The sequence below is a fragment of the Protomyctophum bolini genome (assembly GCF_963924005.1).
Source record: "Protomyctophum bolini genome assembly, chromosome: 3".
NCBI classification, from domain to species: Eukaryota; Metazoa; Chordata; class Actinopteri; order Myctophiformes; family Myctophidae; genus Protomyctophum; species Protomyctophum bolini.
Window position 1 is genome coordinate 5,986,368 of NC_137864.1, and position 72,089 is coordinate 6,058,456.

Here is a 72,089-nt window from a genome sequence, read left to right on the forward strand (position 1 = left end):
AGTGTGTCTCCAGTGGAAACCTCGTATGAATCTGATCTCAGGTCAGAATGGGTTAGCGGAGAGGAAGCGGATCAATGGCGTCGTGTATTATTTATAGAGTCTATACGTGACAGCGGGGAGTCTGCCAAAACGGATTTCCAATATTGTAGCGGAGGAGACATTTCCAAATAAAACCTTATTGACAGAACAGTTCATGGCGCAATACTGTGACCGATGACGGTGATTTCATGCTCCATTTGTGGGGTGTCAGTAAAGGAAAAGCCAAAGCTCGCAGAAAAACACAGACACAGCCAGAGACACACATTCTTGAGAGACAGACAGGCGTTGAACATGAATGTGAAACCAAAACAAAGCATGTCTGAACAGCCTTTTTGCACAGCCTGTGTCGGTGACACATTACTTGTCATTAAGGATAATATGCTACAGTAAGACTATACACGGCATGAAAGCTGTGTAGTGTTTCTAGGGGAATTATAAGGCCCATAACTAAAGCTGCACGGCTCACTGGCAATAGTGGAGTGTATAGTATAGCCGACTCAGTTGTATTTAGAACATTTCGGATTGTAATACGTTGTACCTTGAAGTTGCCGTCCCCTGGAACCCCAAATAAACGAAGACTCAGCAGCAGTCTGGAGCTGATAGCTGCAGCTATCAGCTATGCAGACTGCTGCTGGGTCTTCATTTATTTAGGGTTCCAGGGGACGGCAAATGCCACGAATACCGGATGACTCGCCCCGGTGCTTTGCGCGTTTTTCCTCCCGGAATTGTCACCAGTGAGGGGGATAACTTTGTAATATGCTATTGGCTGTTTGTATTCTTTTTGGAAAAATATAAAAAGATACTCCTGTAGAAAGGCTATATTATTTGACTTATATTGACCCTATAAACAATTTAGTATTATTTATTTATTTATGTAAGGTTTTGCACACCCAAATGGTACCTCGTCAGATAATCCCCACATAGCCTATACAACAACTTCTGTGAACAGACTTCAATGTAGTAGCTTTTCATAAATTATATTTGTACTTAGGCTGTCTGCTGTCATGAAAGTTTATAGTTAGAGAAATTCAAAGTCCAGCCGTCTGCTGTCCAGCCTCTCCCACCCCTCACTGGGGAAACTTCTGGGAGGAAAACAGAAACGGGGCGAGTCATCTTGTTACCAATGCCACCACCTAGCAGTTGCACTTAATATCAATAGCATATACTGTATCTATGATGTTTTTTGTTGTTATGATAGACACGTCTTTTCATACATTCATTAGCCACACACATTAAGCGCACGTCCCTATTTTGGATATATGGCATCACATAGCATTTTCAAAATGTGTTCACAACATGTCCTGCCATTTCAGTTATATATATTTTTTTAAAGGGCTTGGTCAGGCCTGGGCCATGGCTCAGTGGTCCAGGCACCTTGGCTCTCTCCCCATTTCCTGTCAGCCTACTGTCTGTCCCTCCATACAAAATATTAAATAAAGGCGAAAGCCACAAAAAAAACCATAAAAACAAAACAAAAAAAGGGCTTGGTGACTTGTGCTCAGGCAGGATATTGTGCCACTTGATGTAACATAAAGTCTATTATCACACGGCTTGGTTGAATGCTTGATACGGATTGATCAATCGCTGAATTCAGCTGTGTGTTATTTCTGGATAATGATAATGAATTGCATTTTATAGTGCTTTATCAAGTGTGTGTGTGTGTGCTTTATCAAGTGCTCAAAGCGAATACATTCATTCATACATTGGCGAACAGTCGACGCCAGCGTCCTCACTTCCCACATTCACACACCAACGGTGGCGAGCTCACACCGACCGACTCATTGGAGGCAATGTGGGGTTCAGTGTCTTGCCCAAGGACACTTGGACAGGAGGAGCCGAGATTCGAACCGCCGACCCAGGGGTCATTGGACGACCTGATCTACCTCCTGAGCCATGGATTCGATAACAGACCACTGTCTAAGCAAAGGCTCAGAGCACCTGCTGCGCTGCTTGAATCCAAGTTGGATACTTACATGTCATATCCAACAGCCATGACAGCCAAGTAAACAAACACACTGTCATTTTCTCAAGAACACTTCCGCTTCCACTTCAACTGCATGAAATCATTTTGGAGGAAATACTTTTGTTGTTACTTTTTTCAATGTATTAATTTATTTATTAAAGCTGCTAATGCTATAAGCAATGATATGTCAACATTTGAATGGCCTTTTTTTCTTTTCTTTTTTTTTTCTTTATTCAGACAGCCAGCAATGGGTATAGAACGCTCCCATGTGTCTCTGTGACACATCTAGGGGCCGCAATCTGCATTCAAAGATGTTCCTATAGAAGCTTTGTCAGAAAAGACCCGCTCGCAATGACAAACCAATCAGGAAGCAGACAGGCAAATCGACAAAGCTTCTAGGGAAACCGTTGAATGCAGATTGCGGCCCCTAGATGTGTCACAGAGACTACACTTTTTTGGGAGCTTTCTATCCATTGCTGCTGTCTGAATACAAAAAAGAAAAAGAAAAAGAAAAGTTCATTAAAATGTTGACATATTATTGCTTATAGCAGCTTAAAGTAACCGTGTAATAAGCGGGATAATATACTCCGTGCCGGTCGTTTTTGAGCCCCTCCTATATGTCCAGCTTTGTGTGTTTGTTTGTGTGTACCACGAAATGTGAAATGTTTAATCATCCTACCGGGGGCATTATTTCTCAACAACGCCCGGCGCCTGGCATAAATATTGAGTCATCAGTGTTATACCTTGACAATGAACTTGAAAAGTATGCACATTTTTAACCATGCACTTGAACCCTATATACTACGACAATTGGACTCGAGTCATAGTGACTCGACTTGAGTCTGTCGCACATTTGACGACTTGCGACTCGACTCGGACTTTGAATGTAAAGACTTGCGACTCGACTCGGACTTGTAAGGTAAAAGACCAACGAGACTTGAGACTTGCTAGCCAATGACTCCCGACTCGACTCGACTCGAGACAAGATGACTTGTGAGTTGTTTTGTTTCCGAGCATACGGTAGTATTTGAATACAGCGTCGGTGTGCAGCGCAACTCCACTTGCACACTAAGGCAAAACCTTTATTTTCACCACACAGCTGCAGTAGATTGAAAAGTTGCTTCCTACCTTTGAGTTAGTGTTGCTGAAAGACACCCAGATCCAATTGTATATTCCATATTTCCATATGTACTAACTAAGTGTGAAGTTGTGTCTGTAAACTAGTGTCAACACGGAGGCACACAGTGACAGTTGTGAGCATGCGCAGATTGCACTGCCTCTGCTCCAGCGTACAGGGACAAAACGGCCATTAGGGGGAGCCATAGTACAGTGAAATACAGTGGGGAATATCTATTGATTCATTGATTGAATACTTTATTGGCAGAAATGTAATCGGTATAGGGTACAGTCAAACACTGATCAAAAAGGGATCACTGAAAAAAGTCCTTGCTGTCTTGTTTCCATTCGGTCCTGGGTAATCAATTCATAATCATGACAAGTCACATGACAAATAACAAAATTCAAATTCTAGACTTGACACAACCTTGTGACTCGGCTTGACTTGCCCACAACAGAAAGACTTGGGACTCGACTTGGACTTGGGACCAAATGACTTGGGACTCGACTTGGGACTCGGACCTGAGGGTTGGATTGACTTGGGACCATTTTTAAAACTCAAAGTTTACAAAGTGCTGTGAAGAATAAAACTAAATACACTCTAGCTAAACACAGACAACTACAGCCATTGGCAAACACAATACAACAATACAAAACGAAGATACAAAACATGGACCATAATAAACCCACAACAATATTTTGGGGGAAAAGGAGGGGGCCGAGGGTAGACCCCTGGGGGACCCAACTAAACTATACAGGGCTTAAATAACTGTCTACACCCCGCCCTGTGGCGGTAAACTAGATATTTTTAAGCCACAATATTTCGTATTATTATCTCTCTCTCTCTTGTACAGCACACAGCTGTCAATTATCGTTATCTGATCCCGTGCAATGGCGCTCACACATTCTTCTGCTGGCAGATAAAAGCTGTGTGCCTGTGGATGTTCTTTCTCTCATTCAGATCATACCGGCTGCCTGTTTGTATACATGTATAGCTTGTGTATACAGGAAAAAGTACTCCTAGTGACTGTGTGGGATTCGAAATAAAATACAAGCCTGGGTACCGAGGCTAGCTATGTGTGTCAACCTGGCCCTGGGGATTGATAAGAGAGGCCCACACAGACAACTGTATAGGGAATCTGTGTAGGACAGGTAATGCCTATATCTTTGAGTGGTGCAACCACTCCTACAACCAGCAATGTCCGTGTACACCTATGTGTTCACCTATGTGTTCACCTATGTATGTATGAGCACCAGTATGAGTACCAGTAGGGGCGCTGTTGTGCCATGCAGAAACAGAGAGAGAGAGACAGTGCTGTTGCCTGCTAATGAGAGAGAGAGAGAGAGAGAGAGAGAGAGAGAAAGAGAGAGAGGGAGAGGAGGGGGGGGGAGAGAGAGAGGGGAGTTGCACCACTCGGTTCACACAGGTGTGATTTTTTACTTACAGTTGTTGCGCATGTGAGCTTGTAGATCTGCTATATTCGAGACACGATGTCTCGAGTATAAATCAGGCTTAAAGGATGGTTACCAGCCGTGTATTACACCGGATATAGTGTATACAGGTACGCAGGCATTTGTACAGTACGTACAGTTGGCATTTTCTGTTCTTTTGGTTCTTGTTTTTTCTTTTGTTTTATTGATTGAGGCCTTTTTTGTGTTTTTTTTTTGTTCAGGCTTCATTCATTTACATCCAGAAGTACTCAACTCCAGTGTGTTTTTGGTCAAATATCACTCAAATACAGTACAAATACAAGTATAAAAGCTGTGAGATAACAGCTTTGAATTATATCTTCAGTTACAAAAAAAAAGATAAATCTGAAGTAATTGGTTTTCGAGCCAAGGAAGAAGCGTTAAATTCAGTGCTCCGCTTGAATCGCTAATGTTAAATACAACCCAAGCCAGAAATCTCGGTGTTAGTCATGGACTCAGACCTGAATGTCAACAGCTACAGAAGACAAGTCGACTATCATCGTAAGAATAAGGATTATAGGACTTAATGTCTCATGTCAGCAGGATTTGGAAAAACGTGTCCATGCATTCAACTTGACTATACTGTAAAAGTGTCTTTTAAAATCGATCATATATACAGCCTGCAGTGCATCAAAATGCTTCTGCTTGAATCCTAGTTATTGTTGAAAACTATAATACCAACTAATACCAAGAAAGTGGATCACTTATATTTACTGTATACATAACACATTGAGTGGATTAGTGCCAACATTTCTTGCGCTGTACAACATGAGCCATCAAGACCTATGGAGCTGCAGAACACAGATAATTAAATTGGCACCCAAAAATATTCATTTACAGATATGTCGATTGTTGGACTCACTCAATCGAAGAACGAAAATCAGCAAAAAAGAGAACGATTCTCCAAAAATAAATAAAAACTGTTTCCTGGTCCACGTTCAGAGCTCTGATAGCTTGAGACAGTGGTTCTCAACCTGTGGACCGAGGACCACCAGTGGTCCTTGAGGAGGTTACATATTATGGTCCCCTTGCTTAAAGATGGTAAAGAGTTCATGGTAACCAAATGGACCCTTATTATATCTTAAACTCTTGAGAGTGTAAAATGAAACCAAACGATCCCTTACGGGTTAATTCGGTTTCATTTTATAGGCTCTCAGGAGTTTAACTTATTGTTAAACATCTGCATTACTTAATTTACAAGAAGTCTACACAATTAGAGAATGTATTGTGTAATATTAATAATAATAACAATTAGTATTATTATTATTATTATTAGTAGTAGTAGTAGTAGTAGTAGTATTTAATCAATGTTTGCCTGTTATCTCTCCTATGGTGTCAACATCAATACAGCATGGAAATGTGGACAAAACCTCATTCTCTAGAAGTTTTGACTCTGAGAGGCAAAATCTCATCAAATACTGAATACATAACACTAATACTTCGATATGAAAAGGGTTGAAAACCGCTGGCTTGAGGGAAAGCTCGTCTGTGGTGGCTTTGAGGAAGCATGGGCATGTGTCACACTTCCTTTGACCTTTGTGTGTACACATTTCTCAAAGTGGTATATTCATCATCTTCCTCTTTTGTGACTCCCCCAGCAAGTCGCTAGTCGGCCATACGTCCATCACATGCACGTCACACACACACACATGCACATTTGATAGGTCCAGCTTGACCAAGGCTTTTAAATAGAACTGGACTTCCTCTTGTGTGTGACTGCCGACGTTCTCCCAACAGGTTGCACAACAAAGTGCAGCGTGAAGATCGACTATAGAGAATGTCTGAGGTCGTGTATGCGAGACCAGACCTGACAAAGAAGGTGAGATATGGCCGCGGAGAGAGGAGGAGGGAGCAGGATATCATGGAGGAGAGAGGAGAGAAGGAAGAAGACCGGGGAGAGAGGGAGGAGATGATAGTAGACATCTACGCCACTGCGGATGACCTTGACCCTGGGACACAGCGGGACGCTGCTGTACAGAACCGCACCGCACGAGAGCAGCACGGAGGTACACAAATACAGTATAATATGCAACAATTAACCCATTTTGACCTGGGAACGATTCTACAAAAGTATTTCTAAATCCTGATGTTTCTATGTCAGTCGTTCTATGTCAAACATTTTCATGTCAAGGACCCCCAAGATTATAATGTAATTGGCCGCCGACCTCCATCTGAAAATATGTTGTTCCAGGGACCTTCCTCCCAGAAGCAAAGATTTGAGTTAAAAACTTTGGCTCTGAAAGAATATTATAAATATTCAAAGATTCACACCACATTTTCACGATTTTTCAAAAATAGCAGACCTACAAGCTCATAGTGCGCCACTCGGTGGCGCGCTAGGAGCTTGTAGATCTGCTATTTTTCAATAGCTAAATTATAACAATGTTTAAAACACCAAAATGGGTTAACTAGCAGCGGTGTAGTGGTGCACGGAGAAGTGTATATACTCTGAAAAAATTACAACTTTAACTACGGCGTAAATAAACGGCTTTTTGCAAATTTGTGCTGCCAAAAATGATAATGTTTGCAGGCCAACATAATGAGATAGCTTTCTCAAAAAAAGACAAATTGTCAAATAAATGTATGTTTGATATGGTCTACATATCAGCACTGGGGAAACAATACTGAAACTTTATATGATGGTCATATTATTTCCTATGAGAGTAAATGTATCATCAAAAGCACAGAAACACGCAAATCACATTATGGAGAAATGATTTGACTGCTGTCCATATTGGCACTCCAAACCTTTCCTTGCATACTTGCCATCTTTAGCAAGCTAACACCCCCAAAAACTATATTACATTGGCAGCTATTGTCAAGCGGAGCAAACAAGAGTAGAGTGAGGAGGCAGGGCTGCTACATGTGGGCAACAAGTGTGTAAGTGTGTGTGTGTGTGTGTGTGTGTGTGTGTGTGTGTGTGTGTGTGTGTGTGTGTGTGTGTGTGTGTGTGTGTGTGTGTGTGTGTGTGTGTGTGTGTGCGCGCGCGCGTGCGTGTGCGTGTGTGTGTGTGTGTGTGTGTGTGTGTGTGTGTGTTTTGCTTGCGTGCGAGTGTAGCACACTATTGCTATCCTTAAGGAGCTCTATGGATAACGGTTAACTGCTGACAGATAAAGAACGCCAGGATGCAAAAGGTTCACGGCAGTCTTAGGATGAGAGCTATTTGAAGATAATTCAGTGTAGGCTATATGTTTTGAAATAAATGCATCTATTTTTCTCCCCTCTCTCTCTCTCTCTCTCTCTCTCTCCTCTTCTCCTCTCCCATCCCATGCATTGAAAACTGCAATTATATTGACGTAATCATAATGTCCCCCTCTTTCCTCCATAGCTGCATATTACCAGTGTAACAGTTCTGTCAGCAGGCCAAAACATTCTGCTGGAATATGACACCCCGGAAATTGCTTAGAAATAATATAGGACTAAAAAGGGAACTGAAAACGCTTTTCATCATTTCATGTTTTTTCAGGCTCTGGCGAGTCAAAGAAGAATGGTTCCAGAGCTGCTGCAGTGTGCCTGGTGCTGCTGTGTCTTCTCTCATTGGCTGGCATCGTTATCCTGGTCACACATCGTGAGTGTCATTGTATAAACAGTATCTTTACGTGTTATATTTCAGACAGAAGTATAGTGTTGATCATGGCTGTTGCTGCATGCTCTGTCTGCTTGGACCAGGCCTATAGCGACGTTCTTACTCCTGGCACGTTAGTTGGCAGAGGCTTATCCAGATAGACGTATACCCTTGCTCATCGATTGGCATTATTAAAGCATTTGCTTAAGGTCCTTACTGTATGTAGAGTAGACCAGAGGCCGGGTATTGCCTTCAACAGCACCCTGCATGCTTGGCCCATGGACAGCCACTGCAGTAAACCAGTTGTCTGCACTTGCTGGTATCAACCAAGCCAACATCAGGCAAGAAGCAGGCAGCAGACCAGTGAATCCCATCGCCTCCATAAGATTGTTATGGACACTATGATGCGTGCATGGCTGGGCCACGGCGCCCCATCACCATGGAAGTCTATTAGCTGCTTCACACAGCAGACAGCACCAACTAATACTTCTAAGGGTCAAATCCAGATTGAGGCCGGTGGAAGTCATGGAAATCCGTGGCCAGCCCAGGACCTATATGACCTGAAAGGCAGTGGCCATCTTTCAACCGCAATGAAGAGGTGGTGGGGTCTCATGGAGATAGAGCCTTCTGCGCGGGGAGTGGCGACCCAACACTGCAGATTTCTTGGCTTTCCACTTCGGAGGAAAGCCGGCCTGGTCTACTGTATGTGTTACTAAATCGCCGTGTGAACCGGTCTAGAGCGGATAGGCCCTGATGATCACAGGAATTATTTTGGGTACTTCTGATTCTGCCCAACGCCGGGCACCGCTGTAGCAGTACAAAGCAACCACAAGGTGGCCAAAAGGTCAGTGGCAGCACAACGCTGTTGACTTTGAGTTTCACACCAATACACCTGTTTCCCAAAGAATTGTCTCCTCGTCACATTAATATTTACTATTATTAGAACAGAGTATGTATGTAAAGCTCATCAGTGTGTTGATTCTCTGCCTTGCAGACCAGACCAGTTATGGAGAGCTGCAGTCCAGATATAACAACCTGACCGAACAGAAGGACCAGATACAGTCCCGCTTTGAAAAGATACAGTCCAGATATTACAACGTAACTCAGGAGCGAGATGACCTGAAGGGGCGGCTCTGTGGTCAGTGAGACGTGACCGTTTGTCTTCATTGTTATATTTTGTTGTTCATCATTTGTCATTAATCTGAGCAAAATTAAAAAGCAATATGGCTAACATTAATCTTTTGTTAGAATTACCCGGATGGCAGATATTTGGCAGAGGCTGTTATTACATCTCTACTGAGAAGAGAACCTGGGAGGAGAGCAGACAATACTGTAGAGACAAACAATCAGACCTGATTGCCATAAACAGTAAAGAAGAACAGGTACAGTATGCGCTCATGTGTGTGATGAAACCTATAGCTATTTTCTATTATCCGTTGTTTGTAATTTTAGTAACGAGCATCGTTTCTGCACAGGACTTTGTTGACAGTTTGAACAAGTGGACGTGGCTAGGTTTGAGAGAGGAAGAAGGAACGTGGACGTGGGTGGACGGAACACCACTGACTACAATCAAGTAAGACTTTACTAGCGTTCTTCTCATCTTCATTTCAACAAATAGTGTAACAAAATGTGTTATAAACTAGGGTGATGCCCGTTGGGAACACACACATACACGCACACGCACACGCGCACACACACACACACACACACACACACACACACACACACGGACAGTGATTTTATGCTGTATTAATATTAAATGTTCTTATAACAAACCACGCTATTGCTAAGATAAAATATACATCCAATCAATTCACTATCCAATCAATCTGTATCTAATATCTAGAATATAATTGGAGGTCATCATAAAAAAAGATAATAATGTGATTTCTAGATGAAAAGAAAGCTTTTGTAATGAATGTTCCTATACTTTCTATACAGGTACTGGATCCCCGGTGAACCGAACAACAACGGAAAACCTCCTAATACAGAAGAAGACTGCGTTGACTTTTCTAATGGGGTTAAGCCTCATAGAGGATGGAACGACGTATCATGTTTCGAAACTAACCTTTGGATATGTGAAAGAGTTCTGTAGTAAAAAAAAACATCATTTTCACAACATACACTATTAGTTAGCTGGTATGTTGTTGGTACAGCTATAGGTTCAAGGTTGTCTTTATTTGTCTCCCTTGGGAGACATTTGTCTTGGAGACGGAGTCACAGCTGCATACAAATAACAGACACGTTCACATACGAAAAGGAGAAAACACCATGAAACTCCCAACATATACTGTACACAAAGCAGAGATATTGCACACATTCCCTTGATAAAGTGCTTTTGGCAATCCCTGAATCTCTTCCCAGCCATTTTTTGCTAGCCTACTTATTTGAGATTTGTACAGTACTTCACAGTTAGATTGCCAAACCAGCTGGACATATACACTGTACATGATCTGTGTGTTTACATGTGTGGTACTTTAGGTCTTTATCTTCTTTGTATTAGAAATGTTGAGTATGGGTCCCCAGCATTTGGAATCTGCCGGATGCTAACTTGCATATGTTGGGCAATTTTCATAATTAGCATATTTAAGCTGGGGTACCATTAACATCCTATATATATAAGGCAACATTTTCAAAATTTCTGATGCTTTTAGTAGCATGTGACGGGTCAAACTAGGGGGGTTTCAATGATTCTGAATCCATTGCAAGCATTAGTTTTGCAAAAAAAAAAACACTCCTTGGGCTAAATTTGGCCATAGCCACAATGTGCTGACTTCATCATATTTGTGATGATGGCTATGGCCGTTTTTAGCCGAAGTGTTTTTCGTGCAAAAATAATGCTTGTATGGATTCAGAATCATGAAAGACCATATAGTTTAACCTGTCACATGCAGAATGACATTTTGAAAATATTGCCGTATATTGGCTGTTAATGGTATACCCCAGGTTATTATGCTAATTATGAAAACATATGCAAGTTAGCTTCCGGCAGTTTCTACAATGTCCGGGTTCACAATGGGGCTCTATGGGCTGGCAAGTATAGACAATTCTGCCCAAAAAACCCGCAAAGACGTATCTGTCCAATATTTCATATTCCATCCTAATTGGCTAACGTTGGCAGAATTGTCCCGTTTTGAACAAAAAGCCTCAAATCATGAACACAGCGTGCAATTTACGTGAAATCTTTCACAGACTTTCCTATACTAAGCTGAGGAATATATCCCACCCTTTTCACATTGGCCCGTTATAGCGCCACCAGCAGGTGGAGTTTTGCAAAACACATTTTTGGAGCAAAATGCCTCAAATCATCAAATTGCCATCCAAGGCGTGAGAAGAAAAGGCACCCTTTTCACATTGGCCTGTTATAGCGCCACCAGGAGGCCACAACCTGACCGAGGGGCACTTTATCTATAGTTAGACATCCATACTACGTAACTGTAGCTCCACGCTAAAAACCACACGCCTCAATCATTATACACCTGCAGCACACTGAAGTGCTTTGAACCAGTCGTCAAGGAACATATCTCCCCCATGCTATAGCCGCCACACAGTACAGCACTCCCTGCAATGCCGGATATATCGGTGTAACATAGCACAACAAGGCACTGTCTCACTCGGATGCCAAGGAGGGGAAAAAGCTGTTCATTAAGCACAACTCAGCATTCCATACCACACATAGTGACCCTATCCGTTCTCATGTCCAAGCATGGCGGGCCTCGGCTGCAGTGTGAATCCCACTATCTCTCTGCAGCTAGATCCTGACATGTTACTGACAGGTATACCCCCCAGGCAAGTATATACGGGGTAGTGTGGGCACTCACGCGTGACCAGCAGGAGAGAGTGATGCGGTCACAGACGATATATACCTAACCTGAGGGACCTGTATATGTATAGCCTATATACACGCACGAGGAGGTGCGTGAGGAAGTTCAACAAGTTGAATGTCAAATCAAATCCTGCAGTCATCGCCCAGAACCGCATGGACTCATTGAGCAGCTGTCCAAAGAGGAAGCCTGGCTGTGTCAGCACAGCAGCGAAGATCGACCGCGCCGAAGGACAGCTTCTTCCATTCCGACAGGCTACAGTATAATTTGCACGCTGAGCCGACAGCCGAGATGCTGAATGACTGCCGTCGAGCTCCATCATGAACTAAATAACTCCTTCCCTTCCCACAAGTACAAACACCACTCACTTTTGTCAGTTTGCCACTACTACCAACAATTTGACAATTGTATACTGCAATTCAAGTATTTTTTTTAGCTTGTTTATGTAGTTATATACTGTTTATTTCTAGCATTGCTATTCCTCTGATTTGGTAATATTTTTTATCATACATTCTATAGAGGCCTGCAGGAGGGTATGCGCATGCATGAAGAAGTGAGTGGCAAATCGAGAGGCCAAGTGAGTGGCAAAGTGAGTTTATAGCGTTGTTTAACGTCGTTTAATGGAATCAGATGTGACTTTTCTGTTTGGATGTATATATGGGCTGGCCAGAAAGACCATGTATTTGTATGCCACTCAGTAAGTATGCATTCCTGCATACCGTACTTGATGACCCCTCTACCTCATAAAGTACCAACACAGGGAAGAGGATGCATGGGGCTTTTAAAACGGCATGTTTTTTTTGTTGTGAAAAGGACACTTGCCTGTGATAGTACTGTACTACACTCCACAATTTCAACGTAGGCCTATACTAGACAAGCAAAAGTAGAGACCAAAACAGTTTTTTTGTTTTTAACTCAAATAGGGCCAGCTGATATTCAGCCAGGCTCTTTACTAACTTGAAGTTAATCAACTTAAAGGCTTGAAGCCACGGTAATCTGTTCCACACTGCAGTACAACATGGAGTCCTTTCCCCATACAGCTTTTGAATCTGCTAGTACAAAGCATAGACATAAAAAGGTAGGCGATATCTATCTATCTCTATCTATCAATCAATGCAATACGTCTGTAATCCACCTAACTCGAGAACCGTTCGCCCCACCGACTTCACATTTGACACACGCGTTCGACACCACCACAGGGAGTGCAGTCAGTGCCCGGCCTTGAGTAGGTGGGATACACCGTTGTCCAGAACCAGCACAAAAGCCTCTGCCCATGCAGGCTCTGGACAGGGCCCAAATTAGCAAATTGATCACACCTGATCACCCCTAGATTTCCATAATATGGAGCTGGCCTGTTCTGACATCACAATGACGTTCTGACATCTGCATAGACTCCATATTTGGGCATGCCTGACTATAATAACTCCATAATGGACATAACTTATGCACAGTGCTTGACCGTTCTGTTTGGCGCCCCGGCTCTCCGCCGTCACCTACTGCGCTGTGAGCAGACCCAAATCAAGTTATTGAAACATCTGACATATATATATAGTTACATATACTATAAACTTACATTGATTACGTCATCCACAAACGTCTTTGAAAACACGTTTTTACATGAACACATGGTTACGTCATCAGCCAATGCCCGATTGACCGAGCAACGCCACCAACAACGCCACCAACTCGCGCTCTGATTGGCCGAGCGTCGCACCGACGTACGCACGCAGCGCCCTGATTGGCCGAGGGTGTCACCGACAGTACTTTGCGCACACTCTGCTCGCACAAGTAATAACTGGGTGGGGCATACATTTCCAACTTGCATCGTTCCAAGTAGGCCAGTGCCCAACGGTGCACCGCTCTAGTGTCAATAAACTCCCTTAATGGATTATGCAGGCATAATCAAATGCCATTGAACTAAGTGACCAAATATATCTTTCTTGGGATAATTATGAATAGAATATTTATGATTAGATTGATGGCATATATAGAGAAGGTCTCATGCACACATGCACATACTGTACGCGTATACACAAATGCATGCCATTGTCTTTGTCTCCTTCTGCTCTGCTAAAATTAATTATTCAACGTGATTGAGTGTTAATTTTCATATTCACGATTCATTATCCGTGCGTAATAATTAAGCCTATATACTGTATACACGCACAGGGCAATAAAGAGCATTCAGTCAGACGCATCAACCAGGGCAACATTATTCGTGTCATGTGGCGATGTTGGCCCGCGGGTCATGGCTGCAATTGACCCTCAGCTATACTGATAATATTTGTAACGTGATTTTACAACTGTCTCTTTTCACTTTCAGTAGGACATTAACCCCAAGGCCACTAGTCTGGAAAATTGTATCTACAAGCTGGCAGCCAACCCGACTCTCCCCTGACACTGTAATTATTAGATAATGACTCTCCCCTGACACTGTAATTATTAGATAATGCCGGATGTGACCGGCATTATCCCGGCATGAACCCGACCCATTACTATGCCGAGGAGCATCGATGAGTCCAACATGATTTACACACCCTTAGATGCATGCAGTGTGTGTCACTGCCATTTATGTGACCTTCGTCATTGCATAATAGTACGTGACATTTTTTTAAATGGCTGGTGAATTGTTTATCACGATAAATTAAGCGATCTTATTTTCATTCCCCTGACCTGTATAACCTATAGCGTTGATGCATGCATATTTTAAACATTATATTCTTGGAGGGGGAGAAAAAAAAAAGCAACCGCAATAACACCACCTGTTGAATGGTGCACTCTCTGATTGATGCAGAATGGCAGAATGGCTGACTGTGAACTCAATTACTTCCCCAATTGACCTTAGTTTCCGCTTACTCCCCTCACTAGCTTCACTTTAGAAATGCATATAAATCCTGTCGTCTCGACATCTAGCACCTGTTGTGTCACCGTGATAAATGCTTTGCTGTCTGCGAGGGGACGCGCGCACGCGCACGCACGCACACACACACACACACGCACACGCGCACGCGCACGCGCACACGCACACGCACACGCACACGCACACACACACACACACGCACACACAGAGAATAAAACACTGCCACATTATGTTCACATCCAGTCAAATGAGATTAAAATCACACACAGATCTGTGTGTTCAGACTAGAGTGGCAGCCAAATCCAGCCTGAATCAGATCTTTGCCACATCCAGATTAGAATCCGATTTGTTTAAATAAGTCTATAAACACAAACAAGTCACACATGGAATCCGATCAGGTTTACTGCGTTCAGACTGAGACGGATCTCCTGAAATCAGATTTGACTTACAAGTCAACTTGTAAGTCAGATTTGACCTACAAGTTCATAGCGCGCCACCGAGTGGCAAACAAACTTGTAAGTCTGCTATTTTTGAAAAATCGTAAAAATGTGGCACACATCTTTGAATTTGTATTCTTTCAGAGCGAACGTTTTTTTATTTTTTCGACGTCAGGTCTAAACGGGTTAAAACAAATCAGATTCCAATCTGGATTTGGCTGCCAGTGTAAATGGGGCGTTTACTGCGGACAGTCTATTTAGCCAAATGCACTAGTGAGGACTATACGTAGCAAAGATTCCAGAGAAAGTTCCCCATATCTATTCTATACACACTCTGCATGTATACAGGCTGACAAATCTCCACGCAAGTGCTTCAGGCTTGTGTCTGAAGTAGTAACTGCTGTTGGGGCTGATTTGTTGTGTTCTGATGTGACAGACAGCCTCATTAGTGAGCGCTAGACCGTGCTTCTGGCTTATATGGACTGTGGGCTAAGAGCCAGACATTTAGACACATCCAATACATGCACATGTACACGCACGCACGCACACACACATTGCGCACACACATGCGCACGCGCACACACGCACACACACACACACACACACACACACACACACACACACACACACACACACAAACACTGGATCTATCAAACTAAGCTCCTCGGCTCTTAACATTTGGTTTCTCTGGTCAGTGTTTAAAGCCGAGGCCACCTTTCATATCAAATAAACAGATGTAACAGGCATCACACGTAATCAAGATTAAGAGAGTGAGCTATAGGCTGCGAGCCCTGCGATCACCCATTGGTGTTTCCTATCAACACTCACATTTTGCTCATCAACTTGAACATCTGAGGAACAGAATCGCGACAAACAATCAAGGGCCCGTGCCGCCGTGCTCCCAGCAATTGATTTGGAGGTCATAAAAGTAACTACATTGGTGGACGAATAGCACTCGTTAAACTGCCACGGTTAAACTATTCCATTTTCTGTGTAGCTCAACGGTATATTGCATGGCTGGCACACCGCTAAGGGTTGGGGGGTGATCCATTCTCTGAGTAATAAACTCGGTAAGGAACGAGAGAGAGATAGAGCTATATACTCTTCAAAGAAGCCTAGCTAGAAGAGAAAGGTTGAATGTAGGATAAAAGAAAAGGAACATTTAGACAGGAAGAGTCACCGGTGACACCCAAAAGGATGAATTCATTGAGAAATGACTTGTTATGGTGCTAAACCTGTGAGCATCAGCAGCTATATAATGGGAGATACATGATGTGCTGCTATAGAGGCAGCCAACACACCGGGAGCGACAGGGACAAAGTGCCTGGAAGTGGACTGGAATGGAAGAATGGATCACTTTAAAACACTTTCAGATTTCAAACAAAAGACCGCATCAAAGTTTAATTCGCAAGCGGTATATAAGCTGAGGTGAGAGTGAAGGAATCGGAGAACTCGGATCACGATATGAGGGGAAAGATGAAAGTGAAAGATTAAAGTGCTGCGTGTATATATCCCCAGAGAGAAACCTCACCATGGGTAAAGGAAAGGCCTGGAAGAGACAGCTAAGGAAGAGCAAAAAAAAAAAGAGAAAAGTTACGAACGATAGCTAAAGAGATGAAGTTAACCCATTCTGACCGGGCACCCATTTTGGTGTTGGCATCATGTTATGCTTTAGCTATTGAAAAATAGCAGATCTACAAGCTCATATCGCGCCACCGAGTGGCGCGATACAAGCTTGTAGGTCTGCTATTTTTGAAAAATTCGAAGAACGACTGACATTTTTAGAATCTGATCTCAGGTCAGAATGGGTTAATCAGACCAGTGTGTGTCCCGTGGAAACCTCGTATGAATCTGATCTCAGGTCAGAATGGGTTAAAGTGATAATCATCCATGGGGGCCTGAGGATACATGATACAGTATGGGCCCAGTATTATACGTTGTATGGTTTATTTGTCCCAGTATTGCTGCCAATGGCTCTTTAATCTTTATCCAATATCATCCTGGCTTTTGACAGGCCTATAGTGTTTGTTACGTAAGTTACATTTGACTAGATCTCCAGAGATATGGCATAATATTGTTATTCTCATATGCACAGCACTCTATATGATCCCCATGCAGATAGCCGCCTGCTCTGTTGTTGTTTGACTTATGTCACTTTTTGAAGCTGCTCTGGATAATTGCTAATTGCCTGAAGGTAATTTCTCATCACCTACTGTAACCTGCAGGCAAATTAACTAAGATGAATTAGCTACCGTGATATTGAAAGCAACATGGTAAGAGTTGCTACCAGAAGAGGTGCTGTAAGGCTACACATATGTGACCGGGGACAGTATTTTGATTTACAAGGGGGCCATGGTCATTTTTCAGTTCTTTACATATTATGAAACTGCACACTGTAACCTTTCATATGATGTATTGCTCATTGTACATGCACGTACTGTGTATACACACAAAGGGAACATTACATTCAAGCAAGTCAAAGCCTCCTACTACACGTATAATTAATAGAGTAAAACGGAGATATGTATGTTATTCAACGGCATAACACATGACGGAGACATTCATTGTAATATTTGCACAGGATTGCGATAGCCAACATGAGGCGATATGAAAGGTGGCCTCAGCTTTGGACACTGACCAGAGCAAACAAATGTTAAGATGTTAAGAACTGAGGAGCTTCCAGTGTGTGTGTGTGTGTGTGTGTGTGTGTGTGTGTGTGTGTGTGTGTGTGTGTGTGTGTGTGTGTGTGTGACTTTGATTTGGGGTGGGGGTGTCCGAGAGATCATGCAGGTGTGCACTCGTCATACCACAATTAAATTACATTACAACGAGACAGACAGAATTCAGACTTTCAAAGTATCAGAAGTTTATAGTATATTGGAATAATGGAGTCAGTCTTATGCATGCATCTTCAATGGAGACTCACAGCCCGACTCAAAGAACAGCAACTGAGTGACAACTTTTATACTGCTCTGACACAGCATGCGGTCGCTGGCTCCACAGCAGGTATACAGATATACAACACTTTCTCTCTGTCCATCTCTGGACCCACAGGTCAAAATGTCAACAAAGATAAGCCATCTGGCCCCACTAACCTAATATTGCCTCAAGGCAACACAGGAACTAACCTGACGCTGCCAGATCCAAAAAGCTTGCTACACAAATTTGTTTCACAGCTGGGGAATATGTTTCCCCAATACCGCCCTCATCTGGCAGCGTCAGGTTACACAGGAACAGGATTAGCACAGGAATTAACACAGCTAAATGAGGAACAGTAAACGCTAACGTACAGTATGAGTTCTCATATGAATGACGTCATTTATTCCAAACCTCCTTGACATTGGGGCACATTTTAAATGCAATAAAAATTCCTTACTTCTGCCACAACAAAAAAAGTCAAAGTGATTGGTCCATTGGTCCTATCAACACTCACATTTTGCTCATCAACTTGAACATCTGAGGAACAGAATCTCGACAAACAATCAAGGGCCCGTGCCGCCGTGCTCCCAGCAATTGATTTGGAGGTCATAAAAGTAACTACATTGGTGGACGAATAGCACTCGTTAAACTGCCAAGGTTAAACTATTCCATTTTCTGTGTAGCTCAACGGTATATTGCATGGCTGGCACACCGCTAAGGGTTGGGGGGTGATCCATTCCCTGAGTAATAAACTCGGTAAGGAACGAGAGAGAGAGATAGAGCTATACTCTTCAAAGAAGCCTAGCTAGAAGAGAAAGGTTGGATGTAGGATAAAAGAAAAGGAACATTTAGACAGGAAGAGTCACCGGTGACACCCAAAAAGGATGAATTCATTGAGAAATGACTTGTTATGGTGCTAAACCTGTGAGCATCAGCAGCTATATAATGGGAGATACATGATGTGCTGCTAGAGGCAGCCAACACACCGGGAGCGACAAGGACAAAGTGCCTGGAAGTGGACTGGAATGAAGAATGGATTATACTTTAAAACGCTTTCAGATTTCAAACAAAAGACCGCATCAAAGTTTAATTCGCAAGCGGTATAAGCTGAGGTGAGAGTGAAGGAATCGGAGAACTCGGATGAACTCGGATATGAAAGGTGGCCTCAGCTTTGGACACTGACCAGAGAAAACAAATGTTAAGATGTTAAGAACTGAGGAGCTTCCAGTGTGTGTGTGTGTGTGTGTGTGTGTGTGTGTGTGTGTGTGTGTGTGTGTGTGTGTGTGTGTGTGTGTGTGTGTGACTTTGATTTGGGGTGGGGGTGTCCGAGAGATCATGCAGGTGTGCACTCGTCATACCACAATTAAATTACATTACAACGAGACAGACAGAATTCAGACTTTCAAAGTATCAGAAGTTTATAGTATATTGGAATAATGGAGTCAGTCTTATGCATGCATCTTCAATGGAGACTCACAGCCCGACTCAAAGAACAGCAACTGAGTGACAACTTTTATACTGCTCTGACACAGCATGCGGTCGCTGGCTCCACAGCAGGTATACAGATATACAACACTTTCTCTCTGTCCATCTCTGGACCCACAGGTCAAAATGTCAACAAAGATAAGCCATCTGGCCCCACTAACCTAATATTGCCTCAAGGCAACACAGGAACAAGATTAGCACAGGAATTAACACAGCTAAATGAGGAACAGTAAACGCTAACGTACAGTATATGAGTTCTCATATGAATGACGTCATTTATTCCAAACCTCCTCGACATTGGGGCACATTTTAAATGCAATAAGAATTCCGGGGAGATCCGGGGGAATCACAAATAATCACAAGGACACATATTGTACTTACTTCTGCCACAACAAAAAAAGTCAAAGTGATTGAAAGTCACAATTTGCTCAGTTAAATAACAAAGGTGTTGAGAAAAACATATTGCATAGCCTTTAATACAGGGATTGTCGAACTCAACTTGGGGCGAGGGCCGCATTGGTCAAAAGGTCACTTGATGGGGGCCACAACCAGTTGCGGACACACGCTCGATGTCTCAGTCAGTCACTGCTATAATATATCTATCTATCTATCTATCTATATATCTATCTATCTATCTATATATTCTACTGTAATTAATAAACAATGCAATAAGGATCTCCAACAAAACATTTGAAAGTAAAACATTTCAATTTGAAGTAAAGACATTACTTGTCTACCCGTTTACATCTGCTAATATGCAAAATATCTGCAGTTTCTGTTCAGTAATGTGTGGCTTTTGTTCTTATGTTTCTTATGTTCATGGATGGCTTCAAATGGCTCACTTTGTTTTTCTTCCCACAATAGGCCTATATATCAATTTATAAACTGTGTGTTTTTTTAGAATAGTAGCTACTATCATTATTGACTTTCAATATTATATTATCATAATTTGAGAGATGCTAGTTTTGTTTAATAATCAAAAATCTGTATTTATAGCACGTTTAAAACACAAGCTGACCAAAGTGTTGTAGCCTCAGGCATATATAGTTTCATAATGTAATTTAGATGTGTCAACTGTGAGCAGTTTAGATTTATTGATATTCATTACAGAGAAAGCTTGCTTACAGAGATATGTTGTGCCAAACGCTCATATAAAAGTTTAATATGAGTGCTCTGTCCTGGGACATTTTACTTTTACATTCAGGCTGTGTTTCTAGGTTCTATATAGTTAATATAACTTGAAAGATGTTTGAAGGTTTTGAAAGTGAGCAAACTTCCACTTCAAGTTTATTGCCACATCACTCGTGTGAAGGAGTGAGTGAAATCATGTTCCATACAAGCTCCCGACACAAAAAAAGGTATTACCTATAGCTCTTAACAATATCAAATATACACAAGGTAAGGTGTGTGTTCTCTAACATAATTAGAAATGAGACAGAATAAGACGTAGCCCTTATAGCAGCATATGAATACTGCATACATAAGGCAGATATAGAATATACTGTATCGCATGCAGGACATGCATCTGAAAAGGATGAGCCCGTTCATTCATGTACTAGGACAGTGGTTCCCAAGCTGGGGGATCGACTCGGGACCGCCAGGGGGGGTTCCCCAAATTAATGTGGGGACCCCCCTGGCCAGAACCCCAGATGAATATATGTGCAACACCTCCCACGGGGCAGCACACCTAAACCTAACCTTAACCCGTGTCTAACCAATGACCAGTCTAAACTATAAGTATGCACCCCTTCTCACTCACCAGTAAACAAACCAACATACAACTATACTGCAGGTTATCTGCACATTTCTGAAGTTAGAATTTAAGGGCTGTCAAAGTATTACGCAAGAAAGACATTGTGAATACAGCCCGGTCTACAAGCTCACAACGCCTCGCAACTTCACGATATTTATCCGTGTTAAATGTGATGCAGTCAGAGCACTGTATACTGTATACCAGCACATAAAGCATGATTATGACACATGGCACATACAGTATGCACTCCTCCAGTGCATGTGGATGGAGCTGCTGCTGTTGTGTTTGTATTCCACCTTTACTCCATCTATCTTGCCCTCTTTTGCCTGTGGTAATTCTATGTCTTGTTTTGACTGTTCAAAGAATCAAAACTCAACTTTATCAGGCGATTGCAGAGCAGGGCAAATCCATTCTACTCTAACGTGCAGCCAGTATAAGCAGCCCAGTTTAAACACTCTATATTTCCTGCCAGTTCAAAATAAAGCGTCTCCCTTTAACTCCCAATGAACTACATTTTACACTACTTGTTATTGACAGCAAATGTAGTCTTAGTCGCGGTAACTTAACAGCGTGTTTGTGGGAGAGAGAGCCAGAGAGAGAGAGAGAGAGAGAGTGAGAGTATAAAGTTTACTACCCCCCCCCCCCCGGGCCCTGAGGCACTGCCTCGCCTATATCTCCACAACTGGACCACCTACAGCAGACACATACAAGCCCTGGAGTCCTATATATACCACCAGAGGTGCCTGGCGCAAAATCCTGCGCATCGATTGGAAAGGAGAGGCGCACAAAAATGTGAGTGTGCTCGAGGAGGCTAGATATCGACAGCATTGCATTGGCACAATCATCTGTAAATCAGAGCTATAGCGACTGGTCAGAGAGCTCCTGGAGGTCAGGAAAAGCGTTTCAAGGACAACATTATATATAGGATCAGCCTCAAGCAAATTCCACATAGACAAGCACAAGCTGGGAAGACCCTGCTCGAAATAGAAGCGCATGGAGGAAACGTCTCTATATGAGAGGGAGCCATTTTCCATGAACGCGCAATCTCCGCCGGGCTGCCACAGTCCAGATCGGCATCAGCGAAAGGAGAGAGAGCGCAGCGACCACCATCAGAGAGGCCGTTCCACATCGCACCCCTGGCAGCACCGGCTCACACCCATGCCCACACTGCACAAAAATATGTGGTTCCAGAATTATTGGCCTTCATAGTCATCCGAGGACCCACAACAAGGACCCCCACATGAGGACCATCATACTCGACACAGAGTGATCGCCGATGACTGTACTGTACTGTACTGTACTGTACTGTACTGTACTGTACTGTACTGTACTGTACTGTACTGTACTATATACAACCCCCTTAGTTGTACAAGGCACTGCAGCAGTGAGTTAATGCCTCGCTAAACCAATATGGCATTTTCATAAGCTAGGGGAAATAACCTCGCACTCCATGAGACAGCTTAACAGCATTTGCGTCTTAAGTGACCGGAGTGCAGTGGTATATTATTCCCTAACCTGGTAGAGAGGCGGGGGTCACCTTTCAGAGAGGATAAAGTGTATTAATTTTAAACCGGGCGTTGATTTAATTTAGTGATATGGAGGTTCCACAGAAGGGAAAGAGGGAGCGCGAAGCAGAGAGTATTTCTATACTCTCTGCCAATGAACAATAAGAATATAAGTCCACTCTTTTAAAAACCCATTTTGGGGCGGGAACCCCTTTTGGCGTTTTAAACATTACGTCGTAATTTAGCTATTGAAAAATAGCAGATCTACAAGCTCATAGCGCGACACCGAGTGGCGCGCTACGAGCTTGTAGGTCTGCTATTTTCGTACAAATGTGGCGCAAATCTTTGAATATACAGTATATTCTTTCAAATTGAATGTTTTTAACTCGGGTCTAAATGGATGAACCCAAAACCCTATATACTTTGTCATTTCTATTTCTAGCATTACATTTCTATTTGTTTTACAGTATAATAGCATGGGCAGATTAGGGATGCCAGGTTGAATAGTATATAGTAGTTCCAGCACTTTAAAAAACACAACATTAATCTTCGTGTCAGGCGGCAGGTCACCGAGGTCAGGAGCCAGTGGCACACACTTAAGTTCAAACTTATGGCTTATGCATTAGGGCTATACTGTATGCATTTCACTAGTCGGAATGAACACACCATTGAGAAAGTTTGAGGGATTCTATTGAATGAAGTGGCGTGACAGGCAGGGTCAAGGTGTGTTCCTCCACCTCCTGAACATCTGTTGTTGCAACTCCATGTACAACAATGCATAATTATAGCCAAGCAAGTTTGAACTCAGTGTGAGGTGGTGCAACCACCGGCGTAGAGGGTCCCTTGGGCAGTTTAGAGCTGGCCCAGTCGAAAAAAACAAGAAAAACAACAAAAGATAGCCTACTTTGGCAGCCCTTGTGCATGCAAATGTCTGTTTAGTATAGCAAATGACAGCATGCAAGCCGCCTTCGTTTTAAATGGTCCACCCATTTGCACGTCGGCAAAATCGTTCACACCTATCACACCAATCATTTGATCCACGCTACGCGCCTGGGTGCAACTGGCTCCTGGAGAGAGAACTCGGTATGAAGGATAAACAAGTGATGATCCAAAGAAATGAGCTAATTTGGAAATGGAACACTATAAAATTGAAGCTGGGGGGAAGCCCCACACACACACCTACGTACGCACGCACGCACACGCACATGCACATGCACATACACACCTCTTCACCAAGAAGTACCACTGAGGTGCCGTATACGTTGAACAAGGCAATTGGTTTGGTACGTTTAAACCCATTGACAACAATTCTTATAATATGACTATGTATGAGTTGTAGGATGTACGATTCATTTCAATTCGTTACAGTATGGAAATCAACTTGCAGAGACTTGAAATTAGGTACTGTAATTCAACACGAGATAGGTACTGTAATAATTCAGTCAATGCAGTATGGTATGGTATACATTATCGTGTAGTGATATTTAAAGTGAGATTGATTTGAGAAGTCTAAGCAAAAATAGTCCCTGTAGAAAAGATTGATTTACGTTTGGCCAACATTGATTCAGTCCGGTCAGACATTTTTAATACCTCCAAGGTCACATTCTCACCTAATACTTCGGTGGACTCGATGCGAATGGGCGGAGAAGTTGGGATTCTTGCATATTTAATTCGCTGCGGTTTGCCTTCACACATGGCTGTGTCAAGCGCAGCACGGAAACGCAGCAGGGAATTGTATCAATGTGTTCAATTCATAAACTATAGCCTACACTATTCTGTTAAAAGTATACTCATAACGTGCATGTTTCGTGCCGTCAGGGACTGGACCTCTCTCTCTCTCTCTCTATCTCTCTCTCTCTATCTCTCTCTCTCTCTGCACACACTGTTCCTTTGTGCATAGAGGCACAGACAGAAAAAGTCCCTGGCCTAAGTCCCCACACAGTGACAGCACTCCATGTTGTTTACGGCATGCACAGACAGACAGATAGAATAGACTACACAGCAGTGTTTTTATGTGTTTCCTTAAGAGAGAATTGTTAAGGAACCAGAATTCCCAACCCTAACAATAAATGGCCAAAGCTATGGACCCACCATTGCATGTATTAATGCTGGTATGGTCTTTTAAAAGACCTGTCCAGAGGCCAAAAGCAGAAGATTAAGTCAGTAACTATACTGTACAATGTGCAAGGAGTTGCTGGAATAATGCCCTGTATTAATCTGGGGTGAAATATAGGACTACTTTTATTATGCTTGCTAATTATGTACATGTAAATGTAATGGTTTGATAAATGTTTTGTGGTGTGCTAACTGTCCTGGGCAAAACCACTCATTGGCTTTTTTATGGCTTCCATTATTAGGCTAATTCACTTACAGCAGGTGTCCCTGACTCAATTAGCCAGCCATTATACAGGCAGTTGGCCTTAACCTTACACACACACTCTCCTGGGAAGAGAGAGAGAGAGAGGGGGGGGGGGGGATATATAATATAAAAATCAATGTGTGAAGTGAGGGGCGCTCTTATCATCATACATCATCATACATTCCGGCCAATCACATCCTACTGTATGCCCAGCTATGTTTGTGTTTACACAAACAACCCACAAGTTAAAACTGGCCATTCATTATCAATGGCATTTCATGTTTGTGTTAGGTCGGACAAAGTTTGTGTTTACATGCACACTAATACAAAGCTGGACATAGGAGGGGCTATATAGAGACACCAGAGGTAGAGATGGGTGGAGAGGAAAGAGAGATTGAGAGAGAAGTTGAGGATGAAACCGGAGAGAACGGAAGTAGTGATGGAAGCCAGCGGAGAAAAAGGAACAGAATAGGAATAGAAGGGGGTGACCGCGACACAGAGAGAGAGAGAGAGAGAGAGAGAGAGAGAGAGAGAGAGAGAGAGAGAGAGAGAGAGAGAGAGAGAGAGGGGGGAGAGAGAAAACACATCATGGAGTAGACTCAAGTGCCAACCCCATTAAGCCTAATTTATGTCTGGTCACACAGAGGTAAACTGTAGCTAGCACAAAACACAAGCACACCACAATGTGGGAACCCATTTGGTTTCAATAAAAGGCAATTAGGTATAGCTCTGTGTTTGATTGAACAAAACATTCGAGTTGAGCTCTGGGTTACTAATTGACTATACCAACATAACAATCTCCGTCTTCTGAAAACAGACCACATCGGCATGCATATACTGTAGCTCTCGTTTAAAACTGCAGTTTGAGATGTAAATGTGAGCCTATATCTCCCCCCAAAATACGTACACTACCTTTGATCTAAGGGAATTTGTAATAGTGTGTGTACGTTTCATGGTGAATTCCATGATGAGGCGAGAGTTATTTCAGTGCATCATGTCTAGACAGAGTTAGATCAGAAACGCTGTTAACCTCAATTCTATTTATCTGTCATAGGCCTATCTCTCATCCATCTTCTCTCTGGAGAAATGCCAACAGGCCATCTCTGACTCCTCCCCATGCTGGAGGAAGAAGTGATAAAACCTTCTGCACAGACTCACTTTTGTAACTTTCGCTTTTGGACACCTACTGAGTACGTGTGACTAAATGTACAGTTTCCTCATCAGACTGATAGCTTGGAGTATCATCGGATCAAGGCGACCTGTGCTGTAAAGTAACTACGTATACATTTATTTCAGTACTGTAATTTTGAGGTATTTTTGAGTAGTGCAACCACTCCAAGGGACAGCAATGTCCGTGTTCACCTATATGTGATGTTAATGAGCACCAGTATGACTATATTAGTACCAGTAGGGGCGCTGTTGTGCCAGAAACAGAGAGAGAGAGAGAGAGAGAGAGAGAGAGAGATAGTGCTGTACTGTTGCCTGCTAATGAGAGAGAGAGAGAGGGGGTGGGGGGGGGGAGTTGCACCACTCAGTTCACACGGGTGTGATTTTTTACTTTACTAGAGTATTTCCAATGTTCAGTACTTCTACTCCACTATACATCTCAGATGCAAAAATTATACTTTTACTCCACTACAATGATTTGAAAACTTTAGTTACTAGTTACTTTGTACATTTTAATTATTACAAAACATTAACCAATCATCCTACAGTATATACATTTTAGCCTTTTTGAAAACAGATGATCTACAGGCCATTTATAATCTGCAGAATGTCTAAGCATTCCTAACCGCTTGTTCCTTAATTAATTGTGCTTCACACACAAGACATTTTACATATTTGACTTGACACTTATTTATGATGTTACGGCATTCATTCGATGATTTTCACACGTGTATACATACAGTACTGGATGTGCTTAAGAATATCTTGGAGAGCTGGAGAGTGTGCTTGCGTGCGTGCGTGCGTGCGTGTTCTTCTGCACAGGCTGGTTGCTTGTACGCTTGTGTGGTGATACCGGTGTTTTAAAAGTATTAGTATTAGCTAGTGTCACGCCCTTTGATGAACTTGAAGAACGAATGAGGCAGTTGTTCTGTGTATGTATACTCACGGCTTTATTGTAGCAAGCATCGCTTCCAAAGCCCACGTCAAAACTCACCGACTGCACGTAATTCAAAGAGCATGAAGTAGTGAGAGGAACCCATGAACACATCATCATAACCACCAGGACTTTAACTTTGTACGCTCCATGTTCAATGTGACAAACTCCCGTCTGCTCAGCATGGACGGAAGATGCAATAACCTGTGCGATCCTGAGCTTATTCCAAAGTATATGGTCATGTTACCGGAAATGACACAATCAAACTCCCCGAACACACTTTTTACCCAAATCATCAAATAAGTAAAATATCAAACAAAAGAATGACAAAAACATAATTATGGCAGTCACAATTAGTATTGTTTATATCATCAAAATAAGGCTTTGAAAGGCCTTGTTTAAATGGCTCATATTTTTGTCCTTTCCTGGGATCAAAATCATCGAATGAATGCCGTAACATCATAAATAAGTGTCCAGTCAAATTATGTAAAATGTCTTGTGTGTGTGTTTAAAGTTACAATGTGCACACCATTCTTGGCTGCTGCTGGGTCACGGTTGGATCATGTAACAGCGGTGGACTTGTCAAGGTAAGTATCATTCAATCAGAATAATAGTTTTTTTTGTGAAATCATAATGCGGTCTCATGAAGCATGAAATCTTTACCAGACTGATGATCCAAACGACCTGACTGAGCTGCTGAATCCCCTTGAATACCAGACGGTGATACAACAAATGACTTCACTTAACCCAGCCATGATGTATATTCAGATCCAGACTTTTGTCTCGGCAAGATTGAGTGTCCAGTCAAAATATTTCCCCAAGACAGTCAGTTGGACTTGGCAGGTGTTGTTGCGGATGCAGTATATCATTATTATTACATTCTGTTTTTTTGTTGGTGGAAATGTTTAGGCATACAAGTACATATTATTAGATTATTAATCTATTTCATATACATATTATGTACACATGGGATGCACGATTAATCAGTCGTCATATCTGTGTCAGCCGATTATGATGATGCATTACTGTATACTCGTTGAATGGCCGCGTATACTCTAAAGTGAAGTGTAGCTTATCAGACCAGCCTGCTTGAACACAGCCCTGGAAGTGGCTGGTATAAGCAAGCAGGACAGACGGATCAAGAAATGCACTGCGCAGCTAGGTTAGCAAAACAGAAAAGAGACCCTGTAAAGAGTATAAGTGCCTGTAACAGCACAGTAAGCTAATGGGGATTTAACAAATAACTAAATAAATGCTACTGTTATTGCTGACATCAAACTTGGAGAGGAGAACATACAAATGTACCCGATTGCTTTTGCCGCAATTCACTCTCATGGTGAAAACAAATGCGGGGTCCTAAACAAACACTCTTTAGAATTGAGATGGCTTTTGGTCTATAGAGCACCAAAGTCTGACGTCACTTTCAGTAGAGGGCGCCAGTACACAGGTTCATGTATTTTTTTAGTTGCATTATAATCCCCATCGGGGGATTTTAGATCGCTTCATATAAGAACTATGTTTGAAAAATAAACCGACCACCCCGGCCTTTCTGTCAGGGGAGTGGCTGCGTGTGTCGTTAATGATGTTCATTAATATTTGATACAGCCAGTTTCTGGAGAAAATGGAATTAATGTGGCCGCAAAAGCCTTGAAACTACATATGAAGGCAATGTCGCTGCTAATATACGTCACGCCCAGCTACATATCAACACATTGCGTTCCTGAGATTCCTCGTTGACATAAGCTCAGCTGGTGGTGACTCAACTCGTACTTACCACGAAACATTAAATATCAATAAAATTAAAATAAACGTAATTAACATTCAGTTTATGTTGTGCGACAGGCAGATGCAGCCACCCGCCTACCCGGAAATGTAGTCTCTGGGTTATATTTGACTCGTTTCTAACGCTTATTATGTGACTCTTTGGGTATATTTGTACATTTCCACCTTCAGTCGATGCTTCATATCCATATGAGTGAAAAGGCCGGGGTGAAGAGATCTAAAATCCCCCTATGGTGATTTCAATGCAAATAAAAAATACATGAACCTGGGGACTGACGCCCTCTTCCGAAAGTGACGTCAGGACTTCGGTGCTCTATTAGCCAAAAGGGAGAAGTTCTTCTGTAATATACAGTACCGTATACTTATACATAAATATTAGTCTGAAGTCAATATATAACAACTCCTGGTTACTCAACTACAAGTGAAGGTTGCTCTGTCAAATTTGTACTTGAGGTAAAGTACTGGAGTGCTTATAATTACATACTTAATACTAGAATACTGGTACAAAATACTAGTATTAAGTACAAATTATTTTCCAGACATTTTAAAAAATCACACCCATGCGAACTGAGTGGTGCAACTCCGCGTGCGGGTCCCCGGGGGGTCCCACAGGAACGTGCCCAGGGTGCCGGCCCGGTTCTGGCAAGCCGCCCATGGCAGAAACGGTTGAGAAATGACAGAGTTACCATGTGGGGGTCCCCTGTACTGTACTGTACTGTACTGTATATCAATAGTGGAAATAGCAGATCTACAAGCTCACAGTGCATCACATCCCGACATGTTGTGAGCTTACACAATTTGCTAGTTTGACTACATTTTAAACAGGGCTTAAGTGGTTAAATCATATGCAATTGTTTCCTAGAAATGTATAGTGGAGTCTAAAGTGCAATATTTGTCTTTGAAATATACTGAAGTAAAAGTAGTCTTTCCAAAAAATACAAATATTAAAGTCCAAGGGTCCAAAAAGTAAATAGTACTGTATGTTGTTGCAGTCCACCAAAGGTATTCATGCTTTTATTTCACCATGGCTATAGTTTAATAATAACTGCCTTCATCCACCTGCACACAACGGAAACCTCGCCTCCAACACAACAATACAGTCTCCCACCCACTACTGTACGTCAATACAGCTGCAAGGTATTAGTCTTACGTTTGTACATAGTGTACCGTGTGTGCATCCCTGTGTGTGGACATGTTTATTACTGTGGCTTTATGTTTTATAAGGTTCTTGTTTGAGGGTTCAAGTGCTTAATGTTCATCAGCAGCGGATGAAAGTGGCTAATTGTCTGATGAAGAGCCGTGGCGCTCGAAGCGTCATGTCCCCTGTGGTGAGAAAATAAAACTTTAGGCTTTCGGAGCTCAGTCCAGTGTGCGGACCTTTTAACTTTCTTTTATATTATTTACTTCAGCCCAGCACCTGGTGTTCAGTTAGTGGATGTGCGTGTTCTATTGTTTCCTTTGATGAAAATGGATAACCCACCACAAGAGGAAGGTAACAATTTTATTGTTGATTTTGTGCATCCTATCCAGTTATTGTGGTTAATTCTCACAAATAAAGGGGAGAATGCTGTCAATACACCAATTTATTTAGAGAATGTCTTTTGACAACTATATTCAGTCCGTTTCGCTGCTGTACTTGTCTTTGCTCTTTTTGCACACAAAAGTGTCCTAATATGATAATGCTCTCCAAAGAAGATAATATTTTTTATTATTTTATTATACAGAGTCAACTCGACCACCTCATGTGCACGCCTCAGCCCAATTCAACTGAAAGTAGTACAGAGCTCATCTTAGTAAAGCCAGAGTGGCTGAAATGTATCCTGAGGCAGACTCGGAAGTGCGACCGCTGTGCCCAGACACAAGCACATCTCATACACACAGTATGTATTGGTCATGTCCCCAGTTACAGCGATTCTGGTCACACTCAGTCAGACGTGCTAGAAATTGCACTACAACCCTGTCCATCGGCACACCGTCAAACCCATTAGTACACGAATCAGAAGTTAGAGATCATTGCTTTTGCAACACTGTTAGCTAGAAGAAGAATGTTGCTATCTTGGAAGTCGCCAAAACCACTCTCTCACTCAATCTGGCTCGACGACTTGATGTACTCATTAAGTTTAGAAAAAATACAATTCTCTCTCAGAGGAACCTCCGAAGGCTTCGCTAAGGCATGGAGACCCTTTATAGAATACTTCAATATTCGTACTGTTCGGTGTGACCCAAATATATAGCGGACAGTGGATTTCCGCTATATATATTTTTTTACTTCTTTCTTTGGGGCAACGTTGTTGCTTTTATGTTTCTGTGATGCTTTGTGATGTTTTTTAAAAAAAATAAAAAATGGGTGACTATGTGCAAAGATTTTCTTGTCATATGTGGCTGCTTAACTGTCCCCAATAAAAAAACATAAACAAAGGAAAAATAGACGGTATTTTTTAATGTTATTTTATACTTTATAGCAGTACGTTGGAGCAGCAATTTCACAAGATTGTGTAAAAATAATTTTACTTATCCCAGCCAGTAATTCAAGAGGCTGCCTAATGGACCTCGACACGTGTGTACTCATGTCTCACGGCACACTCACGCTCAAATGACGCTACTCTGCAAAAGGTATAGGCTTATCATTCCGCCCTCTATGTCTTCACGTACTGTACAGTTAATATAAAACACATTTATTCAGGCACATTTCAGCCACCTCCTTTGCCCAACAGGCCCACCTTACGCAACATCGTCATACAGCTCCGCGCAGCACTGCGACTGCGCAGCGCACTCACAGTCTGTGTTTCCACACCTGAGCGGAAAACGGCCGACAGCCGCGGACAGAAGAAGCTGTGCTCAGCTTCTTTTTCCGAGTTTTTAGACAGCTGGTGGATAGAAAAGAAGCTCCACCTCCGCCGACGACTGACGTGGGGGAGAGCGTTTTCCGGGAATCTGGCCAAGTCGTCCGTGGAAGAGGAGCTTCTTTTCCATCCACTAGCTGTCTAAAAACCCGGAAAAAGAAGCTGCGCACAGCCGAGAACGTGCGTGGCTCTTTAGTAAGTCTGGCAGCACCTCTTGTGTGTGTAAACTGTCTCTCTGTATGCGCGCCATCCTCTGTATCTCTCTCTCTGTGCGCGAGTGAGTGTCTCTCTCCTCCGCTGGATACGGATTGCCATCAGAATATTATGTTGTTGTTGGCATAATCATATCTATACTAATACTAGCCTGGTTATCAAGCTCGGCGCATAGCATGGAGAACAATGCCATTCAACACATGCTGATTGACAATCAGCATGTGTCCAATGGCATTGTTGCAACACATAACCAATCAGTGATTGTTGTGTGTTTTAAATAAAAGTTCTTGGTAACTTTGCATTTCCATGTACAGATAATAATATACTTCCATTTGTCTTAGAAGCATTTATGTATTTATGCATGCACACGTACAAGCATGCAACCAAGAACTCGACGGAATTACACAATGCTTGCTGCTTGCATGGCCCTCCCAAAGGCCTCACCGAGGGTTTTTGGGCTTCCTCCTCACGGAGGACACAGGCTGGGGCGCTAACCCGTACTGCTCACCCGGGTGCCGTCTACATTCCGGCTGTCACCCGTCTCTCCGGTGGTCACCAGACTATACCTGGTTGTCACAAAGTCTATTCCTATGAGTCACTAATAGACTAAGATTAAATACAAGCTTTTGTATTGAACAAGCAAACACATTCCTGTTTCCTGAAAAGTAACAGATTTTGACATACATACAGCATCAGCAATAATGCATAGACATCATAGAATATTGTACATTATACAATATTAATATGAATAATATTATCATCGTTACAGCTGTTGAACAGTCAATGGCCATGGTAATGACAATACACCACAGCCAATCAAAGTTTGATTATTTTGATAGGTCTGCTATTTTTGAAAAACCGAAGAACGACTGACATTTTTAGAATCTGATCTCAGGTCAGAATGGGTTAATCAGACCAGTGTGTGTCCAGTGGAAACCTCGTATGAATCTGATCTCAGGTCAGAATGGGTTAATCAGACCAGTGTGTGTCCAGTGGAAACCTCGTATGAATCTGATCTCAGGTCAGAATGGGTTAAGATTATCAGGCTTGCTCGAGCAACTCAAACAAACGCAGCACCTCATGGCGTGCTGTCAACAACAGACTAGAGCCCATTCAACTTGTGGTGGCATTAACATACGTTATATAGACAAGACAGTCATGCTCACAGTCACATATCGACAAGTCTCAGGCTCAGCTTGTCTTGGTTTAAAATATCTTCACCCATCCATGGTTGATTAGACTCTCATTTAGCTTGGCTTGCAATATTGCATTTGCCAGCGAATCGTTTGCATCTTGTGAAAACAGAAGCACGTACTTGTTGAATGCTCACCCCGCCCCTCTCACCTGATCTGATTGGTTAAAAAAAACATACAAAAGTTATAATCCCTAAACAATAAACATAACACGCAGAAATATGAAGATGCAAGCTTTCTGTCCGACATGACGACGATGTGTCTGTGTGCATGTGATGTGCACATTATAGTGTGTGTATGTGGTGTTTGCATGCGTGGGTGCGTGCGTCCGGTACGAGTTCTCAGTGTCTTCCATTACTCTGACTATAAAGGTGTGACAGTACCAGACCAGCAGGATCTATGATTGGTAAGAAATAGACTTTGAAGCAGCTGTTATACGCATTATGTAGTCTGGTGCTAACATTATAGCCTGTGGCATGGCGGGAACCACAGGGAACCATGCTCATAAATCAATGCCTTTGCTTCCTGGGTCAAAGGTCATCACGGATACGAGAGTCCTGTTGTGTAGCCTAGTTTAGTGTGAGCCATTTGTCAGTGTTATTGCCCATGCAGGTGGGTCTACTGCTAGTTAATACGGTTGGTGTTCAATGGCGTTAGGACTCAATTTGTGACTCAATTCAACCTGTTGTACACTTGGAGTATATTATGAATAGAGACGGCACCCGAGTTCTCCTCCCATCCACTTGCATTAAGTTGCTCTAAAGCGCATGAGGCGATTTCACTCCTCCTTCCGGGTAGGAACAGAGTGCATTCTGGGATGGATTTGCCCCAAACACATGAACGCGCTGGTCCGTTGACTATCATTGCACGCGTTCACGTGCGTTCACGTATGAAACGAATACTGGAGAACTCGGGTCGCCGACTCTTCTTCATCTTTGCCGAGATTTCTTCCCCTTTCGCCGACTCTTCGTCACTTTCCGGTCCGAGTTCTGTCTGAGAACTCGGACGGAAAGTGACGAAGAGTCGCCGAAACGGGAAGAAATCTCGGCACTGGAGCGCGCATCTAGCTACTGCATGATGATCATGCACGCTGATCAGACAGCAGATCAATAAAAGCATGCAAAAGCATTCAGCTTTCACAAGTGTGCCCATATAGAGAGTCCCTCGCAGGGTAAACAAAACGTCATATAGCACATGGCTAATTGTACCGTGCCAGGGAGGAGGAGGAGGCGGAGCGGCTGTAACTTTCTCCAGGCCAATAATGGATTTAATCATTCCAAATAGGTCTCCATTCATTGCTACGGTCGACATGCTCGTCTCACTGTCACTCGCTTTTAGTTTTGACTAACGCAAGCGCAAAGCAAAGCTATTGCTGCGCTGTGCAGAAGTGCCATTGAAGTTGAAGTGAATGCGCAAGATTTGCGACATTGAGGGGGGCAGAAAACTGAGCGCTCGAGCACTGTTCATGCAGCCTGGAGTTCAGAGGAGTGGGACTAGCTGGAGTTTGATAGTTGAGATTGTAGAGCTTGTAGATCTGTCTGTTTTTGCAGCTCCGGTGTCAGGGTAACAATAAGAAAAAATTATAGGCAGAGATGAAGTGAAGTTGAACAGCCAAGCAGCAGCAAGCTACGCTAAGCTAACATCACCACCACCATGGCTGGTGTTGTGTTAGCTTAGCAGCTAAGCCTTAGCTTCTTGCAATGCTATAGCGTTCTCACTGCGGTCTCACGGTGCAGGCACTGTGGGCTGCTGCTTGGAGAGGAGAGGCTACAGGCGGCTCAGCGGCTGCTATGACCAAATTGATTGTGTGCAACATGACAACTGTAAAGTATTGTACAGTGACAACTATTGAAACTTTATTGTAAACAAACACTGCGGTCCACCCAGCTCCACCCCCCTGGCTACAGCAGGCAGCCAGCAGTGAGCCTGAGCACCGCGGCGAGCGTTGTTTCCTTCCTGAAAATGATCATTATGATTCTAGATAGATGGCATTCCCGCTCCCGTTGACTTTCATTCCCGTCCCGTCCCGATCACGGGATTAATAAAAAAAAATTGGTTAGCACAGTAGCTAGCAGTAGCTAACATTCAGAAACTTGCAGCTGCAGCTGCAGAAAGTGCCCCGAAACGTGGAGAATATTCGGCAGAATCTGAAGAAGAGTCGTCGCGCGGCGAATCTTCTTAAGAGTCTGCCGAATATTCTCCACGGTTTGCCGACTTGTCTTGAGAAGTCGGCAAAAAGGGTAAATCCGCCGAGTGTTCTTGTTACCTATGAAACAGCGTTCACGTGTCATCGTGAACGTGCACAATGATAGCCAACGGACCAGCGCGTTCGTGTGTTTGGGCGCCCCACGCTGCAATACCAAATTCGGCCACTATAGTCCATTTCTCCTCAGGGTTTCCTCCGGGTGCCGTCTCTACCAGACCAGACAGTGGCCTTGTGGTAAGAGTGTCCGCCCTGAAACTGGGAGGTCGGGGGTTCGATCCCCGGCCCGGGTCATACCAAAGACTGTAAAAATGGGACCCAATGCCTCCCTGCTTGGCACTCAGCATCAATGGTGTGGATTGGGGGGGGGGTCAAATCTACTAATCAAATGATTCCCGAGCGCGGCACGGCTGCAGCTCACCGCTCCAAGAGAGATGGGTCAAATGCGGAGAACAAATTTCACTGCGGTAACGTCTGTGACAAATCGTATTACTTTGACTTTACTCTAAGGTTGTACATCACAGTGGCTGAAGAAAAAATAAATGTATCCACTGATGTATCACATTGATGCGAAAAGGACAACGTAGGCTACTGTACAATCAGGCTATCAGGGATTTGCCTCCAGGGCAGCTGACCGTGTGATATACGTGCCTGGGGAAATCACACTAATAAATTCACTGATCTAGTTTAATCAGAGTGCTCTTTTATTGCTTCTCACACAATCTGTTTTTATGCTCGTCGTTATGATTTTTATCTTTGATGTTATGTAAAGACTTTTTGAAGTGCTATACACATAAAGATGATTATACAATCCTACTACGGCATATAAAAATCCCATACTATAAAATAAAATGCAAAACCTCTGTCTGACCTGTTTTACTTAAGCCTGTTTTCCTGAGCTTAATTAGACTTACAGTATATCACTAGTTTAGACATTGCCAAGCTTTTTTGGTATTCGCTTACATTTTATGTAACGAGAGATTTGTTCAAAGTAGTTGAATTTTGTACGGTGGCTGTGGCAAAAGTGAACGATACAGGAAGAGAAATATGAGGAACCAGGAAGTGGATGGGATGTGATTTTTTTGTTTGTGACATCACGAAAAGAAGCTCCACCCCCGCGGCTGACTGCCACGACGGACAGATTCCCGGAAACGCTCTCCTCCGCGTCAGTCAGCCGCGGGGGGGGTGGAGCCTCTTTTCCATCCACTGCAGCTGTCTAAAAACTCGGAAATGACGTAAAACACAGCTTCTTCTATCCGCTAAAGTGTGCCCATAGGGTCTGCAGGCCAAAGAGTATAGGCTACACCTTTGTGATGTCATTGATCACATGACCCCAAGTTGTGTAGACCTCCAGTTCTATAGGCTAAACAGAAGAGGGAGGCTTTTTTTAAATTACTTCCACAGAACAACTCTAAGGTACTGTATATAAATGACATAGTTCAATGTTGAAAATGATTGGTATTCCCCTTTAAACAGCAAAAATATTGATGAAGAGAACCATGTAGATAATCCTGTGTCGACGTACTGTTGGTCTGAGTGTTGGCCACTTAGTGGCCCCTGAACCTCTATAGTGACAAGAATGTACTGTTGGTATGAGGGGCCGCTTAGTGGCCCCGAACCTCTATAGTGACAAGAATGTACTGTTGGTCTTAGTGGCCCCGAACCTCTATAGTGACAAGAATGTACTGTTGGTCTGAGGGGCCACTTAGTGGCCCCTGAACCTCTATAGTGACAAGAATGTACTGTTGGTCTGAGGGTCGCTTAGTGGCCCCAAACCTCTAGTGACAGGAACTAGCTTAATATGAAGATAGAGAAGCTTTGATGCCGCAAAATTAGATTAAGACCAATTTTATACTAGGCCAAATTGTCTAGACAAATTGTGGGTTTAGAGGAGGTTGATGTATAGAAGGGGAGCTAATACTGTGTACACACAAGTGACTGTTAAGCATTTCAAAATGATTTCCCTTGGAAGTGCACACCTGCACATGATCACCAATAAGCAAGCTCTGCCAAGAGACCAAATGAAAACAAATGGCGTCAACAAGTGGACAATTCACATCGCGGGTGGTAGGGGGGGGTGCTTTAACCCATTCTGACCTGAGATCAGATTCATACGAGGTTTCCACTAGGACACACACTGGTCTGATTAACCCATTCTGACCTGAGATCAGATTCTAAAAATGTCAGTCGTTCTTCGATTTTTCAAAAACAGCAGACCTACAAGCTCGTAGCGCGCCACTCGGTGGCGCGCTACGAGCTTGTAGATCTGCTATTTTTCAAAAGCTAAAGCATAACATGACGCTAACAACCAAAATGGGTTCCCGTTCAGAATGGGTTAATGGTCCCCACCGCTCATCGGCGACAGCATCGACAGCTGTTGATGTAAAAAATCGCTTGCCAGCGGAAAAATTAGTGGGGAATGCATGACGTGAAACACCTCAAGGTCATGATCACACCACTGACGGATCGCGCGCGGCATAAACATCGACAGTATATGGGCACATGAACAGAAGTATCTACGTTTGACGGGAGGAGAGGGCAGAGGGTGCATAAGGGATGAGACGGGAGAGGCTCACGGTGCGGCGAGGGAAAGTGGCGAGGCGAGGTTAATCTTCAGAAGATAAGTAGAGGAGAGGATAGGATAGGGAGACACGAGAGAGAGAGAGCGGGGGGTGAGCATGACGGGGAGGTAGAGAGAATGGATGAAAGCGAGGAGGAGAGACATTGTGAGAGGAAAAAGACATACACAGAGAGAGAAAAAGGAACTGAGAAAGAGAGATATAGAGACGGAAAGAGAGAGTATATGAGTAGTGAAAGGGCGGGGGGTGTCAGATGATGAATGCGAGTATAGAGAGGAGCGTGCGTGCGTGGGGCGAGGCGAGGCGACAGATACCTAGTGAGTAACTGCTGGCCAGGGGGCAAAATAACTCATTGCAGAGTTACAGGGAAGGGGAGGATGGTGTGTGTGCGTGTGCGTGCGTGTGTGTTTACACGCGTGCGTGCGTGCGTGCGTGACATGTGAAGCGGCAGCCACACACACACAGATGGAAAATACAGAATACAAAACAAAACAATGAGTTATCTGCCCTCTGATGAGTCAGAGGGCAGATAACTCATCAGAGGGCAGATAACTCATCAGAGGGCAGATAACTCATCAGAGGGCAGAGAGGAGGTGGATAAAGAGACAGGCTGTAATGGGAGGAGTCGGGGGAACAGAGAGGTGGAGAGCAGAGTTCGACTTGACTTATTTGAGTTTCTTTTTCACTTTACTGAATCATTGGAATAAAGTCAAGATGAGTCAAGTGATTCTGTTTCCCACCATTGTTCTGTATATTTGACCGGAGCTCGCCCCCTCACTGAAGCGAACGTTCAGTTCAACTTGTGCCTCTAGCGAACTAGAGGAAGGCTGTTCGCCGACTGACTCAAGTCAGTGGAACTATTGCATAATATGGCAGCCAGCCGTCTCCTCGGTCTATGGGATCTAAATTAGGAACTCTCTGGAGACGGTCGTGGCACTCGTGGATTGCATTGTATATAGAGCCAAAGATTTGTTATCTGCTCATTATGGTTTCATTTCAGAGGTTGCACATCACAAGAATGGGAAGATGACAGTGTACAGAATTACTGCCAGTGTTGTAGTGTATTTGTTTACGCTGTGCTGATGAATTGAGTACATATACCACAATGGCCCCAGAACTTTTTTGTGTTATCTTTTTGGCCTTAATGTCCGACTGTGCAAGCCAGTGCTGGTTACATTTCTGACTAATACAGTATTCAATCAATTAAAACAAACAAAGAAACCAAGAAAGAAGGAATGAAGGCAGAAGTAGATGTTAAATAAATAAGGAACTGAGGAGAGACGTGAGTGTATAGCATTGAGTCAGTCAAGCAGAGGAGATAGTGACTAAAGCAGAAAGCATCAGGGCTGTCAGCTTCTCTCTCTCTCTCTCTCTCTCTCTCTAAGTAAAGTGAATGTGGTGTGGCGTGAACAGAGTTGGGGTCCGTTACTCATAAAAGTAAGGCACTACATATTACATATTACTTTTGAAAAAAGTAATGCCTTACATTACTTTATTACTCCCTGGAGAAAGTAACTAGTTACATTACTCGTTACATTACTTTTGCGTTACTCCATAAAATCGCCTGAAATGCATTGTCAAATAATTTGCACTGAACTGCCACACAACAACATAATATTTAGTTTGGGGTCTGTGAGGCCAAATCTCATCAAATGGTGGTCCATGGCTAAAATGCAGAATACATACTGGACCTTGATATGAAAATGGTTGAAAACCACTGTACCACGTGGTTATAGGCAAATATTAACTTTCCCAACAATATATATTCAAATAAAATAATGAGACTGAGATAAATCAGTAGACTATAATTATGTTCACAGTGCTTTAGGATCCCTTTCTTTATGATGTGGAGTCCCCTGCTCCATTGCTCATTAAATGTAGTTTTTCATTTCGGCATATTTGGTTTATTTATCTCTACATAAACTAACTAGTGATTGTGAGAGCACACGTTCTACAACAAACAAACAGGCCCTCCCATTGGCAGTGTTGCCAGGTTTTAGAAGAGAAACAAGCAGCCATGTCTATGAAAACAGCCCAAAAGAAGCCTGACTGGGCTATCATAAAACAAGCCCAAAGTCGCTTGTAATAAGCGGACATGGCAACACCCCAACGCCTGCTCTGTCTCTGTGACAGTGGGGAGACTGGGAGCTTTCTGTGCAGCGGAAAAGTGCTACGGAGATTTTAATACAGAGACGACTTAAATGACAGTTATGACACAAGCACTGTAGGCTATATCACAAAAAAACGGACAATGATGTGTCCGGCCAGAGGTTGAGTTGGGAGGAGGAAAGGTGGGTCTAAAACCGGACGTCTGGCCACCCTACGAGTCCACGACAGTAACGAAAAATGCTGTGCTGCTGATGATCTGACACCGGTTTGACATGTTCTAGTCCGTACTGCGTACTGCGTTGCCAGCGCACCATTAGTGTTCATGTTCAACTCATCTCCGTTGTGTGCATTATTCTCTAAAGCAACACTGCTGAAAGCAGCCACATGATGCAAGTAGCGAGTAACGGCAGCGCTAAAGCGACCAGTAACTGTAGTGTGATTATCAATTTTGGAGGAGTAGTGTCGTTATATTACTCGCTACCGACCAAAGTAGTGTCGTTACAGTAACGATATTTTCCGTTACTCGTTACACCCAACTCTGGGCGTGAACCCTGCACAGTGAACCCTGCACAGTGGGTTTGGCATTCTGCATGTGGCTGCTGTACTACAGAGACTAATGATGGAAGGATTACCAGGGATTAGTAGTATAGCCATTCACTGAACACACATAAATACAGCCTATAAGTGACACAGCTCTTAATCAGCGAACATTATCAATATAGATAAAGGCACACGTGCAGGGAACGTCAGGAGATGCTCTGGGTAAGTTGTTGAGCATAATAATAAACACACACATGCGTCTACTGTATAAGTAGTAAGTGCATGCTCACCCAAGAGTCACACACACACACACACACACACACACACACACACACACACACACACACACACACACAATCAATCCCCCCACACACAGACAGGTTGTTATGGGATTTGCTGTATAATCAGATGTATCCTACTGTTAGGCTCTAGCAAGACTTTTAGCCTATGCACACACAACACACACACACACACACACACACACACACACACACACACACACAACACACACACACAGTGTTCACATTGTATAACGTTGGTTTATGTAAGCGTGTCTCACACCCACTCTCTAGCAAATTGGTATTTTTCCGAGGAAAACAAAGAGGATGGATGGATCAGATGACAGAGACATGGGGGAGGGAGAGATATGAAGATATAATACTGTATACAGTAGAGCAGGGTTTAATCTCAACGTTTTGGGGCTGGGGACCCCCGGAAAGGCTTTGGACCTGCATGTCTAAATAGAATTACATTATAGCCATCGTGCTGTCACACAATGTACTGTAACGTTACAGTAGATTTGGCTTCCCTGCAACAGAGCAGATTTACTCAGGCTTGTTCCAAGTTGTATGCCTATACAGTATGTACAGTATGTACATTGTATAATGTGAGATTGTAGAAGAGTATCTGTCTGTCTGTCTCCAGTGGATCGATTCTTCAAGCAGGGGCAAAGGGCTGTCCACATCTAGAACCATAATTGAAACTGCTAGTCCAGGCACCAGAGAAGTGTTTTGCGATATTGAGGGGGCAGAAAACAGCACGGTCACGTGGTTCATGTACTCGTGCGAGCCCATATAGACTCCAATGCATTCCGTAAACTTCCGGTTTGTCCCGATTTGAAGCCTTCAAATTAGGGACAAACCAATAGAAGTCTATGTAGAAGAGCCGCCGTTGGACTGGCCCCATGAAGTGAACGGAGCTTGCGTATAACTCTAATGACTCTATATGGCTCTGCCAGGCACCACGCAGGATCAGGAACGATGCAAGTTGGGACATTTCTTTGGCTTTTTCTACCTTTTTTTATTGATAGGATGAAAGGCCGCCGGGAATCGGCAGCCGAACCCCGCGGCACGCCGCCAGGCCGACCGGCTCAGCAGCCCAGATGCCCAGACGGTTGAGCTAACCGTCCGGGCCCGTGCACGCTATAGGAGGGTATGCGCGTGACATCATCATCAAACCAGGAAGTTATTAGCTGTGTGGAGTTTGCATGTTCTCCCCGTGTCCCCTATAGGGTAGGTATACCCTCACAAAAAAACATGCAGTAATCCTGGTCACTAAACCGCCTCCCCCTGCTGGTCAGCCGGGAGCGCCTGATGGAGGGGAAAAAGGAACTGGTTGGAATAACGTGTTCCTTCCACGCGCTACACGGCCAACCAGGGAAACTCCCCCCTGTCAGGTGTAAAGGAACAAAAAAAAAACAGGAAGTTATGCAGGAATGCCTACTGAGTGGCAAAAAACTACTTTCTGGCCTCGACAGCCCACATACATCCACACAGAAAAGTCCTATTTGATTGCATTAAACAATGTTAAACTCACTTTGCATGTTGCTTTGCCACTCGATGTGCCACTCACTTTAAGCATGCGCATAATACCCTCTATACAACCTTTAACGAATCCACGGAGGGGGATGGGCACAGCCGTTACTGAGGCGTGTACGTATATATACTCAGCACCGATCAGCTGCACCTGGGCCAACAGGGCACTGCATCCTGCATGGAGCAGCGGCCCCGTTGGCCAGGTGCGACCAACGATGCATCACATCCATCGTTTGTGATCCATCTGTTACCGATCATGCATGTGACATCACATCCATCATCTGTGATCCATCTGTTAACCCATTCTGACCTGAGATCAGATTCATACGAGGTTTCCACTGGACACACACTGGTCTGATTAACCCATTCTGACCTGAGATCAGATTCTAAAAAATGTCAGTCGTTCTTTGATTTTTCAAAAATAGCAGACCTACAAGCTCGTAGCGCGCCACTCGGTGGCGCGCTATGAGCTTGTAGATCTGCTATTTTTCAATAGCTAAAGCATAACATGATGCTGAACACCAACATGGGTTCCCGTTCAGAATGGGTTAACAATGATAAATGTGACATCACATCTATACATTTTTTTCATCCATCTGTTAACAATGATAAATGTGACACGATCACATCTGTCTCCGGTTTGTGATCCATCCGTTACCCTATACCAATGGTATATAAATGTGACATCACATCTATCATTTGTGATCCATACATTTGACATCACATCTAATCGCTGCGTGCAGCCTCTCGTTTGCTCCGCCTCCAACCTGCCGATTGGAATGTTATTGATAACACTTGTCCTTTATATACACTGAGAAATCCAAATTGCTGTTGGGGGTTTAAATTGATCCGCTGACTTGCCCGTGGTCCCCACAATTCCAGATCAAAGAAACAAAAGCAAAACTATAGTGTCTAGTCCCACTAAGAATGGATTAAAGTCCTCAGTCGCCAACAAATGATTTCAGTCATTTGGGTTCCATAGCAGCCAACATGTCTTTGATGAAAGCATTTTGTGCAGTGAAAATGGCCTGTCTACAAGCTCTTAAGGCAGACGCTTGCAGACACATTGACTGTACAACTTTTAAAGTCATTCATTTTAAAGATTTAGAGCATTTGAAGTGGTCAAACTAGTAATATGGTCAGAACCATTATCTTCCATAAAACGCTAAAGGTCTCGGATATTTCATAAAAGCAAAGGTTAAAAGCCTTATAGTCTGTGATTTCTTCACCTGTTGATGTATAGAACAGCAGGATCTGACCTCATAAAGCCCTGTACACTCAAGTCACTGCCACCCTTAGATCTCCATATATGGAGCTAACCTGTTCTGACATTCCATATGTTGATTTGACCTCATTAAACCCTGTACACTACACTCAAGACACGCTCCATATATGGCCAGTACAGAAGTCTTTACATAATGTTGATCTGACCCAGCAGTGATATAATAGAGGGTGTGTCCACATGCATAAAGTGAATGGCAGATAGAGAGGCAAAGTGAGTGACAAAGTGAATTTAATGTTGTTTAAAGTAATGCAATGCAATCGAATAGGACTTTTCTGTGTGGATGTATGGGCTGTGAAGGCCAGAAAGTCGTGTTTTTGCCACTCAGTAGATGGACACTGGGATGTGCTTGTCTTTTTCATATTCTTAATAAAAGCCGATTCATTTTGCGCATTCACACAGTCGGCAAAATCTTGCCAGTTTTGCTTCCACATTTGGCAGGATTATGCGCTTGAATTGTGTGCGTGTGTGTGTGTGTGTGTGTGTGTGTGTGTGTGTGTGTGTGTGTGTGTGTGTGTGTGTGTGTGTGTGTGTGTGTGTGTGTGTGTGTGTGTGCGTGCACGTGTGAGCGTGCGTAGATTATGTTCCAGATTACCGGTGTACGGTAATCACGGTTCCCATCCAGCAGCTACAGTATACAATGGGCCACCATGCTGCCCATTGTATCTGCTCTCCTGTTTCCACCGTCCCCACCACAATACAATCACTCCTCGAATGGCAGTTCACGATGCAATCTGTTGCTGTTTTTGCTTTTTGGCACTCTCTCTCTGTGTCTTTTCGGTGCTTTCGGCCCACAACCTACTTTAACAGTTTTTCGGACGTTTCTTATCTTAAAAGTCTCTCGTGTTATTTTCTTAATTCGTCTCTTTTTGTTCCCCCCCTATTCTCTCTTTGTTTGTCTTGTCCTGTGTGTCTACTCTACGGGCAATGCACAATGTGTTGTGGGACTAAAATGGCATCATTGTTTTAGAACAAAATCTGATCTGACATGCACACGTGCACTGTATACACATGAGCTGAACACAACTTTGGTCTCGGCAGAGAACTAGATTTTATCCGGCTGCTTTTAAAGGACCTTTTGGCCTGACAGGCTTTGAAGAATAACAGGTGTAAATATCTCCTTTACACAACCTGTAATATTTCTCCCAGTGGGGTTTTTCTCTCATTGTTGCTCTCTCCCCCCCCATCTGTATATCTCTCTCTTTCAGTGTCTTTGGTGACACATTTATCACATTTATTTTGTCCCCAACGTCACCTCGCTTCAAGAACAATGTTAGAAATATTCATACATGCCAGGGTTTTAGATTAAACGTACAGCTAAGCTTGACATATGGGGTGCGTTCGGGAATGTGCTCGTTTTTTGAGTGCACTCCATTGTGGCGACGTTATAGAGCGCACTATAGTGTGGCTTATTTACAAATGAACAGCAGTGACTGATAACCAGCGTGCAGTGCGAATTTTCCTAAGCGCCCATTTAGGCAACAATATCTGCATTTGTCTTCTTCAATAGGTTGAGAAATTGATCTGAACTTTGCACCCAGGAATTTTTTACCATGTTGTCGCCTTCTTAAACTATGGCCTATTTTTTTTAAGGTTTTCTGAAAAGTTTAAACTGATACATGCAGGCGAGAGCAGGCAGAGCAATATAACTTAGAAGGATTTATTTAATAAACTGAGGTTCTTCCATAAACAGGGCAAAGAAGGCAGGACAAAATCACAGGAACCATACACAGGAACTCACACAACAGGGAGCTACGACGCAAACACAGGACTTAAATAAACACAGGATAACAGGGCACAGGTGGAACCAAAATACAATCAACACTAGGGTAGGCTGGCCGGGACTAAAATGACACAGGTGGAAACACTGACAAATTACAAGGTACGTAAGACAAGGTAACTAACAGTAACCAGGAAGACAGGAAACACTATCATCATCATCATACTATAATTCTAACAATGTCTGTCTGTCTGTCTGTCTGTCTGTCTGTCTGTCTGTCTGTCTGTCTGTCAGAAACAGCGCCGTATCTCCTCATTTGCCTGCACCAATCACTCCCACTTTTCACACAGGCATTGACCATATGAATATGGAGGTCTTAACGAAGCCCTTTTTTTCGATTTGACACATTAATGATTAATAATAATGAATTTATTAGTGCATTAAAAACGCACCGGGCGCAGTACCCCCCACGGGCAAATATCTCACAACGGGTAAGGGCTAGTAGGAACAATACTACAAAATAAGATACACAAAACTATAAGGCAACAACAGAGTAACAGAAAACCAAAAACAAAGAGAAACAGTCAGGAATAATGGGCAAATACACACAAAACATACTGAAATCAGTGAAATGACAGAAATACATAATAAAGTCCAACATCAAAGTTCACGGTCCGAGGAGTGGACCGTGACAGTTTGATGGACAACCATTGATGTCTTGATGATGATGATGTCCACAGACATCGTTTAACCCATTTTAGGCGGGCACCCCTTTTGGTGTTAGCATTACGTTATGCTTTATAGCTATTTAAAAATAGCAGATCTACAAGCTCATAGCGCGCCACCGAGTACATGTGGACAATCCCTAGATGTGTGAGCGCTGCATGGTGGTCTGTTTTTGTGCTGTTATACTTAACTGTGCACCTGACAAACAATGTGCACGAGAGCTAACTGCCCTGGGAACTGTGAGCGCTTCTACTCTTCATCTTACAGTAATGCACATTTGGTGCAATTTTATAGCTTACAGTTCTACATTTGTGTCAATAATATTTAATTAAAAATGATTTATTCATGGAAAAGGGTGGGGGGGGGGCTATACCAAAACAGCCAAAATACTATAGCATCGTTTAGAATCTAGATGAAGAGAATTGCTCCTTCTTGCATCCCTCTTCTCTCTCCTCTCTTACACATTTCTCCCCGAGACAAATGAGCAGAAAGGCTCAGGTGTGCTCAGCCCTGCATGCACAGCTTGGCACGGGATGGAAATGAGGTTTATACGTGAGCCTGATCTCATCTGTGTGTGTGTGTGTGTGTGTGTGTGTGTGTGTGTGTGTGTGTGTGTGTGTGTGTGTGTGTGTGTGTGCATGCGTGCCTCGCGTGCATGCGTTTGATCTTCAGACAGATGTAACACAATGTTACATCACAGAAGCTTTCTGTGTAGAGATGGCAGGTACTATGAGAGAGAATTGTCTCTTTTTTTGGCCCAACCTTCATTTACTTCCATCCATCCTTCCATCTGCTTCCGCTAATTGAATTGCGGGCGGGGTTGCGGGGTTAACAGTTCCCAGCAGAGTGTTCCAGACTTCCCTTTTCTCATTCCCAGGCACCATTAGTCACTTCATCCTGGGGGACCCTGAGGTGTTCCAAGGCCAGCATGGAAATATAATTCCCCCCTATATCTGGTCCTTGGTTTTTCCCTGTGTCCTCCCAGAGGGACATTCCCAGAGGGACATTCCCCGAGGATAGAGAGATGCCCAGGGAGCATATACGTACAGTATACTAGATGCCAGAACCACCTTAACTCATAGCTTATTCCTTCCACGTAAAGGAAGCAGCGGCTCTACTACGAATTTCTCCCCAGGGTCACTGAACGTCGCCTGAGAAAAAAAAAACATTTGGCCACTTAATGCACCTGCGATCTTGTTCCTTTCAATGTATGGCCATATAGGCCTAAAATGTAATCCTCATTTCCTACACTGAGGAAACATGTACATGTAGGAAATGAGGAGAGAATAAAGGAGGAACGTTTGTTTAGAGAAGTGGGACGTATATTCCTCTGAAGTGCTATGTCCATTTCTGATGACAACACTAGGTGACTTCATTATATATAGAGAGGTATGCACATTCATGATTTTCCCATCAGGACACGCCCCCCTCATCTAGACTGAGTGGCAAAACATTGAGCAGCATGGTTGGAGTGTTGGAGTTTGGAAGCGCTCGTCGGTAATCACTCAACCGTCCTGCCGTACCACCCGTTTCTAAATGTCACATGATGCAGGAGGCAGCAAAATGTTGTGTTTTTGAAAACAAGCACCTCCAAAATAATCAAATGCAGGGCATTTCTTGACCGAAAGTATAGCTCATAACGTTTCTATGATGGATTTTTGCAGATAGAAAGGATAATTCAAGCTTTTCGTATACAGCTGCAATGTTGGTGAGTTTAACATTGTTTAATGCAATCAGACAGGACCTTTCTGTGTGGATGAATGGGCTGTCAAGGCCAGAAAGTAGTTTTTTGACACTCAGTGGGCGTTCCCGCATAACTTCCAGGTACGATGATGTCACGCGCATACGCTCTATTGTCAGCTATAGGGGCGGGACCATCACACGTCACATGCTGTTCAGTTTGGAACAGCTTCCTGGTAGGACGCACTTGGGTTTCCTAGTACGTCCTATACTAGTGATGCTTCCTAATCCGATTCCCCATGTGTCCTTCAAACAGGCATAAAAGACTTGTGAACTCTTTCACTTGGGATAAAGGTCTCCATCCCTCCCCGTAGTGGGTATAGGGAAGTTCCACTAATGGTCAGTGTTGTAAAGTAACTTAGTGCATTTACCCAAGTACTGTACTTAACTCATTGACCATCTACATTCTACAAGCTCACACAATGACCAAATAAAGGTTCTACTTTTGGTATACCCATTATTTTAGACCTGATGACGATTCTACAAATGCCTTCTTCAATCCTGACAGTTTCCAGAAAAACCTATATATGTTTCTATGTCAGTTGTTCTCAAACATTTTCATGTCAAGGACCCCCAAAATTATATGTACTTGGCCGCCGACCCCCATCTGAAAATGATGTTGATCCAGGGACCCCCCCAGAAGCAAAGATTTTTTACTTACAAACGCTCTGAAATAATATATATTCAAAGATTTGTGCCACATTTTTGCGATAGCAGATCTACAAGCTCGTAGCGCGGCACTCGGTGCAATTACAATTTATGTAAGTATTTAACAAAGTGCTCTTATACCCAGACCCAGAAATTGCGAGGTCGGAGTAAACGGCGCTCACCAAAAACAGAATAAGTGGCCGAGGAACTACATCGTTAAGAAAACGTAATTATGCACAAGGGTGGGCAAAACACTTTCCACCTCACACTTTTAACATAAATTCTTCGTCGGCATAATGTCTCATGCAAATGAGACGTTAATAGTTAATACCATCATTCTCCAATCTATCATGCAACTGTATCAGTCATTTTTCATTACACACGCTGTGCACAGTCTGCTGGAATGAGAAGAGTCCTGCTAAGCAACACAAATTATCTGACTTTATAGAGATGGATGAGAGGGACTAAAGGGGCAACATTGACCATTATTCAAAGACACACACGTAAGCTCACACACACACACACACACACACACACACACACACACACACACACATACACGCACACCCTCTGTGTGTGTGCGTGTGTGTGTGTGTGTGTGTGTGTGTGTGTGTGTGTGTGTGTGTGTGTGTGTGTGTGTCGTGCGTGTACGTAAGTACGTAGGTGTGTGCCAGTGCCAGTTGCCAAGTGAATTAATTGTGAGGCCTAAGCTGGGTCAGTTAAATCACTGCACAGGAGAGCAGCACTTTTCCATACTGGAGGGGAAAAAAACAGTTTTAATGTTACATTGATTTCATATACTGTACACATTCTGCTGGATCTAGATGTGCAGAATAAGGTTTGTCAAGAAACATCTGAAAAAAAAAACCCTCTAATATTGATGAAAATGATGAAAATGAAAATGAAATGAATGAAAATGATTTCACACCCGTCTGTCTGTATATCTGTTTGTGTGTCCGTGGCTAATCACGAATTATACAACAGGTCGTTTCGAGGAAGCATTCTGATTGGTTGAAGTATAGCCATCTAGCCTTGCTTAAACGAGCATGATGGAAAGCCTATAATCAAAACATTAACGTCAGCTGTGCTGATCTCCCAGCGCGGAGCCAGCTGGTTGCCATGCTAGCGATTTTCTTTGAACATTTTTGGTCTAGTCCAGTATAGCTACATCTGTCATTAAAACATTTTAGCGAATATCTTAGTTATTATGACATTTAGTTGACATGTTTTTTAAGGGTTGTATAATCGCAATATTACACGTTGTGCTTTACCGTCATTAATGCAAGCTTCTGCAGCAACGCAGGCATCGTGCACTAATGACAGTAAAGCACACCCTCTCGTGTAATATTTCTTAACTACAGTATATGGTGCAACCAGAATCTCGTTCTTGCTGCCGCTAAAAGGAACCAAACTCTTAAACTATCCAATATGGATTCAATATGGGGAGGTACTACATTTTTCTGAAAAACCCATGTTTCTATGTCAGTGGCGCTCAACCTTTTTCATGTCAAGGACCGCCAGAATTATCTGTATCTCAAAATATGTAGTTCCAGGGACCTCCCAGAAGCAAATATTTTAGTTAAAAATGTTCGCTCTGAAATATATATTCAATGATTTGCACCACATTTTAACGATTTTTCAAAAATAGCAGACTGCTATTTTTCAATATCTAAAGCATAACATCAATGCTTAAAACACCAAAAGGGGTTCCCGACGAAAATGGGTTAAAGTCAATGTGTTGGGAAACTTTTTTGCATCACCAAACACGTACATCCTGAGTCTGCCTTTCTACCACCCTGCCTTGACCTCCTCCACTTCAAGCGAAGCATTTTCACAAGCTGTCCATTACCTCTGCCAGGCATAGCAGAGCATAGGGTTGGGTTTTTTTGTACCCCTGTGTCTGTGTTCATGTTAATCAGACAGTCTTAAAAACTTCTACAACCATGCAGCATCAAATTCCATGTAGACACAGCTATAAGGTCACGGACAACAATGTTATTTCTGTGAATTCATGATCTCAGACTCACATTCCCCTCATGATGCGTATCTTTCCAATACCCACAGCAGTGGTTCTCAAACTGGGGGTGCATACTTAGTTTAGACTATAGTCATTGGTTAGACATGGGTTAAGGTTAGGTTTAGGTGTGCTGCCCCGTGAGAGGTTAGGTTTAGGGTGAGGGTTTGAGATAGGTTGTAGTTGTAGGACTAATGACTGGTCTAACCAATGACTAGTCTAAACTAAGTACTGCATCCCTCAAACTGATTTGTCAAGGACACCCAAATGGGTGGATGTGATGATGCACTTGGCCATGTGCTCCCATCTGAAGATATCTTATCAAGATTATTCCAAAATGTTGACATTTGTTCGGTTTGATTTTTAAAAAATCAGACAAAAATTTAAAAAGAACCACCGCTCATCCGCTGAAAAAACTTAAGAGAGGTGCTGGAGCCCCAAAGGGAACATGAGAAAAATAATAATTTATTTAGCAAGCTTTCGGTCTAATATACATGCCTGAAGAAGGTCAGTAGACCGAAAGCTTGCTAAATAAATACATTGATTGTGCGCAGATCTGAGTGTGCGGAGCTTCCGTTTATTTTTTCTCAAATTTAAAAAAGTATAAAATATGTTTAAAGTGGTAAAACTGATTATGACGCTACGTACATTACTTTGATAACCACCGTCCGATACTGCAGTACTGAATACTATATACTGTAAAAACCCTTGTCTTTCCTTAGTATATGCTACTGTACTGTGAGTACTAAACAACACATTGTTGATATTCACACTGTTTCTTCTTCTGCAGAACTGAAACCCCCTCCTCCTCTCCCCCCAAACACGAAGACGTCATATTCCCACTGGTATGCCTAATTAAGGGGCTGTGCTGCAGCTTTCGTCATTACATCACAACATTGAGATATAATAATGAATACAAGAGAGGGTCTAGTGTCCTTTGATGACACCAGTGAAGAGGAGAAATTCAGTCTTAGATTAACATTATGACTGTTTTTGAAAGGGGTGAGTGGGTGAGGTGTCCGCCAGTTATTGACCTCGAAATTAAAAAAAGATCTTCTAAATCCTCCAGTTTTCTGAAATAAATATTTTCACGATTTTTCAAAAATAGCAGCAGACCTATACAAGCTCGTAGCGCGCCACTCGGTGGCGTGCTCTGAGCTTGTAGATCTGCTATTTTTCAATAGCTAAATTACAACATATAATGTTTAAAACACCAAAAGTAATGTTGGGTGACTGTGATACTTTTAATACACATGTGAGATAAAAGGTACAAGCATGGCCCCGTAATTACACATGCCACACTATGAGATGTGAAATGTATGTCACATAATGTGCGACGATATTAGGACTATACAACTATGACTAGGACTACTATATCTGCTGGGGAAATGTTTATTCCAAAGAATAGTACACCTGGAAATAACGTGATCTAAAAATGTATAATAAATCCAAGACCGTTTTGTCTAATATTATAGTATTTATTTATGTTTCCAGACAGTGTTTTTGGTGAAAATGAGCTATATTCCACTGCCAATAAAATTAAGCACAGCGTTGGTTCATACAGGGACACGGTATTTTGCACGCCTCCGCTGTAATCAGCTGTCAGTCGGCTGATTGTATCAATCAGCCTAGCTTCCTGTTCCTCATTCATATTTCAGCTGATCATTACAGCACGTCACACTTCAAATACTCCCATCACACCTCATTCCCTCATTGTCTATTTAAATACGGCATCCGCTGATTCAAGCTAAATATCAATGTCAGTGTATTGCTTACTGTAGGCCTATGTATAGCTCAAAAGTGTAAAATGAATATTATAATATAACTGAAATTCTCGTGTGCATGGCTCTAAAGTCTAAAAGTAAACTAGAATTCAATGTTGCATAATAGCTCTAATCTGATTCAACGTTCTATGGATTCAAGGTTCAAGGTTAGCTTTATTGTCCCTTGCGGGAAATTGGTTTGCAGCCAGATCATAGTAAAAATACACACAACCACACAACAACATTCATTACAAGACTAAGAACAGGTCACTAGAGACAGAGAATTCATGACATACAGTAATAGCAAAGTCAGCAAAAGTGCATTAGTGGGCAGTATGTGCAAAAAGGGCAAGAATAAAGTGCTTGAATGTTGAAATGCATTCAAGTTTGTATATGACTCAAGTTCATCTCATCAACTGTCTTGATATGTACCTGTTCATGTATACTCATGGGGGTTTCGCTAACGTTCCCTGATTTTGCTTGGCACCTGTATTCCATTTCTGCAATAAATGGTTCATCTACTTTGACGTGAGTGTTTCTGTCACGACAGAAGTAAATAACGGAACGTCGCATCACACACTCCCCTTTTCCCCCTTTGAATTATTCTGTTGGCCTTTAAAGATTAGTAAAAAACGCTCCAAAACGCTGGCAAGGGCTGGATTGGTTATGTAGGAAACTGGGAGTTAAGGACGAGCTATCTCAGTGTGTAGGGAATTAACCAAAAAGTCGAGTTTTCAACAAGTTGACTTCATTAACACAAGGCGAATCCCATGAGGAATATATTTTTTAAATCGTTGTTTTTGCTCTGTGTGTACCAAAGATGTGTGTGTGTGTATACAGAATTCAACAAACTGTAGAATTGATTATTGTCACGGACAGAAAAGTGATTCTTTCCTTTTCCAACTGCATCAGGATTTCAGTCTCAGCCATTAATTAACAACTCTGTGCAGCTGTGAGTGAGTCTGCCTTTGATGTCCGCTGGCCGCTGCTCACTCAGCTGTGTCCCACTGATTGACTGGCTGAACTGCACTGTATATGAGAGAAGTCAGAACAGAAGTGCAAACTTTATCCCCCCAAGTGATCTCCCCCACTGTCAATGTAATGACGTCGTCAAACGAGAAGTCGACTCGACTTCAGAACAGTGTTGTATGTTTGTCCACAGCATGTAGAATATGCTGTATGTATAAAATGCTCGCTGGCAGGCTAGCTGCTAGATTCAAATATCACCTGATGAAGGCCGCGTTCACGGCCGAAACGTTGGGTCTTATTTATGGTGTATTGAATAAAAAACAAACACCTTGGAGCAAACCTGTGTGCGGACTCTCCTCTCTTCACTAGCTGCTATAGATTCCCCATGGCCACATTCATATATTTATCCCTTTATCTGCTGTCGTGTATTAAAATACCATACAGGAGAGTAAATGTACGACAATGCCAAACGTCATAACTACACTAACAAATCACAAACACACTGCTTTACAAATGCACAGCACTGAGCCTATAGTGGGAATGTTTGAGAGATCAAGAGAAAAGCCATACAGCTCTTGTGAAAGAGTATTCTTTAGCAAAGGTCAGATTTGCAATCTTAACCAAAGTTAACTCATGGTGCTTTCCACTGCAGGTATACGTACCTGCTGAACTCTGGTACCAGTGCACACAGCTGGTCATAATTATGACCTCTGCACAGGAGAGTATGGTAAATTCAAATTGTCTGGAAACTATCTCTGTGTTGGTTAAAATAAAAAAAGAAGAGCGGAGCAATATATTGTGTACCAGATCTAGACATAGGCCTATTCACTTTCTCTTCACTTGATTATTTGGGTCCAGCACCGTTCATAACAGTCCATATCCTCACTATTTCGACATTGAATGGCTATAGTTAAAAATATCCAGGAGCTTTCACAGAATCACAGCACAAGGGAGTCTGTCAACTATAGTGACGATTCTCACTGCCAATCAGTATAGTAGGCTATGCAGTGTTTTCACGTCACCTTTCTATATCGCCTAAACTCACTTGGAACATCGACAGAGGTGATACGGGTGCTTGCCCCGTTTTAGGAAGATTACGGTAATTATGAGAACACGGAGGGATGTTTTTCAGTAAAAGTGGTGGTGGTAGGCTATAGCTAGGGCTTAATTGTTTGTGTGTGCCTCGACAGAGCGGGGCGGTAGAGTATCTGCGTGTAGGTGGGGTGCCCAGGGGTGAATCTTTCACCCAGTCCAGCCCTGTTACCAGGTGGTACCAGCTATAGGCTATACTATCAACAACTAATGATTCACTAATAAATTACTATAAAACGTGAGACTTGACTAGAGTCTATAGCTAGTAACATAACATGCATTGGAAAGGTCCCATTAAACCAACCCAAAACGCGAACAAGGCATGCGGCAGGCAATGACGTCAAAATCCATATTTGCATGTGCAGTACAGCATGTGTCTGCGCCAGTGCGTGTGTGTGTGTGTGTGTGTGTGTGTGTGTGTGTGTGTGTGTGTGTGTGTGTGTGTTTCAGTCAATTCATGTGCAAGGGGCTAAAGAGGGTCAATTTCCTCCATCTGGCAGGTGACAAACTCCACCGTCTCTCTCTCTCTCTCTCTCTCTCTCTCTCTCTCTCTCTCTCTAGACCCATTCTCTCCATTGTCATACTCGGCCTCTTTCTCTCAACACCGAGCTAGCCAGCTCTCATCACACTGCAGCTCTCTTTGATTTCCAACTATACTTGGCATCTTGTACGTGCACAGGTGGCTGTTAGTTTTAGAAGACACATTATTTCTCTTTGGAATTTGCATATTGCACTGTATACCACTGTGCTGCTGTTCCAGGAGTCTATAACCAATTAAAAACAAAGTAAGTGTGAATCAATGCACGTATAGAATCACTAACTACTGTATATAGCCAGAAATGCCACAGCAGTTTCAGGAATTGCATTAATCAGCAACATCCGACTCGGTTTCATCTTCGTTCCAAATTACAAAACTGAGCTCTTGCTTTGTTTTTTACTAGGGGTTGCACGTGCAAAGATTGATTGATTGAAAGATTGAAAATGTTAATAACAGTTTGTAGAACGGGTACAGTCCAACGGTACTTTGGGTCAATACAAAATCTGCTAAGAGGATAAAACTCTAAAGTGCTCTGGCTGGCTAGTGTATGCCATGCCTTACCCACCAGCATTGACCACAATCCGTGAACTATACGCATTTACTGTAGGAGCTTCCACTATCTGTGAACGGTATCTTGCGGCCACACAACCCACTATACATTTAGCCAACTCCTATATTTGCGGTTGGAGGTACATGTGTTTGTGGGTGTGGTGTTGATGCGCTTCCCTTGAAATTGATATCTTGCCCACACTAGGTTTAGGACAGCGGAATAAGCGCCTCCTCAAACCACCCGCAATGCGAATTCTGTTTGATAGACCAAGGCGCTCCTGAGTTGGAGCTGCCTCGACACACAATGTTGCAGAACGTTCACAGCTCGGAGGTCTCGTTCTGTCGTAATTCTCCACAAATCTCTGTGACTGTAATTTTTACTACAATCAATTCCTTTGTGTTTCCATTGTGTTTATAGGCTGGGGTACATACGGGGGAACGCAATGCAAAATCCCCAAATTACGGATTTTATGCGCTCTGATGCTGATAGGGCCCTAGTAATAATAATAATAATAATAATAATAATAATAAAAAAAACCTTTCATGACATGAAATGCAGCTCAAAGTGCTTTACAGAGCAATGGAGAAAAGGGTCCTCCATTTTCAATTAATCAGAACATTTAAAGTCATACAAATATACACTCGTAATGTGATTTTTTTTCTTTTTTTCAATTATTATTATTATACAGTTAGAAAAACAACCTTTTGGCAGGGGCTAGTTTTGAATTGTGGCTGTTGTTAGCGCGTTCCACATTTTAGTGGCATGGGAGTCAAATGAATCTCTCTCAATGGGCCTGATTCTTCAACGCGTTTACGCTGATATAATGACGTGAAGCTAGCGGAAAGGCATTTACGTGGATTTCCCACATTAATTTGGAATTCATGGAAATGGCCGTGAACTTGACGCTCACGTAGGTTGGTCGGAAACTCCGTAAAATCCCACGGGACCTCTTTAGGTGGCGGACGAATTTACGGATATATTCAGAAGGCTTTAGTCTTCATGCTGAATCAATAAATAGTTCCCAAATCACAGATAAAATATGTAGGCATGTGTCCCGACCCTATAACATTGTTCAGCACATAAAAAAATGATATATAAAACTTGCACTTGTATGCCTATGCATGCATTCTAGAGGCAAGTCCCATAAGGAAACTGCCCCTGCAAGCGACACATTTTTATTTATTTATTAGGATATTTCTATAGCATGCGCGATTGCGCTGCTCACTTGACAGCCTTCTCTAGGCTACTCGCAGTGCAACGTGTTGTGAGCTTGTAGATCGGCTCCCGTGGACTCACGCTGCATGTTAAAAAACAAACTCACAATTATAATAAGAACATAGGCCTACACTTATCTGTATTCTGCACTGTACGAATCCAACATTGTTTAGTGTGTGTTAGTGTTATTTAGTGAGTCAGTTCTCTGACTGTCGGTGTGTGTGTGTGTGTGTGTGTGTGTGTGTGTGTGTGGGGCGGACAGCAGCATGCGGCCGCTGAACAGAGTCCAATCTGGGTGAAATTTACATTGGAAAATTAATATAACGGCGCGGTGAGCCCGGCAAGGACAGAACACGGCCCGGCCCGACTGTTATATGGTCTATCTATGGCATTCTATGGTTCACAGACATGCCGGTCTGACAGACAGACAGCAGTCACGACGAGGGCTATAAATCCACATTATGGCATCAGCGCGTGCAATTTGGCCAGTCAGTTTTAAGCCAGCTCACCTTAATTAATTATAATATGGGCAACGTTGTAGCTGTGTAGGCTATATGCTGTAGGCTAGCTACTACATTGATCTCATCATGAGATGAATCAAGTTTGCCGTGTCCCGCGAATCATTTTAATATGACGACATCATGAAATGAATTTACATCTGATACATCGGATATCTATTTTACTTCTGCAGGCGAGTGTTCTTTCTTTTTTTATAACCCTGCAGTGCATTCATCAGTATCATTGCCGAGTTGTATATAGCATTTGGTCGTGTGGTGAACAGTACAAATTAACTTCTTTCTCATTATGTGAAAGTAACTGTAACATATCAGTTAACTCTGACATTTAAGGATCGAGTGAAGCAATGCGTGCCAAGTTGGCAAGTTTCGTTTATAATTATTTTTATACATATAACTCGCGCTGTTTGCTTGAAGATCTGTCCGTGCAGAGAACCTCCTGTCAAAATTAACTACTCTACAAGCTCATCGCGCTGTTGTATAGAATTTAAAGTTTGGGAATCCTCTGTGCCGGCTATGATGACGTATTTCGAGATTTCCTGTTGCCTTATATGGTGTAGAATGGGCGTGGATGTTCCAACTAACCAGGCGACAACAGGCGAATCGCTTGGGGAAAATGCGGAAAGGATACACTCAGCGATCCGCATAAATGAAGTGATTACACCAGCTTCTCTGAATAACACGTCATCTCAACGTAGCTTGATCGGACGGATAAATACGATATCTGTTTCCGCCACAGTGCAACGGTGGCGTATTTATTTTTAATGAATCAGGCCCAATGACTTTTCCTCTCCACTCCCTCAAGACTCCCTTGAGTGTCAATAGCATAATATGCATAGTGTATAAGTGGTCAATTGTTGTGTGAAAGTATTTTGGGTGTGCATAGATAGACACTGGATTGTCTGTAGTAGACCGCTAGACCTATACCGCACATGTAAACAGAGCTGCTATACCTTTAAACACATCTTAAATCTGAGGGGTTTTTTTGTATGCCATTTAAAAATGCTGCTATTTTGTCCTAAAGTGACTGGAAAAGAATGCTGCTATTTGTCCTAAAGTGACTGGAAAAAAATGCTGCTATTTTGTCCTAAAGTGACTGGAAAAGAATGCTGCTATTTGCCATAAAGTGACTGGAAAAAAATGCTGCTATTTTGTCCTAAAGTGACTGGAAGAAAATGCTATTTGTTTAATTTAAATAAAAAGCTTTATACATAACAACGACACAATGTGACATAGCTCTGATTACAAAATGCTGTACCGCCTCCACTGTATATAACTTAATCCATTTTCAACTGTTTTTATTATACGGTATATTGACATTTGCTTTGGCAAAGAAAACTTATGTTTTCTCATGCCAATAAAGCTCCTTTGAATTGAATTGGATTGCTAAAAGCCAACGGGTGAGCTACTTTGATGTAAATCTGGCCAGCGCCAGATTTGGCAGAACTCTCCGTTCACTAAAAAACCAATCATGAGAACTTTTGCTTTATCCTCAGTTAGGTGGTTTCCGCCCAACAGGGACGATATTCAATTAGAACGTGTTCAGCGGTTAATTACTGCAACAGCATTCTTGGCCTCGATACCCAGGCTTTCATTTTCGTCTGCTACAACATTCTATACAAATCTGACAGCTCCAGTCCAACTGTGTCGGCAGTGTCTCTGCAGGGGGTAGAGACACTGCAGACACAGAGCTAATTTGAGACATCTTCCTCAGCATTGACGCTGTCAATTTCACGCAATGCTTGTTTGTACTTTTCTGTCACTCTACTTGAAAACCTTTTATTTTTTCTTCTTTTTTTTCCCCCCAGCCAAACCAGACCAGTCGAGTTAGAAAGATGTTTCAGTATGGCTTATTGGCACATCTAAAGTGGTCAGGAGATGCACGCACATCCCGGGTAAATTCGACGGGTGCTCGAAACAAAAAAGAACGGACTGAAAAAGTTAGAATAAGTCTGCTAGTGCTGCCAACGAATATTCCATATTCGAATGAATATTCTAATGTAAAAAAATTAAATAATAATCGAAAATTTTGAATTAAGATTCGAATTTAAAAAATAATCAAATTACTGTGTGAGTTCTGGCGAGACTCTGTGCCACGTAAACTAAAACATTATACAAAAACCAGGCTATTACGATAATCATGAATCATTCATTTGATCTCGCAAGACTCAAGAGAGCACATTTCTCAGCACCGCAAACCACGGTCCATACAGGACCGGACAATATATATATGCAATATTCATATCATATTCATATTAGAATCATTTACATTCGACATTCGAAATCATTCGAAAGTTGTTCGAATACATGGTGGTGTTTCAACCCATTTTAGGCGGGAACCCCTTTTGGTGTTTTAAACATTGTTATAGTTTAGCTATTGAAAAATAGCAGATCTACAAGCTCATAGCGTGCCACCGAGTGGCGAGCTACGAGCTTGTAGGTCTTCTATTTTTGAAGAATCGTGAAAATGTGGCGCAAATTTGGAAACAAAGGTAGAAACTTTCAGAAAACTGTCATGATTTAGAAGACATTTAAATAAAGTTTCGACGTCAGGCCTGGGTTAAAAGGAATATTCGAATATCATTTCTGGCCAATTTTTGCAGCACTAAAGTCTGCACGCCGTTTTGAAAGCTCCCCAAAAACGTATATGCCTTCGTCAATATACCTGACGAATGCCACAGAGGTCGAAATGTTGTGTTTTTTACCCCGCCTTGGTAAATAAAGTTTTTGTGGAGCTGTGCAGACTTATTCTTCCTTTTTATTGGCACATCTATACCTATGCACTATCCAATTGAAGAAGTACACCTGCACAAAATCAAGTGACTCGATTTGTGTTTCATGAATCCCACGTGGGCTCTTTTCTCCAGGGTAATAGTAAAAAAATATTTTAGAAAAGTTTTGTGAATATCATTTTGCATCCTGAAAAACAATGGAAATGACATGATAAACGGATCGGACTAGATTTCGTACAGTAGAGATCCACACATGCCATCAAATTTAAAGAGGTAGTAGTATCTTATCGACAACATACACCTTATGACTTGAAGAAGTACGGTACCCCACCCTATTCATTGTTTTAGCTCAAGAAACCACAATACGAAGAAAAAGAAAACATACAAAGTATGGAGATATGAGGTTGCGTGACAGCAACGATATGCAGTGTAACACAGAGTGTGATTATGCAAGGCGGATGTGTGGCAGCACAACCCTACCCCACTGGGACACAAAGCCTGATGCTATTTTGCCTCTGCCTCCCAAAAGGCCTACATACATGTGCACAACCCTCTATCAACATAGCAGTGATGCATGTCAGAGATGTTTTGTTTATTTTCAGTTCATGAATGGAATTACCACGGGGAAGCCAGATATAGGGATGTTTTTAGGTGGAATCTTTATAGCGTGGTGCTGCCAATTAACGTGGTCTTATGAGCAACAGGTGTTATGACTTAACACGAGACCTGGACAGGAGGCGTGGTCAATGCTGTTTGGCCAATCAAAATACAGAAACAGCATTGGCCACGCATCCAGGTCTTAACCCATTCTGACCGGGAACCCATTTTGGTGTTTAGCATCATGTTATGCTTTAGCTATTGAAAAACGGCAGATCTACAAGCTCATAGCGTGCCACCGAGTGGCGCGCTACGAGCTTGTAGGTCTGCTATTTTTTGAAAAATCGAAGAACGACTGACATTTTTAGAATCTGATCTCAGGTCAGAATGGGTTCATCAGACCAGTGTGTGTCCAGTGGAAACCTCGTATGAATCTGATCTCAGGTCAGAATGGGTTAAAATAGTGTGACTCTAAGTGTGACTCACTGTCAGTCTGTCTGTCTGTCTGTCTGTCTGTCTGTCTGTCTGTCTGTCTGTCTGTCTGTCTGTCCGTGTGTGTGTGTGTGTGTGTGGGGGGGGGGGGGGGGGTATTTGCTGATTGCATTCTGTACAGCACCTTGTAAATATTTGTGTCATTGTATTGTATCTCTTATGTGGACATAAATAAATGATTCAAATATGTGTGTGCGTGCCTGCGTGCGTGCGTGCGTGGAAATGAAGAAATGTGATTTTCCCGAAATGAGACATCATGTGAAGAAAGAGACGTTGGTTTGTGATCACAGCAGTACAGCTGAATCTGCTGCCAGTGCCTGTCATTACCGTTGTTCAAAGTAACATCAGACTCCATTTAGACACATTTGCTTGTATTCACGTCGTTACGGAGTCATTTGTCATAGTTTGCCACACTGACAGGATGACATTACCTGCTCTTTGATGACAATTGAAAGAACCAGCGCGTATGAAGCCTCGCATTGCCATCTATGGCATTTACTCTTGTGATTAGCAGATCAATTATTGTGTTTGTTTCACGGCTAAACACGTGTTGTTCAAAGGCTAGACAGTATAAGCTGTAGCTTCACTGAGCCTACACCTTTTTCTGACTGCAGAAATATTAACACTTGAGTGTTTTTTCAACAACAGCACACTTACACTCGTGTAATGTTGTTGTCTGAAGTATCGAAGTATCTGCCGCTATATAGATAGAGTTAGATAGATGGTATATATGAACTGATGTTTTGTATTGTCGCAGACCGAAATGTTCATAATTCAATTCAATCACTGTCATTCTGGAAATTCAACTGCTGAATGACTTGTTTGAAACTGTCAGCTGGAACCCATTAAAAACATTTCAGATCTTGATATTAGGCCTATTATGAATAATAATAATAATAATAATAATAATAATAATAATAATAATAATGCAATAGCTTGGGACATATTCAATCAAGAACAGGATCGTTCAAGAAGCAGGAGTGCACATTTCTAATGAAACAAGAGATTTGGAACAATCAGAATGGCTTCTGCACGCTCAAGCGAGAAGCCGTATAGAAGAGAATATTAAATAAGAGACTTGAGACGTGCCCTCTTTAGCATTCTATTACTTCCCGTCATCTCTCGTCCCTCTCTTATATATTCCGGCTCTGTCTTGGTCTTAATTAGTAGCTTCCGGTGACAGAGAGAGGGAGTAAACACTCCTGACAAGGAGGTGGACACGCATGCACGCACGCACACACACACTTATTGTAAGTTTGTAATATACTTAACACACATTGTGTGATTTCAGTTACACCTGAAATCACAACACAGGCGGATGCAGTAAAGAATAAAGGGCACGCACGCACGCACCAAGTAGCATAAAAAGTGAGAACAACAAGTAATAAAGAAAAGGCGAGAGGGGAGGCAGGCTGTGGAGACATGCCAAGGGAGAGCTGGGTGGAAATGAAAGCGGGGGCGAGCAAGGACTAATTACGTGATGAAGATGATGCAAGAAGATGGAGAGGAAAAAATAAGAGTGCAGGGCTCCATTTTTGTTCGAGCATTCTAAATACACTATTTGGGGATTGAGCAGTTTGGGAAGGGTTGGGTTCCCCCACTAATGTTGGTATTTTGGTTACCTGTCTAAATCCCTAAACACTTCTGTTACCCCACCCCGCACAGAGCCAAGAACAAGTACTATTTTCGGGCTTTCATTTGGTATACAGATCGAGCGTGTATAGGCCGTTTCTGCGAAACGGTATCGAGCGAAAAGGAAAGTTCGGTAAATCATATTGAACCCCATTTGCTGCGCTATGGGGTGATGAAACTGAACGAGCAAATGAAATCGCGCACACATATGCCTGGCACAAGCCAAATAACTTCTTTGACTATAAACACAATGGACACAAGGAAGTGACAGGCACTCACGTCTGCTGATTATAGGACATTTACAAATAGATATAGAATAAGGAGAGATGATCAAGCAGCCTGACTCCGCGAACCATTGCAGGTGTGCGGCGCGCGCCACTCTACCACACTAATTGGGCCTACGGCTTACGGGTGCTCTTAAACTCCACTATCGCCTTCCCAAATGTGTGTGACCAAGATAGCAATTTAGGGGAAAAGCGTGCCACCACGCCCATGACCACACCTCTAGGCGCAAATACCAGTGTCGGCAAAATACCAAAGACCATAGACCAAAATACCATTAAGGGACAGAGCAAGCTCCTTTACTCGTAATTTTCGGGCAGCGGCTGACTTGCGGCCCGCGTCGCGGGTAACGGCGGCGACGAAACTCGAGCCCTGCCTACAATGTGAGGTGTCTGATATGCAATTAGCCAACTTAGACAAGTCTTGCAGGGTTTATAAATTTGCATGCTGCATGGAATAATGAATAGATAAAGAACTAAGAGTGACCTTCTTCCAATTATACACCGCTGGAGAATCTGATGGCAGTTGTTGTTGTTGTTGCCATGGCTGTTCAGTGGGCTGAACAGAGATGATGTGCAGGTGTTGGTGGCAGACAAGTCTTCGTCAACTAAAACCATGACAGTTTATTTTAATGAATTGCACATTTTTATAGCGCTTTTCCAAGTGCTCAAAGCGGTTTACAACGGTTCATTCATTCATACGTTGGGAGGTGAAGCGGCGAACAGTCGACGCCAGCGTCCTCACTTCCCACATTCACACACCAACGGTGGCGAGCTCACACCGACCGACTCATTGGAGGCAATGTGGGGTTCAGTGTCTTGCCCAAGGGACACTTCGACATGCGGACAGGAGGAGGAGCCGGGATTCGAACCACCGACCTAGGGATCATTGGACGACCTGCTCTACCTCCTGAGCCACAGCCGCCTATGCCTTTTCTTTGTCGACTACCCTTTTTTCACTGAGGAAAACGAAATAAGAACTATAAGCTATGATGACTAAAACTGAGATGAAATATATTGACAATTTCGTCAACACATAAAAACGAGACTAAAATGTTATCATGATGCAGTACCACGCGTATAGTGGACATGTAGATCGGCTACTCTCAGCATGCAAGTGTTACATCAGTCAGTCACAACGATGCCACCAACGCCAGTCACAATACAGTGTCTGTATGATAGTCAGTCAACTAAAGTCTAAAACTAGACTAAACACTTAAACATTTCAGATAACTAAAATGTGTAAATCAAAATGTCCTGTCAAAAACAAGGCAGACACTTATAATAATAATAATATTAATAAAGTAGGGCCAATGAACTGATTTTGTATTCAATATATACTAGTGTATGTGGCATATATGTATAGTGGCAATATGTTTAGTGATCCCATGCATGCCTGCACCGCACTGCATTTAAATTTCCTGACGGTATTGAAATTTGTAATCATTGATGCTATGCCCAAGGCTAATGGAGACTAACATGACAGGAGGAGAAAGGAGAGGAGAAAATTGGAATGGGAAGGTGTGAAGTTGGAGAGGAGACGTCTAGTGGCTACATGTGGACGGTGTGTATGAAGGATAGAGAGGAGGGGTCTGCAAAGTTACCGAGGATGGAGAGAGATGGAGAGAGGGAGAGAGAGAGAGAGAGGGAGAGAGAGAGAGAGAGAGAGAGAGAGAGAGGATGTATACACTGATACATCGGCTATCCCTCGGTCTGGTAATCCTCCTGTTCACCTTGAGTTTGTACATCTTCTGCTGTCTGCCGCCCACAGCATGCCTGCTATCTGTCACTCTACCAATTAGTCTGTGTAACGTTCCCCCGGCACACATACAATTGTCTCCTGATGCATTACCCCCATGGGTTTTCAGTTGAAGTGAACCACCTGTCACCTGTAGTGCCTGTGTGCGTGCGTGCGTGTGTGTGTGTGCGTGTGCGTGCGTGCGCTGTTGCTTCACGTTCTATTCTCTCAAGACAGATTCTTCTAACAGCAGCACTGCTGCCTTACACATGTATCAAATAAACACAGTGGACTAAGTGGACTAAGATAGGACAAAACGAGTTCCTAGTTCTACACAGAAAAGGAGGCGGTGCACCAAGAGGCAAAAACTAAATGAAAAATAAATAATATTAAAAAATATATATATATATTTATTTATTTTTTATTAATTTTTTGCCAGATTGCATTCGGCCAAAACTTCTCATTGTATTATGTAATGTGGAGAGAAATGCCATTTTGGGCGGGAAACCCCTTTTGGTGTTTTAAGCATTATTGCGACTTACTATGAGACCTAGCAGATCATGTCTGTCTGTGTGTGTGTGTGTGTGTGTGTGTGTGTGTGTGTGTGTGTGTGTGTGTGTGTGTGTGTGTGTGTGTGTGTGTGTGTGTGTGTGTGTCCTTTGTGCCCATATATGGAGCTGAGTTTTTTTTGCCGCAATTCTAGTAGTAGGCATTCACCGTTGACCCATTTTGGTGTTACATTATGTTATGCTTTTAGCTATTGAAAAATATCAGATCTACAAGCTTGCAGGTCTGATATTTTTGAAAAATCGAAGAACCACTGACATATAGAAACATATAGCTTTTTCAGAAAACTGTCAGGATGTAGAGGACATTTTTAGAATCTGATCTCAGGTCAAAACGAATACTCAGTCTAGTGAATGAGACCTGCTAGCATTTCCCAGACAGGCTAAATGGCCTGCCATGTATAGTCAACATTCTCAGCGTAAAGAAGTCAGTCACTAAGCTGTGTGTGTGTGTGTGTGTGTGTGTGTGTGTGTGTGTGTGTGTGTGTGTGTGTGTGTGTGTGTGTGTGTGTGTGTGTGTGTGTGTGTGTGTGTGTGTTTGGGTATGGCTATTTCTGTTCTGTCTGCATGACACAGAGTTAATGGTGTTTGTCTGCCTGTGTTTGTCTAGCGCTGATGGTGCCATGTTTAACCAAACATATAGGCTCTTCTTCCCCTCATACATATATACTTGTTCCCTGGTCAAACAAAGAAATGTTAAAATGACATTTGCAGACAAATAAGTCCCATTTTGCACAATAGTCTGAAGATCACTGCTGCATTAGTATTGACAATATAATAACATTGTGGCCATCCATGTCAAATTGTGTAGCTATATCAATAGTATTTTGTGTACAATTCAGACTCCAGAGTAAACTAGCCTGCATCATGTCAAGAGAAATAATCAAATTCGTCTGTCAACACGAAGGTATAGAGATCTAATCAGCTTTGACCAAAACATATAATTACAGCTTGCAGATTAAAAAAAAAAAAATGCAGAGACATTTACAACTTCAACAAATATTTGACTCGCCTCAATCTGTGATGGATTACCGTGTAGCAAAGTTACAGCCTCCTGCAGAGGAGGCGTAAACCAACAGCATCTGTCCTATTCTGGCTCCCTGCCTGCCATCCTTAATAGAATCTGTAGTAACATTTTATCGCGTTTCCTGCAGCTTCTCTGTTGTAGTCATTGGTTGTAGTATCGATTTACAATGTGTACACTAATACTATAATGGCCTCAAACCTCTAAAGCACATGCTCTATCTATCTAAATGTCTGAAACAGAGATACTTAGGTGAGCAACCTTTATTGAAAGGAGTTGACGTGGATAATCTATTCTGTGCCCTCTCTAGGTCGTATTGCTCTATATGGTCTCTAGACTCACCAATCCTGTGCTAATTCTAGTCTTTCCCCAGCCAATCACGTGTTCACTGTGCCTTGTGTCTTTTTAGCCCTGAATTCCCCCCCCCCCCCCCAGATTGTACCGTTTATGTAAGCTTCTGTATAACCCTGTTTATGTTAGCCTGTTTATGTAACTAGTGGTGGACGATAACTAAGTACACTTGAGTAGACTATACTGTGTTAAAGTACATGATCTTTTAAAGTTGAAGGATTTTAAGGTAGGCTGATTTATTTATTATTATTATTATTATTATCAATCTTCTGCCGGGCCAATCAAATGGAAAAATAAACTGGAACAGATACAGTATGTGACCGGGGACAGTAGTTTGATATACAAGGGGGCCATGGTCATTTTTCCAGTTCTTTACATATTATGAAACTGCACACTAGTAACCTTTCATATGATGTATTGCTCATGTTGCCATGTCTGCTTATTATAATCTGAAAACCCAGTCTGGGACTATGTGCACATACAGAGCTGATTATGTCGAATTCCAGGCTGCCACCCACCACCATAAGGGGCCCATGATAGACCCCAATTTGGTAAAGGCAAAACAGATCCACAGACAAACCCAACACTTTAAACTGCCCTCTCGCACCGGGATAAGAGAAGAAATAATGACTATATGCCCCTAAAATAGGGATGCCAGAGTGAAAGTGGTTCATCTCAGCTGACAATGTTTGTGTCTGAAGATGTGCAGTTTTATATGGTGTGGGCCTTGGGCTAGACGAGAATGCAGAGAGAGAGAGAGAGAGAGAGAGAGAGAGAGAGAGAGAGAGAGAGAGAGAGAGAGAGAGAGAGAGAGAGACACTGGAGTTCAGGTGCCGTATAGCAACAGCAGTGAGAATGAACACAGGAGAGGTACAGGTAAAGGTCCAGAACCAAACCAACATAAATAAGAAATATCTTTTTTTTTTATTGGTTTAGCTTAGTATAATGATTCTTAATTTCTTACCACTTTCCCTCCCGACACATAGGCGGGGATCGTGAGTCAAATGAACCGCAATGGAGGAGTTTTCGACCGCGCGATGTAAGAACAGAGAATAATAACCTTGCAACAACTGTCTAACATGTGAGTAAAAGCCAAATATTTTTAATTACCGGATGAAATTACATTAAAGAAAGAAAGAAGGGTTTTGACGTTCGGGGCACAGTCAGGGGGTGGACAATATAGAACGGAATCCCACATTCCTGGCATTAATACGGTTAATTAATACATCATGTGCCTTAGTAGCCTATAGTATTCGACAAGTGTGTTCCCTTTACAATTTACAATCACTCTATATTACAACCTAGAACTGGTGGGTGTGTTACGGAAGTTAACACGGTATGTGACGGAAGTTATCATCCTACGCCCTTTGCACAGTGAAATCAGACCCGACCCAACGCAGACTATATACGCACAGTGAAATCCTTACAAACAAGGGGGACGACGACGACGACGACGACACACACACACGCTCCTATTATAGGCTATACACATACAATTTACCCTGGGTGTGCGTGTGTCTACGATGTGTGGCCATCCGCTACTACTATGTGTGAAGGGCACAATACTGGGTTTAAAAGCACAGCTGAAACATGAAGTGGAGGCTGTCAAATCCTGCAATTATACCTTCTTCGTTGCAACGGAACTATAGGATGAGCCGAAATTCTAGTACATATTTAGTAGACACTGTTATCCAGAGCAACTTACAAAGTGCAAAAATACTTCTCATACGTGTGTGTGTGTGTGTGTGCGTGTGCGTGTGCGTGTGCGTGCGTGCGTGCGTGCGTGCGAGAGAGAGAGACTGTGTTTCTACATATGGGTTTTCCTTTGTGCATTTTCAATCTTGCCACTGTTTGCTTGGCAAGAGAGTGTAGGTCACATTATGGAGATCCATCCATCCATCTCCATAGCATTCATGCGCATACATACAGTAATAATGATTTGTGGGTCAGCAGCCTTGAGTTATGAGAACATATTGATCTCAGCGGTCCTTGGACTGTGACAAGGGCCTGAGTGGACATGATTACAATCGTAGTCTTTGGGACTTGGTGTTAATTGGGCGCCAGCTCAACACCATTAAACTCAGTTTAGCCCAGTATAACTCTGTATAGCTCTGTACCAATATAAGACAGGGGAGATCTAGCAATGTGCTTTCCCACTATAACAATGACATGTCAGAAGATAAAAGATGCAAATAGCATGAAGTAAAAATGACCTGAGAATAAATAAACGGTAAATGGTGCCTTTATCCAAGGCGCTTTACACATAGATTGTGCATCAATTCACCCATTCACACACACACACACACATTCATACACCGATGGCGGCAGAAACCATGCAAGGCACCAGCCAGCACATCAGGAGCAATTTGGGGTTCAGTGTCTTGCTCAAGGACACTTCGACACCAACTCTGGGGGAGCCCCGGGTTCGAACAGGCAACCTTGCGGTTACTATATCCACCCCTGAGCCACCACCGCCCGAGAATATAGGTTCTCAGTAAAAATTAAGTGGTTGACCCTTTGACTGGACACTTGGCTATTAATAACATTGTTGTTTTAGTCATTCATTATCTGTATACTCTGCAGCAAAGGTCTGTCTCAACCCCAAGGCAACCTTGGGTGGAACACGGTGATAAGCCTTTGACAGGACAGAAATAGTGCATGGATATCTCAAGATTAGCAACACAAATCTACCTTTTCCCACATCTCTTGTCTTGTACTGCTTTACTTGCACTACTGTACATCATAGACTCCCTGTTGTTGTTATTGCCAGTCTCATATTACCTTGTTTTGCAACTCCTACTGTTACTGAAAGTCGTTGTACGCGAGAATGCCAGTTAACGCCGAAAACAAACAAAATGTGATTGTGAGTGAAAGGCTGAATGTTAAACACGGTCAAATAAAGTTTATATGAGAATTCTAAACGTCAGAGGACGGACGAGGGGCATGCACCATACACTCCATTTCATCTACCGTAATCACGGGGCAGTATTTGACTTGATGAAAAGAGAAACTATATGTGACACTTGAAAGAGAAACGATTAAGGAAAATACTTTGCAAACTCAACAAAAACAACCTTATTCAAGGAAGACCTTGGAATGTCACTCACATAATTATGTTAATAATATTCCGTTTTCGCTGAGCAGAGAAGTGTGTTAGGATATTATATATAGTTTCGCATTTTTCATTTGGTTTTATTTTCATTTTGTTTTGACTTCCCCCAGGGTTCTATACTAGGTTTGCTCCCTTATTTCCCTCTACACCAAAGCTCCACAAATAGCCTACAACGCAAGCTTACGACGCGTCGAAACATTCTGCTATCATTGCATATCATGGCATTTTGTCGGTTTGACACACACACACACACACACACACACACTCTGTGACACACACACACACTCTGTGACACACACACACACACACACACACACACACACACACACACACACACACACACACACACACACACACACACAGTTAATATTGACCATTGCTGTAGTATACCACCACCACACATGCACCCCTCTCTAGCCTGTAACGGTGATTGGCTCACTCATGCCAGAGACTCTCCACCAGAGAGGTGGCGAGACTGTTCATTGTAGATGAGACGATTAGGAATGCCCTTGAAGACGCTCATGGTCAGTATAACCTCCACTTGTTTCCTCTCTTTCACCGTCACTTTCTCGTCTTTCTCTCTGTGTCTGTCATGTATAGATGCTGCGAAAACAGCTGCTCTACAAGCAGTCAGTCTCGCCTATAGTCATCAACCAGTCGTCATAACATGCAGCTGGAGGAGCCCCACTATACAGAAAGTCCCTCGTCTCTAGAGACTAGAACTACAAAAAAAGAGACAGTAGTAGTAATAGAAAAAGGCAGCTGTCACAGTGATGGCCTGTTCTGACATCCCAACACATCCATATTTGGGCTGCATGGCTGACACAGAACTCCATATATAGGAATAAAGGGACACAGAGAGACACATACACAAATCTGCCATCATTCTGACGTCGGGCATAAAAGGGACACAGACGTAATATCTGGGTGGGGCATTGCATTTCCAACTTGCATCGTTCCAAGTAGGCCCAGTGCCCAACGGGCACCGCCGTAGAGGCCCCACGGGCACCTCTCTATAGTACTGGATGACAGTGAAACAAGTTGGTGCTGAAGAGGAGCATTTCTGTGCACAGCAAACCTTCTTCAATGGGCTCTCTATGCACTCCCTCACAGGTGTTACTGATACTAATTAAGGATCTGTTCCCATTTATTGCCCAGTGGTTCTCAAACGTTTAACGTTTCAAAGACTCCCATAACTGAGTGTGTACAAATGGACCCACATGGACCATTATACGAGTCCATTTTGTTCTGTACACATTTGGAAGTCACTCAATGGCACTTCAGAGACCCACTGGTGTATAGAGTGTTTCCAGTGAGCCAACAAGCACACTAAGCAGCACCCTGACTCTGTTTGACCGGAATGGATCAGAACGCCTTAATTAGTATTATCGACGGTAACACCTGCTGGAAGAGGCCCGGGAGTATAGGACGAGTTTTTTTCAAAATATCCTATACTGTATTTTGGAACCTTTCCCTCTGAGATGATGTCCCGCTTTTCCCCCCAAAATATGGAACTGGCTGACTAAAAAAGCGGTTTAAATATAAACAACAGTTGCTGGCCGGCTCCATATATATATATGCAGATTAAGTATGTCAAACAATGTATGGCTATCCAGGGTTTGATGAGGTCAGTGTCGTGATCTTCATTATGGAGATATAGTCAGCTCCACATAATGGAGATCTATGTGTTGTACCAACTTGGTTCATTTGCAAGTGTTGACTCGTGTCGCACACTGGTTATCATGAGACTGGCACAATATGACCATATATTTGATATTCCCATATACTGGGCTTAATATTGATGACATCAGGGATCACCATATATGGGCATATAACAGGGATTGGATGTAGTGTGATGTCACGTGATGTCACGAGGCATGACCATGTATGGGGGCGTGACGGACCAACGGGAAATGCACGTTTTCATAGTAAATGCGATAAATAAATTGCAAACATCTGAGCACATGGAGGACTATACCATTGCTTTTTGGATATGATGTGCGGACAAAGGTAATCATGGGTTACTGGTATTAGCCACTGTTGAACCGGTATCGCACTCTGCTGATTAACGTAATTGACCACATGAACACTAGCATCCCTTCTCTGGGGTAAACATTCAG

At 42.7% G+C, this 72,089-nt stretch overlaps 1 protein-coding gene across 1 annotated transcript; it reads left to right on the top strand.

Moving 5' to 3' along the window:
- Positions 1 to 6,365: 6,365 nt before the first annotated feature.
- Positions 6,366 to 42,260, top strand: LOC308311852 (uncharacterized protein; the record flags this gene model as incomplete). The annotated part of the gene is made up of 7 exons (XM_080758627.1): positions 6,366 to 6,594; positions 8,055 to 8,156; positions 9,148 to 9,291; positions 9,402 to 9,535; positions 9,629 to 9,726; positions 10,095 to 10,200; positions 42,168 to 42,260. 7 exons carry the CDS (start codon positions 6,366 to 6,368, stop codon positions 42,258 to 42,260), a joined length of 906 nt encoding a protein of 301 aa, XP_080614753.1.
- Between the last annotated feature and the right edge of the window lie 29,829 nt (positions 42,261 to 72,089).